At 35.7% G+C, this 72089-nt stretch overlaps 2 protein-coding genes across 2 annotated transcripts; one reads left to right on the top strand and one right to left on the bottom strand.

Annotated features, from left to right (window-relative positions):
• Nucleotides 1-43725: 43725 nt before the first annotated feature.
• LOC123558129 (uncharacterized) lies at nt 43726-46581 on the bottom strand. Its single transcript, XM_045350006.2, has one exon. The coding sequence runs from the start codon at nt 46579-46581 to the stop codon at nt 43726-43728; it is 2856 nt and encodes a 951-aa protein (XP_045205941.2).
• Nucleotides 46582-63606: 17025 nt separating this feature from the next.
• LOC123543859 (uncharacterized) lies at nt 63607-71038 on the top strand. The gene is made up of 6 exons (XM_053544471.1): nt 63607-63802; nt 64728-64891; nt 65667-65832; nt 67556-67630; nt 68313-68393; nt 70015-71038. The coding sequence occupies exons 1-6, from the start codon at nt 63607-63609 to the stop codon at nt 70401-70403; spliced, it is 1071 nt and encodes a 356-aa protein (XP_053400446.1). The 3' UTR covers nt 70404-71038.
• Nucleotides 71039-72089: the final 1051 nt, after the last annotated feature.

Here is a 72089-nt window from a genome sequence, read left to right as displayed (position 1 = left end):
CAATCAGTAAGGGGAAAAAAGGGGTTAATACAGCCCATAATTTTAAATAAAAATAAAAACTAAAAATGCCATCAAATGATTTTTATATATAAAAACTGTCAAAAAAAGATGTTTAAAATGTTTTTTAGATTGTTTTCTTTTTTTAAAATTTGATATATTTTTAAAACAAAATTTTTTTCCCCAGGCTAGTGTAAAATTTTTGGTTCATTTATCTCTCACAAAATATTTTTAAAAATTTCCGATATTTGCCCAAAAAAATTTTTTCCCCCAATCTTTTTTTCATTTTCCCAAACCAAAACTTTTAGAAAATTTTAAATGTAAAAACCCAAAACCTTTTAAAACACAAAGCAATATGTTTAAAAAAAAGTCCCTTTCTTCTGAAATGGAATTTTTTCAAAAATTTTTTTTGATACAAAAATAAGGGGTCCCTTAGTTTCAAAAGATTTCCCTTATTTTTTCTTTACTACAAATTTTTTTCAGCTAAACCAAATTAAATTTTTTGGGGGGGGGGGGGGGGAAAAGGAAGTGACTTTTCAAATAAATTTTAATATAAGTTTTTGATCTTGCTCTTTTTTAAAAATGGGCCAAGTTTTGTATTGCCCATTTTACCTGCAGTTTTAAAAAAATGGGACATGTTGTTTTCAGTTAAAAAAAAAAACTAAAAGTTACAATTTTTTAAAATATTTTACCTCTGTTTCAGTACTTAAACCCGTAAATTTATCAAAAATTTTTCCGAAAATTGTGCTCCAAAAAAATTTAAAAACAATAAATAAAAATTTTTAAAGGGTTTTTCCCTGGCAAAAAGCTCGAAACACTTTTTTTTTGTACTGTGTTTTTAAAAATATTCCCAAAATCAAAAATTTAGAACTGGAGTTTTTGTGTTTAAAAATTTTAAAGTGTAAAATTGGGCCCTTTTTGGGGGGTTTTTAAAGGGGGAAAAGTGCCAGGTCAGGTTTTGAACCCGAGGGCCCCCCCTTTATATTGTACTTCTTTTTCTGGGGTTTCTCTAAAAAACTGAGCTTTCCCGTCACCGGGCTGTCCTCGGGGCCCAGAAATCTTTTTTTTAATAATTTTTTGTTTTGATTTTTTCTATTCCAAAATCTTTTAAAACAACCCAATTTTCAATTTTTTATTCAAATTTTTTTGAAAAAAGAGGCATGAAGGCCCTGTATCGCTCACCTGCCTTTTGACCTAAAGATCAAAAATTCGAAAAAATTTTCATTAAGATTTGGGCATTAAAGGGGGCCCTCAAGAGTGTTAAAAAGCTTTTTTCCCTTTTATTTGACCCGGTGGGCCTGTTTTTAAAACCCCCACATTACCCAGGGTTTAAAACTTTTCCTAAAGATCATCAAGATTTTAAAATTCTGACTAAGTTTCAAGAAGATACAGTCTTAAATTTTGGCCTTTTATGTTAAAAAACTTTTCCCTTTTATTTGACCTAGTGAACCCAGTTTTTTCCCTCCCCCCTTACCCCCGATTTAAATTTTATTTAAAACCATTTAAATTAACATTCTGACCAAGTTTCTTTTTTGATATTTTCATAAAAGTTTGGCCCCCCAGGAGGGTTTTAATAGTTTTCCTTTGATTTGACCTGGGTGACCCAGTTTTTGACCCCACATGACCCGCTTTAACTTGAAAACCCAAAAAATCATCAAGATTAACAAAATGATTTTTAAAATTTTAAAATATAGATCTTTAAGATTAACATTCTGACCAATTTCATTAAATATAATATAAAATTTAACCCCTTGGGGGGTTAACTAGCTTTTTTTCCCTTTTAATTGCGATGGGGACCCAGTTTTTTACCCTACAAAGACCCAGATTCAAAAAAGGACCTGAAGTTTTCAAGATTTTTAATTTTTTTGACGAAGTTTCTGAAGATACAGTCATAAATGTGGCTTTTTAAAGGTTAAGCTTTTTTCCCTTTTATTTGACCTTTTGACCTATCCTTGACCCCAATGACCAAAAAACAAAATCGTTCAAGTTTTCATTAAAGGAAACATTTTGACCAATTTTCAGGAAGTTTTGGGGCCAAAAATTTTGACCCTTAAAATTTTACAAGCTTTTTACTTGGTGTTTGACCTGGGGCCCCGTTTTTTTTTAAACCCCAAAAACCCAATTTTAAATCCCCAGGATTTTATTAAGGGTTTAAAATTCGGGGCCAAGTTTTATTAAAGATTGGGCCAAAATTGTGACCTCTAGAGTGTTAACAAACTTTTTCCCTTTTATTTGACCGGTGACCTAGTTTTTGACCCGAGGTGACCCAAATATCAATGCGCCAAGATTTTTATTTTAAAAGTAACATTTGACCAATTTTTATTAAGACTGGGCCAAAATTGTGAAATCCCTTTAGTTTAACAGGCAATTGTTACGACGGAGGGGGCGATGACGGACACAGAGCGATCACCCCAAAAGGGTCACCTTTAGACTTTGTGCTCAGGTTTAAACTAAAAAAAATCATTTGGGAAATCCCGGAAAATTTTCTCTTTCATTTTTTGTGGGTAAAGGTTTTTAGAGAAGTTTGGGCCTGCAAGGTTCCCATGTCCCCTTTCAAAGGAAAAAAATGAAAAAAGGGGGTTTTTTTCCCTTTAATTTCTTTCTGACCCAAATTTTTACTGGGTGGGTTTCCCCCAAAAATAAAATCCAAAAAATTAAAAAAACCCATATAAAGCAAACAGAAACAGCCCAAGTTTAGACTATCCGAAATCATGGGAACAGTTACTCCTGTCATCTTTTAGCCCAGGTGGTTTAAATTTTTAAACATAAACATAGTTCTTTTCATTTCCATGACACTGCAATTTCGCATTTAATTCTATCAAGTACATCCACCTAGCTGCAGGAAAGTCACACAACTCTCCCCAAAATTTTTTTGATTTTCCCTTTTTCTAAACCCGATTTGGAATAGGCCTTCAAAAACAATTTTTTTCAACCCTGAAAAAATTGGGTTTTGGTTTCCTCGTCTTTTATTTTGAAAAGTAATCCTGGAAAAAACAAAAATTAAAAAGTTTGGAAAAGTAAATAGTAAACCCAAAAAGTTTTTTAAAATCAAAATTTCCTAAAATTCCCATCCGAAATATGTGCACAAATTCAACCTATATATAAAAACAAGGGATATTTTAGCTCCCTACAATCCTGTTTTTCCTGTGAAGAAAACCAAACAAAAATTGAAATATTTTTTTTAAGTACTTATTTTAAATTTTCAAAGACTACTTTTTTTTTTAAAAAACCTTTTCTTTTAATCCCCCTTCCCCAAAAAAATTTTTAAACATTTTTTTCAAGGGTTTCAAACAAATTTTAAATTTATCAACCCATGGCCTAAACCTTTGTTCTGCACTCTGCACATCTTTTTATCAAACCAAATTACCCACTTTCCTTTAAATTAAAAAGGGCAATTTTCCCTTTAAAATTATCAATTTTGCTTCCCCAAGTAAGACAGATTTTTGGGATTTGGCTCAATTTTTTGACCTTGACCTTAAACCTACAGGCCAAAGGCCCCTGTTCCCATACACATCATTTCATCACTACCTTTCCTACATTTTAAAATTTGGAAACCCGTAAAATTGAATGGTTTTAAAAAGTTTTGCCCCTGGGAAGGGAAAAAAGACAGATTTAATGAAATGTGTCCTTGGGGGCACAATGCCCCCATTTCATGACAAAGGACAGAAATTTTTTTTAGGTCAAGGGCCCGTTTTAAAACCCCAATAAATGAATTTAAACCAAACCCCGAAACCCCTTTGGGTTCCCAAATGCACATGTGGGCCAAAAAAATTTTTAAACAAAAATTTGGGGATCTTTGGGGGACACAACATCAAAAAGACAAATTTTTAAATAAGTAAAGGGGGCCCTAAAATCCTTCAAGATGGGAAAGAAAACTGGACGCGAAACCCCCGGTTTCAAATTTTCACATTTCTGACCAACGTTCCTGTAAACTTTTTGGGACTCTAGGTCAAATTTTTTGTAGCTACCCCGGGCACTTTAAAAAAAAACCAAAATTTTTTACTAAGTCAGGGGCCAAACTCCTTTCAATATTTAATTTAAACCAAAGCGAAACCCCAGGGGCCAAATTCACAAAGCTTAAACCCAAAATTCCGGGAAAGTTTTGTGAAATTACGCAAAAACTTTTTGGGCTTGGGGTGAAACAAAACTTTAAAATGGACCCTTTTTTTCAAAGTCAAAGGGGGCCCTACCCCCTAAAATGGGCTGAATGAATCTGGACGCGAAACCCCCGGTGCACAATTTCACATGCTTTACCCAAAATTCCCCGTAAATTTGGTGACCTAGGTTTTAAATTCCCTTTTTTTAGTACTCGCGACCCATTAAAAGTCCATTTTTTATAAGTCAAGGGGGCCCTAAATCCTACAATTTTTGAATTAATCCAGCGCGAAACCCCAGTGCACAATACACATGCTGACCAACAAATTTCCCGTAAAGTTTTTTTGACTCTACAACAAATTCTTTTTGGGGCCTTGGGACGAAAAACAACCTAAATGACCAATTTTTTCAAAGTCAAAGGGGCCCTACTCCCACTGACTGAATAATCCCCAAGCGGGAAAACCCCAAATTCACAACTAAACATGCGGGCCATCAAATTCCCTTAAAATGTTGTGACTTATGTCAAAAACTTTTGGAGCTTTGGCGCGACAAAAACAAATTTTCGGAAGGAGGGTAGGGGCAAATCTTTTATGGCCCCCTAAAAAATTTTAAATGATTGAGTGACATTATAAATTTTTCTATTTTTTGGAATTTTTGATCCTCGCTGCACGCAACTTTTTCTTAAAAAAAAATTTTTTTAGGGGAATTTAAAAAAAGTGCCCAATGACAAAATTTTTTTGTGACAGCATTACTGTGCCACTGACCGAGGAATAAATTTGAATATAAAAACCCTCATAAAGGGAGGGCATGTTAAATTGCATTACTGGGCCAATGACTTGAGGGGGAAAATATTTGGGAAAAATTTAAAACCCTCATAAGCGGGACGCGTTTGGCCATTTTTTTGGGGCCCAAAATTTAAAAGGGGACCTTTTTCCCCCCCTTAAAAAAAATATGTTTTTTTCCCCCCGTTTTCCCAAAAAAAATTCCCCTGATAAGGTTGGTTTTAAAAAATTTGATTTAATCCCCTTTTTTTAAATTTTTTTTGTCCTTAAAGGGGAAAATTACTGTTGCAATATTGCACTCAGTTTTGGGAAAGATGAAAAAAGATTAAAAAAGTGTGAAAAAAAGTTTTAAAATAAATGGCTTTAAAAATTTCCCCCTTTTTGTCTTAAAATGTCGAAAAATTCCCCCCCCCCTCCCGGTATGGGTATCTGTTTCCCCCAAAAGGTTTTTTCTATTGCCCTGATAAAGGGAGACAAAAAAAAAACTTTGCTTTTCTGGGCCCTGCAGGGGAATATTTTGAAATATAGGGAAACCCTCATAAGGCAGACATGTAATTTTAAAACATTACTGGGCCATGGGCCCCAGAGGGAATATATTTGAAATTTTAAACCCTCAAAAGGCAGACAGGGAACTTACATTTTCTGGGCCAAAAGACACAAAGGGAATTTATTTGGGAAAAATTTTAAAAACCCTTTATAAGGCAGACATGTAACTTTAACATTACTGGGGGACGACCGAGGGAATATTTTGAAAAAAAAAAACCCTCATAAGGCCCGCATGGAACTTTCATTTTGGGCCCCTGACCCGGGGGGGAAAATATTTGAAATTCAGAAACCCAAAAGGCAGACATTTTAATTAGGGATTTCTGGGGGGACACGAGGGAATATATTTTGAAATATAAAACCCTCATAAAAGGGAGACATGAACTTACATTAAATGGGCACTGACGGGGAAAAATAAAATTTTAAATATAAAAAACCCTCATAAGGCCCAAAATACATAACTTTGCATTATGGGTCACTGACAAAAGAGGGAATATATTTTAAAAATTAAAAACCCTTTATAAGGCAGCAAAAACTTAACTTAGTAGGTCAATGAAAGATTAAATATTTTTGAAATTAATAAAACCATAAAAGGCAGACATGAAACTTGCATACGGGGCCATGACGAGGGAATATATTGAAATATAAAACCCTTTAAAAAGGCAACAGTAACTTTAAGCTTTACGGGGGCCATGACACAGGGGGAATATATTTAAAATTTTAGAACCATCAAAAAGGCGACAGTAACTTAGCATTATTGGCCACTGACAGAGGGAATATTTTGAAATATAGAACCATCAAAGGCAGAATGTAACTTAGCTTTACTGGGTCAGAAAAGAGGGAATAATTTAAAATATAAAACCATCATAAGGCAACATACAAACTTAGCTTTTTCTGGGCACTGACAAGGGGAAAAAAATTTTTGAAATAAACCATCAAAAGGCGACATGTAATTTAAAGCATTACGGGGCCATGACACAGGGGGAAATATTTAAAATTAGAACCACAAAGGAAGCATGTAATTTTTAAGCATTCGTGCCACTGCAGAGGGAAATATTTGAAATAAAAAACCCCATCTAAGGAGACTGTAACTTAGCTTTACGGGCCATGACAGAGGGAATATTTTTGAATATAGAACCATCTAAGGAAACAGTAATTAGCATTACGGGTCACTGACACGGGGAGGGAATATATTTGAAAATTAAAAAACCATCAAAAGGCAGACATGAAACTTAAGCATTATGGGTCAATGACACAGAGGAATATTTTTAAAAATATTATAACCCTCAAAAGGCCACATGAAACAAGCATTGGGCCCGACAGAGGGAATTTTTTTTAAAAATTAGAACCTCATAAGGCAAATGTAATTGCATTCGGGGGCCACTGCACAGAGGGAATATATTTGAAAATAGAACCATCAAAAGGCGACACGAAACTAAGCTTTACGGGGCACTGACAAGGGGGAAATATATATAAAAATAAAAACCCATCTCAGGCAGACATAAAAATTAGCATTAGGGGCCCACTGCACAGGGGAATAATTTGATATATAAAACCATCAAAGGGACATAAATTTAGCTTATTTGGCCACGGGACAGAGGGAAATATTTGAATAAAAAACCCCATCAAAAGGGGAACTTTAACTTAGCTTTACTGGGACACGAAAAAGGGAAAAATATATATATAAAAACCATATAGGCGTTTTAAACTTAGCATTACGGGCCTTTGCAGGGGAATATATTTGAAATATAAAGCCATCAAAAGACAGACACAAAAATTTAGCTTTTATGGGCCATGCAAAAGGGGAAAATTTATTTAAAAATAAAACATCATAAAAAGGAAACCAGAGCCCCAGATAAGCTGGAATTTGCGTTTTACGAAATTTAAAATTTGCAAAAAAACGAAATTTGAATTTCAGTGTCGTAATGAAACGAAAAGTAAAATTCCTAAACCCAATTCATAAAAAAAACGCTTCGTATCGCATTTTCCCTTTTTACTAGAACGGGTATGAGACTTTTAAAAATAATTTTATGATGGTTTTCGTTACCGTAGACAGGGGGCAAATTTATCGGAAAAATACAGGACCGGCCCCCGTGATTTAATAGTGACCAAAAACAATGGTCTCTATTGCAGTAATCATCCCATGAATTTCAAATTCGGGTCAAGGGTTCTCAGTTTTTGATTTAAAAATTTTTTTCCATGTTGGCCCGGACCTTGATTTAACTGGTGACCCCCAAAAACGATTGGGGGCATCTTAGCATGTTCAATCATTCCTAGAAATTTCAACATTTGGATCAAGGGTTCTCAAAGTTTTTGTTTTTGGAAATGCTTTTCAATTCGGGCCCCCGGTGCCCTTGCCCTTTAACGGAGTGGCCCCAAACCCCCAAAAAGGGGTCTTTTACTCTGATGAAAAAATACCCTTTAGAAGTTTAAAATTCGGGGGCGGTGGGTTCTCAAGTTTTTGATCGGAAAAGGGTTTTTCCCTTTTCGGCCCCCCTTGGGGACCTTGCCTTTTAACCAAAGGGCCCCCAAAAAAATCGTTTTAAGGGTCATCTACTCGTTTTTCCAAATCCCCATTTAAGTTTAACATTCTTTTTTAAAGGGGTTTCTAAAGTTTCTCCCGGGAAAATTGGGTTTCAATTTTTTGGGCCCCCCGTGCCCTTGCCCCTTTTAACAGATTTGCCCAAAAAAATCGATAGGGGTCATCTTTTTTGCATTTTAAATTTCCATCTTAAGTTTCAAAATTTTGGGTAAAGTGGTACTCAAGTTTATTGATGGGAAAAATTGGTTTTTCAATTTTTCAGGCCCCTGGGGACCTTGCCCTTTTGACAAGTGCCCCCAAAAAAAACCCAATAGGGTATCACCTTTAGGAAAAACCAATCATCCTAAAAGTCTAAACTTTTTTGGGTCAAGTGGTTCTCTATTATTGTTCGGAAATGGTTTTTTCAATTTTTCGGGCCCCCTGGACCTTGCCCTTTGGGGGTGACCCAAAAAAAAATTAGGGTATTTACTGTACATGACCAAAACCCTATAAATTTTTTCAACTTTTGGGTAAAGGGGTTTTCCCCTATTTAAATGAATCAAAAAAGGGTTTTTCAATTTTTGGGCCCTTTAAAATTGCCCTTTTGAGGGAAAGTAAAAAACCCCAAAAAAAACAATAGGGCCCTTTAACCCCAGCACCCCTAAAACCCCTATGAAGTTTGAAGGTTCTGATCAAATGGTTTTTCCCAGTTTTTGTTTCGGAAATAAAGTGGGGACGTCCCCTTATATAGAAATATAGAAACAGGGAAAAAAAACGAATGGAGACAAAATTTTTTAATTAAGGAGGAAAGGGTTCCCTTAAATTTGTATGTGCGCTTTCCCCCAAAACCGAAGCTAACGTGACTTTTTTAGAAGACGTTTACGACAAACAAAAATTGGGGTTTGTATATCCATTCTTTGAAAAACAAATCAAGAACGGGCTCGATCTGATGTTTTTAGGGTTTTTAATAATGCAAAAATTAATGTTTAGATTGCCGCAAAAAAAACGTTTCAAAACAATGTTGCTTAAAAGGACGTCTTTGGGTTTTCATGCTTTGGGGTTTTAATTTTACCCCCCAAATTAATGTTTTTTTTAAAAAAGTACGAATTTTGCTTTGTTTTTATTGAAATATTTTAAAAACAGCCTTTTTTTTCTGAATATTTTTAGGGTTTTCTTTTGCTCTGAATAATAATAAATATTTTGCTTCTGTTATTTTATTTAATTGAATTTTTTGGGGGGAATGTAAAAAAAAGGGATGAGGGTTTAAAAAATGTTTTTTTGGGAATATAGTGGGTGTTAAAAAAGGTTTACTTTTTTGGGCCTTTTTCAAATAAAAAAAACGGGCCCGTTTGATTTGTTTTATCTTTTTTTTCATTTTCCTTTTAAAAAATTTTTTATTTTATACTAAAAACTAAGAAAGCTCAAAAAATTGTTTTTTTTTCATTTGAAATTGTGGTTTTTAAACTGATTGATGTTCCCCATGGAAACGAACCCGTTGCCCTTTAATATCAAAATGAAAAAATTCAAAACCCGTTAAATGGTCTTTTTAAAGGAAAACAAATTTCGGTTTTTTATTTTAATTTTCAAAAAATATAAATGAAAATTTAATACCCAGTGCCCGGAACGTTTTTTCCCTGAAAAATCCCCAAAAGAAGGGTACCCCTGAAAGGGTTTTTAAGCTTGTGAATATGTTTGAATAAATGCAAATAACAGGGAAATTTTTAAACTTGCGTTAGAAAAAAATTTTTTTAAATTTTCTTTAACAAAAAAAGATAATTTTTTTTCAATATTTTTTATAAAAAAATTAAAGAAAAAAAAAGCAAGATAAAAAGCTTTTTTAAACAAATCTGTTGCCGGGGTTTTATTTTAAAACTTTAAAAAAAAATTGGGGTTTACCATTTTAAAGTGCTCGGTATTTTGCAAAACATTATTCCCCAAAAATTTTCCCATTTTGGTAAATTAAAACAAAATGGCACGAACCCGTCCGAAAACCCCTTTTTTATACATAGTTGTTTTTTAAAAATGAGAAAAAGGGGGGGGTTCCCTTTAGGAAACACGAGTCCGGACTTTATACTTTTTAAGCTTTTATTAGAAAGTAATGCGTTTCTAAAAAAAATAAAATTTTTGTGAAGACTTTAAAGGATATCAAGGGAAACAAAAATATTTAAAAGGTTTGAAAAAGGGGTTTTTTAAAAAAAATTAAATTCCGTATTTTCCTTCTTCTTTTTTTAAAAAATCCCTTTTGGGGGGGTCATGTTTTTCCCCAAACCTGGATAAAAAATTAACTTGAAGGGAAAGAAAATAACTAAATTTAAAGTTTTTGTAGCATTTTTTAAAACTCTTTATTTACAAAAAATTTAAAAAAAAATTTGCGGGGGGTTCAAAAAAATTTTTGAATTTACCCTGTAAAAAGGTAACCTCCCTTTCTTAAGAAACAGGTATAGAAAAAATTTGCGGTCTGAAAATTGTTTTTTATAGGGGGGTTCAAGACTGAAAAAAATTTAAAGCCCGTTAAAAAAAGGAAAATTGGAGAAAACCCTTTTGAATGTTTGTATCTCTTGTTTTTAAATAAAAATTTTCTTAGACCCAAAGGGTCGTTTTATAGAAGTTTGTGACAAAGGGACATGCAAAAATGGCCCTCCAGACACTTACGTAAAAAAAAGTTTTTTAAAAAAGGTAAAAAACCCATTATACCACAGAACCCGGTTTTTTGCTTTCGATGACTGAAATTGACAAGTAAATATAATTATTTTATAAGTTAAAAAAGAGGGTGTGATGACCCTGGATCGTAACCTGGAAATGAGCCACATTTTTTAAAATGGCAAGTGATGAAAAAATATTAAAAAAAGTAAGCTGTTTGCTAAAATATTAAGAAAGAAAAAGGCATTTAGGCCCACATTCAGGGGAAAACTGAAAGTCATTTTTAAGATTGTGGGGAAAAAACTTTTTACATGTCACCCAAGCCCAAAATTTCAAGGCTGTATTTTAAAAAAAACAAAAAAAGTAGGCAGTGGGTCAAGGCGGGGTTTTCCCCGCGGGCCAATTTTTGTTTAAAATTACCCCAAAGGGAAAAAAAAAAAAAAATGATGAAAAAATTTATGAAAATTCGGGTTAGGTCACATTCAGGGCCCAAGGAAATTCTTTTTCCCGTTTTGGTTTTGAAAAAATGGAGTCATAAAAAATTAAAGGGTATTTTAAAAAAAAAGAAAGTAGGACGGGAAGGTCAAGGCACAGTCAAGTGACACATATTATTTGGGGGTTCATCAGGTAATTATAAGGTGATTTTTTTGGGAAAATTTTTCCCTATAAAATTTTCCAAAAACTAAGTGACCTAGGGGGGGGCCCTTTTTTTAACCCCCGGGGGCCTTTAATTTTTGAAAAGTTTTTTTGGGGATTTACTAGAAAATTTGCATCATACCAAATATCAAAAGCCTAGGTCTTTATTTTTTTTCAGAAAAAAGAAGTTTTTTTTAAAGCTTTTTCCAAATTTTAAATTTATAGAAAATAAAATTTTGGCCCTTTGGACAGGGCCTTTTTCCCCCAAAGGGGGGTAAAATTTTTAAAAAAATTTTGGTTTTTTAGGGCCCAAAAAGAAAATTGCTAAAAAACCAAAAATATCAAAGGTTAAGTGTTCGGGTTTTCCAGAAAAGGGGAAGATTTTTAAACTTTTTCCCTAAAAGCTTTGTAAAATGGGGGCCCCCCGGGGCGGGGAAAATTTTACTCTGGGGGGAAAATTTTGGGAAAAAATTTTGGTTTTAGAGGACCACTAGATGATGCTACAACCAAATATAAAACCCTTGGGGCCATGTTTTTTTTTAAACAAAAAATTTTAAAAAGTTTTCCCTATTTAAGTCTATAAAAAACCAAAAGGGACCCCCGGGGCGGGGCCATTTTGCCCCGGGGGGGGGATAATTTGAAAAATTCTTTTTAGAGGAACCACTAGATTTGCTACATATCAAATATCAGAGCCCGGGGGCCTTTGGGGTTTTTTGTAAAAGGGAAGATTTTAAAAGTTTTCCCTATAAAAGTCTTTTAAAAACCATCATGTGCCCCCGGGGGGCGGGGCCCAAATATTTGCCCCTGGGGGGAAAATTTTAAAAAAATTTTTGGTTTTAGAGGCCCTTACAAAGGCTAAAGGTAAAGCAAAAAAACAATTCCGAAAACCTGCAAATTTTTTTCTGAAAAAACCCAACAAAAACCTTGCACATTAATTTATGCTGTTACAGATCACTTGTATAATTTTTTTTTTTAAAAATTTTTTGTCAGGGCACTCGTTTGGCCTTTTTTGGGAAAATTTGGGGTACCATTCCCCTCCCCTAAAAAAATATGTTTTTTTTTTTTCCCAGAAGAAAATTGGGCCCTGTTGATGGGCTTTTTAACACAAATAGATTTTTAAAAACCTTTTTTTAATATTATTATTTTCCCTTCAAAGGAAAGATTACTGTTGCATCAAATCAGTTAGGAATGACTGAAAACAGTATTAAAAAGTGTGGAAAAGTAGTTAAATACAGGGTTTAAAAAACCTTCCCCTTTCGTTTTAAAATGTAAAAAAAAAAAATTCCCCTTCCAGAGGGTATGGGTATCTGTCCCAAAAAGTTTCTGGGTTTTCCGGGGGTTTTAAAGGGGGTTAAAGAAGAGAGGGGTTGCGCACAAAAATTGTGTCTACGGACAGACGGACAACCTGAAACATTTTTCCCCCAACCCCTTAAAAACTTTTTTGTTTTTCAGGGGTACAAAAAAATTTAAATATTTTTTTTTTATATAGGTAAGCAATACAAATGAGGGTATCAAAACAAAAGGGAAAAAAATTAAAAAGGGTTTTTTGGGAGTTGATTTAGGTAACCACATGTAAAAGCACACTAAAGTTTTGGGAGAAAACCCCACAGAGATGTGATTCCCCAACTGACCAAAAACGGGAAAGTAAGGGGAAACCCTTTACACTTTTAAAAATAAAAACCCTTTTTTGGAAATTATTTTCCCCAAAAATTTGAAAAACCCTTTTCCCCAATTTTTTCTTTTTAAAAAAAGGGGAAAGTCACATACTGATTTGGACCCGCCCCTTTGGGAATTTTTTTAAGTTTGATGGTACCCCCAAACTTAAAAAAATGGAAGGGGTTTTTTAAACCCCCGGGGGGCCCCCAAGGGGGGTTTTTTTGGGTTTTATTTCAAGAAACCTGGGAACCCCTAAAATTGAAATTAGATGATGTTAAAAAAAAGTTTTGTATATAATACAGGGAAATTTTATTTAATCTTTTTTTTAAAAACCTCCAAAACACAATAATGTTTTAAATTCCCTTTATCTATATGTAAAAGTGCTTTGCTAAAACAGGGGAATTTAAAAACTAAAAATGGGGAAAGGGTTAAATTTTCAGAGGAATATTTTTTAATTTGCGAACCTTTTTTAGGATATTTTTTTACTGAAAAAAACACCAAATACATTTTGGGTTTACAAGGTTTTATTGGGTTTTGATTTTTGAAAGCTTTTTAAAAAAATATTTTCAGATGTTTTACCATCTGGGGGAAATTTTCCTGGAAGATTATTTAACCAGTTATTTAAACTTCTTCTCCGAAAGAGTGGTTTTAAGCACATTTTTTGGGTTTTTTCCTTATTTTTTTTTTTCATCACATTCCCTTTTGGGGGAAAGGAAATTTTAAAACCCCGATGGCCCAAAATGGCCCTTTTGGGGTTCCTCCCCAGGGGTAAAACACCAAACCCTTTAAAAGGTGTTTTAAAAAGTTTGAACCCGTGATTTCTTGGAGACAATTATTCTAAAAAAGGGCAAAATAGCAATTTCTGGCCCTTTTAGGGGAACCCTAAATCAGGAAACCCCCCAAAGGAAAACTGGGGCCCCGTTTGGAAAGGAACCCAAGATCTTTTTTGGGGGACACAAGTGTGCAAGTTTGATTAAATTTAAATCACAAAGGGGAAACCAAACTATTTTGCAGAAAGGTCAAAAATAGCTTTTCAAGGTTTTGTGAAAAAATGGGAAACCCCAATCGTGCAGAACAAGAAAATTTTTGGGTGCAAAGCCCCGGGAAAATTTTGGCCCCTTTTAAGGGAAAAATAACTCTAGAACCAAAAAATGGGGGGGCTGGCCCCAAATTTTCGAAAGGAAACCCGATATAAAGCCTAAAAGTTCTTTTGCAAAAATTTTATCAAAATTTTTGTAAAATGTGGGCTCTTTTCATGTTCAAAAAGAAATTTTTGGAAGGACGATCACAAAAGCTCACCCGTCTTTTTCGTGACGGTTTAGCTAAAAAGAAGGGCAGTTTTACATTTTGGTGATTTTTTTTAATATATTGGGGAAAAACAAAAATTTTTCAACATTTCGGGGGAGTTTGCATATTTTTTTTAAAAAGTTTATTTTTTTTCCCACAGGTTCCTTAATTTTCGTTTTGGAACGTCCCCCAAATTTTAAAATGTGTTCCAAAATACTATTTGGGTTGGGAAAAAGGCCTTTTTAGGCCTCTGGGTTTTATAAGGATGGGAAAAACTTGCATATACAAACTACTACGGTCAAAAAAGTAAACAATGAATTTAACGGGAAATTTTTCAATGACACCCCCCCCAAACAGTCAGTTAAAATCAAAATGGGGCCCTTTTTTTTACTTCTTTTTCCCAAGATATCATCAACCAGGCATAAAAAATTTGGGCAAATGCCATTGGAAAGGGCGGGGTACACAATTATGGAGTCAAAAAAAGCTTTTTAAAATTTTTTCCATTTTTATCCAAACATCTGATACTGTAATGAACCTGACCCAAGTCGTAAGGGCTCTGAGAATAAAAACCCCTTTACTTTTTAGTCATTGTTAAGTTTTACTCTTTTTATGAAAAAATCAACCAACTTAAAGCGGGCCCCCCAAACTAGTATCAACAAGTTTTGAAAATCCAACAAAAGCCTTTTCAAATAAGGGGACCCTTTTATATATAAAAACGCCCCAAAAAACCTGATTCAATGGCGGAAAAACCCTTTTTAAAAATTAGCCGGAACTGGATATTTTTTAGAAAAAAAGGGTCAGGTCTTTAGTGTCCTGTTGTGTACTTTCAGTGTTAAATTTGGTTGGCTGAGAATAACTTTTGGCTTCCCGTCTGGAGTTTTCTTTTCATTTTTGTCCCCTTTTGTAATCGTCACAATTTACTGTATGTAATACAGTTTATTTCCTTTTATTTCAGAAGAAAATTACAGTTTTTTATTTTTTTTCCCTTTTATTCAAAAAAAAAAAGAATTCTTAAAAAACCCCTCTTTTTTTGGATTTCAAGATATGAAAGTAATATCAAGTATTGGATTTATCTTTCTTAAAAAGTTCAAAAACCCCTAAGTTTAAAATGGCCCCAAAGCCAGTCAGAGGGGGCTTTCCTTTTAATTTTAACCCATGTGTTTAAAAAATGTTTTAAAAGGGGGTCTTTAAAATTTTTTTTTGTTTTTTGGAAATTACCAAAAAAAAGGATGTTTTTTTCTTTGAGATGTTTTTTTGAAAGGGATGTTTCAAGTGTTTTCCCCCGTCATATGTCCAGAATGACTTACTTTAGCGGTAGGTAAGGGGAAATTTGTTGAAATTTAAAGGGGGGAAGTTTGATGGGGGCATTTCCAAAAAAGAAAGAGTTTTTCGGGAATTTTTGGGAAAAATTTTTTGAAAAGCATGTCACACTTTTAAAAATTTTTTAATTTTTCTTTTTCATTTATCCCCAATTTCAGCCCCCTTTTTTCATCCCTGTTTTTCGTTTTTTTTTTAAAAAAAAAAATTTGTGGTGCTTTTTTTATTGCATTGTATTGTACGCCCATTGAAATGATAGTGAACGACTTATTTTTATAATTAAAACAAAAAGATTGTACTTCTTTTTGGGAAAAAATTTTGATACGAATTTTTCCTACTGAACGGCAAAATTGTTATTAATTAATTACCCGTTCAGATGTTTTATTTTTGTGCCCTTAAAAAGACCTTTAAATTTTCAAAAAAACTAAAGCATGATGTACCCAATTTTGTTTTTAATACCCCCTTTTATTTAAGGGCTATTACATGAAAAAGGGGGGGGGAGCCAGTGGTTTTCAGGGTGTTTTTTTTCGCCATTGGGTAAAAGATTTTTAAACCCGGGGAAAAGGGAAAGGAAAACCACTAAGCCCTCACGGGCCCAAAAAAAAAAGATGACAAAAAACACCAAAAAAACTGTCTCATAAAAAAAGAAATTTTGCACTTAAAGCACAGGAATTTTTCCGCAGTTTACACATTTCCCAAAATTTAGAAAGGGGTCATTTGCCTGTTGGGTAGAATTTTTTTACGGGTTTGATTTTTAAAGGAAACAACGGAAAGGAAATAGCCGGCCCGGGAACTAATTTGGGGTTTTTTTCTTATATATTTTGGAAACTATAAATATCCCCAAAATATAACCCCAAATGGGGACCAAAAACCCAAAAATTTTTCAAACCCTTTGTTTTGTTTGGGCATTTTGTATTTTGGTAAAACTGCTTTTAAATGTTTTTAAATTTGTTTCAGGTCCCCTTCCCCGGGAATTTTCCAGAAAATTTCTTCAATTTCAACAGTTTTTTAAAAAGAATTTTCTATTATCACTCCAGTTATTTGCCCAAAAACGCAAAAAAATCGTTCACATTTATTAGGGGGAGTTTTTCCCAAAAATTTGTTCAATAGAAAAATGAAATTTAAATAAGATATCGGGTTTTTTTATTTCTACCCCCAATGGAAAAAAATTATTATACCTATAGTAACAAATGGTACAAGAACAATTTTTTACAATGGGGACTTTTTAATATGGGAAACTTGTACACGTCCATTATTTAAAAGGAAAGGGAAAAAATTGTTTTTTCGGTTTTTGACATTTTTGAAAGTTTAAAAAGAAAATTTTGGGGATTGCTTTTTGATTTTTGGTAACATAACGACGGTACTTAACACACTTATGATGAAATCTGAGACCCAAATTATTTTTTTTTTTAAAATAAATAATTTTCCCCCAAATACAGAAATTCCCGGGAAAATCCCTTGAACGGTAAAAAAAAATTTAAAAAAATGCGGATGTAAAACCCAGATATGTGTTTACTGGGGCTTTAAAACCCCAACCCCTATTTTTGTTTTTGGGTTTTTCATGTTTTACCTTTTTGATACTTTTTCAGGATTCAAGGTTTTTTCTAGAAAATTTCAATGAAAAAACCCTTTTAAATTCACGCTTTGAAAAAAAAAAGGAGCTTTAAAAATTTGGGTAAAAATTTTCGACCCCTTTTAAAAAAAAAAGGGGGTTTTATCAGATTTTTGATTAAAAACTGATATTTTGCCTTATTTCATTATTCATTTTGTACTTTTTTTCCCAAAATTTTTTGGGGAAATTTTTACCGATTTTCTTTGATTTGGGTTTTTAAAAAAAATTGCGAAAGGCTACTTTTGGGGCGTAAGAAAAGTGAAGTGATACGGGGTTATTTTCCAAAGAAAATAGAAATTTTTTTACTTTTGAATGAACTGAAACGTGTTTTTTTTAAAGTCTGTAGTCGGATCAAAGAAGTAAAAAAACACGGGAAAGGCAACTGGGCCGTAAACTCACGTGATCTCGTATCAAAAGGGGGAATCGGGGTTATCTTAGTAAAAAAAAAAATCGGGGATATGGAGTTACAATTTGGACCTTTACAATAAAATTTTTAAAAAGAGCTGTCCGAAGACAGGGGCGCCCCGACTTTTTTTCAGTGGGTTGGGCTCCCGAATTAGAGCTTTGCCCGTAAAAAAAAATTCCAAGTTGGGAAAAAGGGGATAATTCTGTTTAAAATTTTAAACAAAAGTTATGAAAATTTTGTCTTGGTTTTAGACTTTGATAGTAAATAACAAATTTTGGTTTCAAATCAAAGTTTAATAGTTAAAAGAGTAAATTTTTCTGTCCGTTTAAAATAGCGCGCTCGAATTTTTTAAATGCTTGCCACTGGCACCAGGACCCGAAAGAAAAAGTCTGTACAGGGTTTTACCCCCCTCCTAGGTATTCTACAAGAACCTGGTCCTGAACGGGGGAAAAAACCAACCCATTTCAATCCCCAAAATTTTCAAATTTTTAAAAGTGCAGGTTTGATAAATTTTTGTACTTTGGAAATTTAAACAAGCGATAATTTATCTTCCATCGTGACCGTCACAATTTTCTCAATAAACCCTAATGCAGAGATTTTTCTCCAAAAATTTTCTTTTGCTTTTAAACAAACGTTATAGAAAAAACTTTCGTGAACTCCCCTAAAGAAATCCCGGGTTTTGAGGGGACGAGGGGTGGGACAGTTAGCGAATGTAAACAAAAAAAAAACAGAAAGCAATATTGATTCACGTTTTTCGATAAGACTCGAAATGAAAGAATGAAAAAATTCCCTCTTGTATATGGGTTTTTTTAATTTGAAAATCATACATTTGGGTTCCCTCATTTTTTATATAAATTTTAAATTTATTTTACCCCCTTTTTGTTGCATATAAAAAATTTTAGCGTCACGTGCAGTTTAAAAAAACGACTGGGCATAAAATTTTTTTTATAAACCAAACAGGGTGTGTCAATCTAGAAACCCGGAAAATTCACCAGGGGAAATTAAAAAGTTTTTTTTGTACCGTTGAAAAAACTATAAAATCACGTTGTTTTTCAAAATAAAAAAATTGAAAAAAATGTGACCGGTAACATTTACTGAATGCGTGTTTTAGGTTTTGAAAAAACGATATTTTAAATGGGGTTTTTGTATATTTTCCCGTTCACGACCATGGTTTTTTTTTATAGAAAACCTAGGGGTAGGGTTTTTTAACAATTTGGGTTTTTCAGAATGGAAATTTTTTTCTGGTCTGGGGCCATTGGGGCTTGACGCTGAATTAGAGCTTTGGGCCCGTATAAAAAAAAATTTTAATTAAAAAGGGGCCCTATTTCGGGCAAAATTCAAAAACAGAGTTATGGGGTTGTTTCCGGTTTTGTTGGGCTTTGATGGATTAATAAGTATTTTTAGTTTTCAAGTCAAAAGTTTTTAGTAACAGGATATAAAAAAATTTTACTTTATCAAAAAATTTTAAAAAAAAAATTTAAATTAAAAAAGGGGGATTAAATTTTGGGCAAAAATTCCCAATTTAGAGTTGTGGGGAAATTTTTTCCCTTTTTTTTTTTTTGGTTTTAGGGTTTTGATTTATAAAAAAAGTATTTTAAGGGTTTTAAGTAAATTTTGCTTTGCCAGTAACAGAGATATTTTTTCAGTAGTATTTGCGTTTTTCTTTAGGGCCCGGAGTACGCAAAGCTCGAGGGGAAGCGGTGGGAATTTTGAAATTCTTGTTTTTTGAATGACATCCCTTTTAGGGTTAAGAATGAAAACCCCACTTGCCTTTTCTATATTTTCCTGAAATAATTTGAGCCCCCATTTAAAATCTACCCCAGGGCGGGGTTTCCCCGACATTGAGGGTCGGCCCTACACGGGGAGATAACACGAAAACAAAAGTATACCCGGGAAAAAAAAAAAATCCTCGTAAAAAAAACCATTCAAAAAAAAATTTTAAAATATGTCTAAAAACTTGCCCAATCTTTAAAATCTATACGAGAATGACTTTTTTATAAAATAAAATTAAAGAAAAAATATTACCTACTCAAGGGATGAAAACTGTCATACCCCCCGCTTAAAATAAACCCAACACTTTTAGAATAAGATTAATCCCGTCGTTTCTAAACATAAAATACCAAATCAAAGGCAGGAAAACGAACCAATGAAAACATCTCCATTAAAGTTTTTTTGCCGATGTATCCGTTTAGTCGATTAATCCGTCGTTTTAACAAAAAAATACCAAACAAAAGGGCGGGAAACGAACCAATTAAACATCCCCAATAAAGTCTTTTGCCCGATAAAAAGGTCGAAATTTTAACCAATCAACGCTCAGTATTATTAACGAATGACATCGCAATTCGAAGCGATCGTATATAAGAGGGGCCCACACCCGTATCCGGGAATTTAGGGGAAGGGAAAAACTTTCCCGTTAACCTTCCCGGGCGGAATTTTGCGGGGATGGGGGTTTCTCTTCTGCAAATGACAACGGTAAGTCTGAATACTGACAGAAAAATAAACTATTTTGACAGGTAAACCCCGTTCTAAAAGTAAAAATACGATGATTTTACATAGCGCGATTTATGAGCGCATTAATTAAAATGATTACAATTTCTTTAATAAACCCGTACAAAATGAAATAGAAATAATTAACTAAATTTTTATAAAACCCACCAGCCCGGGATAAATTCGCCTAATGAAAAAAGGGGTTGAATGAAATATCGTTTCACTACCAACAGCAATCGGAATGCATTATTTTGACAAGGGGTAACGTTTTCCAAATACAGGTTGAGAACGTATCGTTTTACGTCTACTCCACGTATTTTACAAAAATTTTGTTTTTAAAAACAGCCCCGTTAACCTTCATAAAAAGTATAGAAAGATTAAAGAAAAATGTCTTTAATCCCCCCCGTACGAAAGTGAAATAAAGCCCAAATTTTAAATCGTTCATACAGCATAAACCGTGATGTGCGCTTTACCTGAGCCCTTTTAACCGAATGATATTTCCCTGAGAACTGGGATACTGAATTTACCCATACGAAAATAAAACAGAAATCCCTAATTTATGTTCATACAATTACCTGCCCGGATAAATTCGCCTAATGAATCAATTTTTAGTGGTAAATAGAAATACGTTTCACTCCAACAGCCAAGGGAATGCGTATTTTGACAAGCGGTAACTTTTTTCAATACACCTAAAGGTTAAGACCCGACGTTTTACGTCTACTCCACGCTATAGTGTACATATATATTGTTTTTAAAGAGCCCCTTTTAACGCTCATACAAAGTATAAAATGATTAAAAGCAAAATGTTTTAAAAACCCCGATACAAATGAAATACAAACCTAATTTAATCGTTCAACAGCTAAACCGTGATGTGGCTTTACCTGAGATCCTTTAACCGAATGATATTACCTGTAGAACGGGGTAATAACACTTCGCTACCTACAACCAAATCGGAAGCAAAATTTTAAAAAGCGATAGGCGTAGTTTAACTTTGGCGCTTATTGAGCGCTTTTAAAAATTTCAGTGTATAGCTTTAAAAATACAACGGAAAAAAAAGCTGGGTTATTGAGTTTTTTTTTCCTAAGGGTTTTTAATTGAAATAAAAAGGAATGTTTACTTTCTTTAATACATAGTGAATAAAAATTGACACGGCAGCAATTAAGCACAGGCTGTTTTTCCCTTTACCTATCTGTTAAAAAACGTAAAAGTACACATTTTCTATTTGCTTGGAACGGCTGTAGCATTTTTTTGGTACAAATAAAAGGGTTTTTTGACGAGTACTATTGACAAAACGTTTGTTTTATCACATACCCAAAATGGCAGCAAATAAATTTTAAAAGGGGCAAAGTATAATAAATAGAGCCAAAGAAACGTTTGATTTGTTAAATAATTTGCATTGTTTTGTTTTGCTAGCGATAGGGCGCATTTTGTTGGGTCGCACAGGGATCACAGCTAAAGTAAAGTAAATTTAACCGACTAAAGGGGGTTACGAGTTAGTATATACCCACACCACCCCTCTCCCCCTCCCCTCCACCCTCCTCTCCCCCTCCTCCTCCACTCCTCCCCCCTTCTCCCCCCATTCCTCCTTTTCCACCCTCCCCTCCCACTCTCCCCCTCTTAATCCTCCCCTCCCCCCCCTCCATCCTCCCCCCACCCCTCCTCCCCCTCCTCCCCCACTCCCCTTCACCCCTCATATTCTCCCCTCCCCCTCCCCCTCCATCCCCCTCTGTTTCCTCCCCCACCCTCCCCCCTCCCCTTCCTCCCCCTCCCCTCCTCTCCCCCTCCTCCCCTTTTTTCTCCTTGCCCCCCAAAAAAGCGTAAAAGGCAAACGAATTTTTTATAAAAGTACTTTCACGATTTCACAAATGCATCAGTGTCCTGTTTTCCATCATCTTTCTGGATCGACAAATGCGGAGACATCAAAGTTTTCCACGGAATGACGAAGCCCTGACGTTTTCACCCCCATTACAAACATGGGGGCATCTCAAGAGAGTTTACGTTTCAAATCATTTTCTTGGGGTTTTTAGGGCCAAGGGTGTAAAAAAATGAAAGGACAAGAAAACTGTTTTTCATCAAATCTTGTAAAACCTCAGCCTAGCGATCAATGTGTTTTGGACAATGGCAACCCTTGTATGATGAACTTTGGGGTGAAATTCCCCCGGGGGGTCGAATTTTTTTCACGGGATTTCAGACTAAAATAAACGATTCCCAATATATAAAAGTTAAACGAAGGAATGTGGTCTTTGCGACTGAGACTAAGTAAATGCGACAAAGAATTGTGTCTTTTACCCGGGCAGTACCACAGGAACATTGTGATATCTCACCCAAAATTTGTTCCCCAAGGTAAAGCTTTTTGGGGATATCGCTTTTTGGGTACGCAGTATCTGTGCATTTTAAAAATCCTATTGACAGACAAAAGGGTTGCTACTTTTGGCAAAGAATTTACCCTTCGTTTAATACTTTATGAAACGGTTTGAACGAGGACATCAATACCGCCGGTTTTTTGGTAATGACTTAAAAATCGGACCCCAGAAAAACACCGTTTACGCGAAAATTTTTTAGGCGATCTCAAGAAAAAGGGAAAAAAAACGAAGTGATATAAACAAGAAGTATTTTAAAAGGGGAAGGTATTATCTGACAAAATGATGACAAGGAAAAAATGAGGGGAGGATTATGATGACCCGAGAGATGATGTGATTAGTGGTGTGAAACAAAAATAAAATAATGTCACAAGCTTTTTAAAAAAACGATCTTTTTCAAGGACCTCCCGGTAAACGTAGAAAAGTTGAGATTTTAAAAAGAGCATCACGCCGGAGATTGGGATAAGCGTTTCAGTACCCCTCAGACAATCTATTAAAGAACAATTCAGCGCTAAAGTTAACAACTAACGGAACAAGGGCTCCTTTTTAAGACCGTACCGTCCCCACCCCTAAAGGTGCTGCCTGAACTAAGAAAAAAGACTGAGCAAAATAATGCCCCATTTCTAATCGCTTTTTGAGTCAAAACGCCCTATCAGCAGCAGATTTTTAGGAAAATGGCTAAGAAACTTAAAATCACACGGGATGACGTCAAAGAATTATTTGGAAAACCATTGCCCCTTGAAAAGATCTTTTTTGGTTGGGGGCCGATATTAAACAAAAGAGACTATTCAAGGGGATAAAATAAAGAAAGTGATGACGATCAGAATCGGATGATAGAAGAACCCCCCCCCGAAGAAGGATTGGGTCTTTAACTTTCACCGGGCAAAAAAGGGTTCCCTAAAGTGAATTATAAAAAAAGAAACAAGGGTCCCCGGGTAAACTGGACCCAAGAATGGGTAAACATTTCAAAGACCTGGGGACGGATACACGGTGATCTATGGGCCCTTACTTTTTAGGGAAACGGTGCAATCGAAAAAAAAGGCCGAATTTTTTTAAAAGAGGAACGGAAAAGGGGAAAAATGAAACAAGAACAAAAAGGGGAAAATCTGTAGTTAAACTGTGACCCCGAGCCCAACGGGTTGATATTGCTAGGTCAGAAATAAGACAGTCACGAAAGATAGTGATTGAACGACATAGGGATAAAATGGACACACCTTTGAGTCGTGATTTAGACAGCCAAAAGTAAGAATATCGCGAAACATGACCCCAAAATACTTAGATTGGAAAACCTATCGTTTTTTAAAAAGAAACTACGAATCGAGGAAAAGTTTTAAAAGCATTGTCCCAAACCCCCTATGATACGCTAGGCTGAGGTTTACAAGATTTATGATAACAGTTTTCTTTTCCATTTAGTTTTTCCCCTACCATTGGGCCCGAAAAGACATGAAAGGTGTTGAAATGGGCTCTCGAGATGTCCCATGCTTGTTATGGCGGTGAAAAAATGTAGTGGCTTTGTCATTTCCGTGGACATAACGTTGATGTCTCCGCATGTTGTCGATCCTAGAGAAAGACTGATGGCAAACAGGACACTGATGCATTTGTGAAATCGATGTAGTATCTTTTATAAAAAAGACACTGCTTTATTCTGTTTGCCATTCTTACGCTTTTTGGGGCAGAGGAGAAAGAAGAGGAGGAGAGGGAGTGGAGGAGGAGGAAGTGGAGGAGGACGACGAGAGGAGGAGGAGTGGAGAATGATGAGGAGGAGTGAAGGAGGAGGAGTGGAGGAGAGGAGTGGAGGAGGAGGAGGAGTGGAGGAGGAGGAGGAGTGAAGGAGGAGGAGGAGTGGAGGAGGAGGAGGAGTGGAAAAGGAGGAGGAGGAGTGGAGGAGGAGGAGGAGGAGAGAAGGAGGTGTGGAGGAGGAGGAGGAGGAGAGAAGGAGGTGTGGAGGAGGAGGAGGAGGGAGAGGAGGTGGTGTAGGTATATACAGTAACTCGTAACCCCTTCAGTCATGGTTAAATTTACTTTTGACTTATATGCGTGTGATCCCTGTGTGACCAATCAAAATGCGCCGTATCGCTAGCAAATCAAAGCAATGCTATAAGTTATATTAACAAATCAGAACGTTGCTTTGGCTCTATTCATTATACTTCGCCCGTAAATTCATTCGCTGCATTTTGGATTGTGATAAAACAATCATTTTGTCAATAGTACTCGTCAAAACCTTTCATTTGTTTACCAAACATGCTAAAGCCGTTCCAGCATAATAGAGAAATGTTGTACTTTACGTTTTTTAACAGATAGGTAAGGTAAGACAGCCATCGTGCTTAATTGACTGCCGTGTCAATAGTTATTCATCTATGTATTAAAGAACAGTAAACATTCCTTTCTATTATCACATTAAAAACCGTTAGAGGAAATAATAAACTCAATAACCTAGCTTTTTAATTCCGTTAGTATTTATAAAGCTTTACACTGAAATTATAAAACGCGCTCAATAATGCGGCCAAATGTTAAACTACGCGCTATCGCTTTTCAAATTCTGCTTCCTGATTGGTTGTAGGTAGCGAAGTGTTATATACTCCAGTTCTACAGGTAAAAATCATTCGGTTAAAGGATCTCAGGTAAAGCGCACATCACGGTTGATGCTGTATGAACGATTAAATTAGGTGCTTGTATTTCATTTTCGTATCGGGTTTATTAAAGACATTTTGCTTTAATCATTTCTATACTTATGTATGAAGCGTTAACGGCGCTCTTTAAAATCAATATATATGTACACTATAGCGTGGAGTAGACGTAAAGCGATACGGGTCTTAACCTGTCAGGTGTATTGGAAAAACGTTACCGCTTGTCAAAATACTGCATTCCGATTGGCTGTTAGTAGTGAAACGATATTTCTATTCAACCATCTAAAGATTTGATTCATTAGGCGAATTTATCCGGACAGGTAAGTTGTATGAACGATTAAATTAGGTATTTCTGTTTCATTTTCGTATCGGGTAAATTCATGACATTTTGCTATAATCATTTCTATAATTATGTATAAAGCGTTAACGGCGCGCCCCTTGCCGGCGGGGGGATAGAAAATGCTGGCTGCATCTCCATGCAGAGGGGTACGACTCCCCCGAAAATGGAGCCACCTGTTTGCCGTGGGTGGCGGCCCGTAAGCCGGAGAGGAGGGTCCTGGATGTTGAGGTTCCCCATGGCATCCCGGGGAGATGATGCGTACTTGTTTGCATGTGCGCATCTTCTTCCCGGGATGTGGGTGCCAATACACATCTTTGGCCTCTAATTCGGTGTAGACGTTCTGGCGGTCGTATTGGCCCGATACGATCAATCGGCTAGTCATGCCAAGCCCTAGGAAATTTCACCTTTACGTTTACATTTTCTATTGCTTATTTCAAACTGCATCTTTATGTGATAATTTTTATATTTTCACAAACACAACTTTGGAACAAAATACGTTACACAAAACCTGTCTTTACTCTGCTGTATTGTCACATTTTACTGCGCTCAATAAACTTCATATTACGTTCACAAAATGTATTTAACAATATATTTTCATATGTACTTCAATCTATGTTTCCTAAAAGGGCGGTGGCTTGGGGCCCAAATCGGTTGGGTAGAGTAACAATCCTTGAATCCCATGTTGCTTTTGTGCATTACAACTGGTGATATGAACAAGATTGAAAAATACCTGGCCGAGTATATCACTACAATATCCCTAACATGTATGAGCTGGATATCCGCTCTGTTTTCATGTTCCCTTTTTGGGATCCGCGGCGGGTGGGGGCTGCGAGTGACGAATTATAAACATTTAATAGGAAAACCAAAATAAAAAACGACCGCACACCGAAACGATTCTGACGGCACGGAAGGGAGAATCCTCACCGACCGATACACTTCCAACATGGCATTTCCAAGATTTCTTTTAATCCAGTCAACAGACGAAACATTCAAAATGTCAAGCCTCTCGCCATTTATAATTGAAAAAACCATCGAAGGTATTGCTGGTGTACCGAAATCAGTCAAAAAACTGCGAACTGGTGATCTGCTTGTTGAAGTTGAGAAAGCCTCACATTCACGAAATTTACTTTCCTTAACTTCATTTTGCAACCGGCCATGTAAGTGCATTGCACACCGTACTTTGAACACCTCAAGGGGGATCATTCGTTGTCCTGACCTTGCAGGGGTTTCAGAGACGGAGATTGTGCAAGGCCTTTCAGATCAACATGTCACTGCTGCTAGACGTATAAAAATCAAGCGATTAGGAAAAGAAATTCACACAAATACTATTATTCTTACATTTGGCACTCCGTTTCTTCTTCAGTCGTAAAAGTTGGATACCTCATCACAAAAGTTACAACATATATTCCTAATCCTCTTCAATGCTATTATTGCTTTAAGTTTGGGCACAATGAGAAAAACTGCAAAGGCGATTACACTTGCCCAAAATGCGGACAGGATGGACATTCTCATGACCACGACACTTGTAGTCGTCCATTGCGTTGTGTGAACTGCAGCGAGCCACATTCAGCCAAGTCTCGTGATTGCAAGACATGGAAAATCGAAAAGGAGGTTCTTCATGTCAAATTCACACAGGGCATTGGATTTCCAGAAGCAAGACAAATTGCCAATGCCAAATTTACATCTCCAACACTCGCACAAACTTATTCATCAATAACTAAATCTGTCTCTAGCAAATCAACACAGTGCATTGATGCCTGTACTCAAACAGATTCAGTGACTGCTCAACAAAATCCAACTCAAACTTCTGTACCAAATGAAAAGCCTAAAGTACTAGCAAAACCTTCAGAGGCATCTCAACTTCAAAGGGCAGCTGCTAAACCCAACACTGCCACCAGCTATACAAAATGTTCCTAAGTATTCAGGTACCCCGTCGTCACGACAAAACGTTTCATCAAACACTAATCAACGTGGGGTGAGTCAAACACCAAACAAAAAATTGACTTGAGAATGATGGGTTTGGAAAGGGATCAAATGATCCCATACAAATCCATAACCGGTTCCCTCATGATATGAACCGGTTAACAGGGGAAGATGATGACGATCCGCCATTATCTGCTCCGCCCAGTTTAACCAGCACAAAGGAGGGGAAAATCAAAAGGTTCCCTCCTGAGTCAATGCAACACTAATAATTTAATTTTCCAGTCGTTTAATTTTTATTTGCCATTGTAAATGGAAAGTAAAATTATCCAGTGGAATTGCCGTGGACTTAAAGCAAATTATAATGAAATTCTCCTTCTCTTATCAAAATATAATTCTTCACTTATGTGCCTTAGTGAAACATTTTTAAAGGAAACGGACAAAATAGCTTTCAAAAATTATTCAGTGTATAACTTCATAAACACTAACACTGATAGAGCGTCTGGTGGTACATCTATTATTATTAATAATGCATGTCCGCACAGACAAATTGTTCTAAATACAAGTATCCAATCAGTTGCAATAAACGTAACATTACATCGACCGATTACTGTCTGTTCGATTTACATACCTCCCAAATATAAACTAAATCTTGAAGAACTTGATGATCTTATAAAACAATTACCACAACCATTTTGCTTATGGGAGATTTAATGGTCATCATGAATTCTGGGGGCTGTTCTGACAGCAACACTAGGGGTCAAATTATTGAAACTTTTATTGAAAGAAATGCCTTCTGTTATTAAATGATAAATCCAAAACTTATCTTCATCCTGCAACAGGTAACTTTTCTTCGTTGATTTGACAATTTGTCAACCGAACATCTTTCTTGATTTTGAATGGAAAGTACTGGATGATTTGCATGGTAGTGACCATTTTCCAATTATTATTTCAAATACTTCTAATCTGCCATCAGACCATCCCCTTTATATTTCAAATTTAATAAAGCTGATTGGAAGCAATTTGAAACGCTATGTAAAAAATGATTTGACTTGGAGAATTTTACTAATTTTTATGATCCTATTGATCGGTTTTCAGTTCTTCTGTCCGATATTGTGACAAGTCCATTACTAAAACTTCAAGAAATGGTAAACATAAAAATAAGCCTTGGTATAATGGTGATTGTAAGACTGCTGTTCGAAAACGTAGAGCGGCCATTAAAAAGTTCAATATACGGCCGACGAAAGAAAACTTACAATCAGTTAGGATTCTGAGAGCAAAAGCTCGCAGAACTATAAAACAAGCAAAGAAAAAATCATGGCATTCATACGTTTCAAAACTTAATTCTAGGTCATCGGTTAAAAAAGTCTGGGAAATGATTCGCAAATAAGTGGAAAAGGAAAATCTTCAAATGTTTCCATCTTACAAAGTCAGACCAGTCTATTGCATCTAGCAAGGAGGACATTGCCAAATACACTTGGTAAAACTTTTTCAAAAACTCTTCATCAAACAATTATGATAAAAGGTTTCAAAACATAAAATCGACTAAAGAAAGCAAACCTTTAAATTTTGATTCAAATAATGATGAAGATTATAATAAATCTTTTTCACTCACAGAATTGCTTGACGCTTTAGATAAATGTCACGATACCGCAGCTGGTCCGGACCAAATTCATTATCAACTTTTAAAACATTACCACAAGAATCATTAGACCTCCCCACTTGAAATTTATAATATTACATGGAAAACTGGCATTTTTCCAGATTCCTGGAGAGAAGCTATAGTTATTCCAGTACCAAAACCGGGAAAGATAGCACTAACCCCAGTAATTATAGACCGATTGCACTTACCAGTTGTTTATGTAAAACGCTAGAACGTATGATCAATTCTAGACTAGTTTGGTATCTTGAATCTCAAGGCCTAATTACAAACTTTCAAAGCGGTTTTCGCAAGCAGCGCAGCACAACTGATCATCTGTTCGACTGGAAAATTTATTCGTGATGCATTTGTTAAAAAAGAGCATTTAGTGTCTGTCTTTTTCGATTTAGAAAAAGCCTATGACACTACATGGAAATATGGTATTATGAATGATCTTAACGACTTAGGTTTAAAAGGTCGTCTTCCAACATTTATATCGCAATTTTTATCAGATCGCAATTTTAAAGTACGTGTTGGTTCTACCCTTTCTGACTCTTTTGAGCAAGAACAGGGAGTTCCACAAGGTTCTATTTTATCTGTCACACTTTTTAGCATCAAAATTATAATATTGTGAAATGTTTGTCACCAGGGATAGATTGTTCATTATATGTTGATGACTTTCTAAATGTTATCGTTCAAAAAATATGCGTACGATTGAACGCCAATTACAGCAGTTTTTGAACAAAGTTCAAACTTGGCCATAAAATGGTTTTAAATTTTCCCAATCAAAAACTCAGTGTGTCCACTTTTGTCAATTACGGAACAACATTGTGACCCTGAGCTGTTTCTAAATGGTGCAAAAATACCGTTGTTGACGAAGCAAAATTTCTTGGTGATATTTTTGATAAAAAGCTTTCTTTTATACACACATAAAATACCCGAAAGCCAATGTTTGAAATCGTTGAATCTTTTAAAGGTAATTTCAAATACTGATTGGGGAGCAGATCGCAAGGTTTTGTTAAGACTGTATAGAGCTTTGATTCGATCCAAGCTAGATTACGGTTGTGTTGTTTATGGTTCAGCCAGAAAATCGTATTTACAGATGCTGGATACTATTCATAATCAAGGTCTTCGTATTGCTCTTTTAGAACATCGCCTGTTGAAAGCTTGTATGTTGAAGCAAACGAACCCTCTCTTTATACGAGACGTGAAAAACTGTCATTGCAATATGCTCTGAGGGTAGCTGCCAACAATCCAACCCTGCTCATAAAATCATATTTAAACCCAAATACCACGATTCGTATAACAGAAAACCAAAACAAATTAAACCTTTTGGATTTCGCATTGATAATTCTATGAAGGAAACAGATTTTGAATTTGATGATGTAAGAGATAATTTAGTTCTGAATACACCACCATGGATTCTTAATTCTCCAACAGTTCTTTTTGATATGAAAACCGCATTGAAAAAGGCTGAAACAAACCCTGAAATATTCAAGTCCAAATATAACGAAATCAAGTCGGCTTACAAAGATCATTTTCCTATTTATACAGATGGTTCAAAAGATGATTCAAAGGTTGGATGTGCCGCCGTTAGCCATCTGCATCAATCAAAATTACGTTTACTAAATAACGCTACAATTTTTTCAGCAGAAGCAAAAGCTATTGATTTGGCCCTTAATTTTATTTCAGAATATAATGAAGAAAAGTTTATCATCTTTTCCGACTCACTTTCTGTATTACAATCAATACACAACCGTCATACAGAAAATCCTCTCATTCAAAACATTCTTCTCAGGGTTCAGGAACTATCTTTTAAAAAGTCCATCATATTCTGTTGGATTCCTAGTCATGTTGGTATTTATGGAAATGAAGTTGCTGATACTGCAGCAAAGAAATCACTTTCATTAAATCAATCTAAATTGAAATTACCATATACTGATTTTAGGTCAAATATCAACAAATACATTTTAACTAAATGGCAGTCCTCATGGAACAATGCTTCGTTCAATAAACTTCGTGAAATTAAACCTACTTTAGGTGAATGGCACCAAGGAAATAGATCTGTTCGCAGGGAGGAAGTTGTTCTTTCTCGTTGTCGAATAGGTCATACTCGGTTGACTCATTCGTATTTGCTGAACAATGAAGATCAACTTGAATGTATACCATGTCAAACACCACTTACTATTAAACATATTTTAATCGACTGTATAGACTTCGATCCACAGCGCAACTCATACTATACTGTTGAATCTCTAAAAGAGCTGTACGAGCAAATTTCAGCTGACAAAATTTTGCAGTTTTTGAAAGAAATAGGTATATATCATAAAATCTGAACCTTACTTGATTTTTATTCACCGCTTTTATACTTTATAATGTTTGCATTTGATTTTTTACACTATTTATGTATTTACGCTTTTACTTCAATGGTTTTATTTATGCTTTGCAATTAACGTAATCCATTTAACATTTTCTCGGCGATATATGACCTTTTTGTGTCGATTCGCCGTAAAACCGAACTCAATCATTCATTCGTTAACGGCGCTGTTTAAAATCAATATATATGTACACTATAGCGTGGAGTAGACGTAAAGCGATACGTGTCTCAACCTGTATTGGAAAAACGTTACCGCTTGTCAAAATAATGCATTCCGATCGGCTGTTGGTAGTGAAACGATATTTCTTTTCAACCATTGATTCATTAGGCGAATTTATCCGGACTGGTAGGTTGTATGAATAATTTAGTTAATTATTTCTATTGTATTTCGTATCGGGTTTATTAAAGAAATTGTAATCATTATATTAATGCGCTCATAAATCGCGCTATGTAAAATCATCGTATTTGTACGTTATAGAACGGGTTTCAGCCTGTCAAAATAGTTTATTCTCTGATCAGTATTCAGACTTACCGTTGTCATTTGCAGAAGAGAACGCCTGATCCCCGCAAAATTCGTCTGCGCCGGTGAAAGTGTTAACGGTAAAGTTTTCCATGTCACCCGTATGAATTCCAATGGATGACGGCTGTGCACTCTCTTATATACGATTCGCTTTCTGAATTCGCGATGTCATTCGTTAATAATACTGAGCGTCGATTGGTTAAAATTTCGACGTTTTCATCGGTCAAAACGACTTTATTGGAGATGTTTTATTGGTTCGTTTCCCTGCCTTCTGTTTGGCTATTTTATGTTTAGAAACGACGGTATTAATCTGTATTCTAAACGGATACATCGGTCAAAACGACTTTATTGGAGATGTTACATTGGTTCGTTTTCCTGCCTTCTGATTGGCTATTTTATGTTTAGAAACGACGGTATTAATCTGTATTCTAAAAGTGTTGGTTCATTTTAGCGTGGGATATCGACGAGTTTACATCCGTTGAGTAGGTAATATTTTGTCTTATAATTTCATTTTATAAATAGTTATTCTCGTATAGATTTTAATGATTGGTCAAGTTGTAGACATTATTATAAATTTTCTTTCGAATGGTTTTTTATACGAGGATTCTTTTTTTTTTACGCACGGGTATAGCTTTTGTTTTCGTGTTATCTCCCCGTGTAGGGCCGACCCTCAATGTTCGCGAACACGCCCTAGGTAGATATATAAGGCGGCTCTATATACTTCAGGGATAAATAGATAGCAGAGTGAGGTCATTCTTAACATAGAAAGGTGATGTCATTCTAAAACTAGAATTCAAAATTCCCGCCGCATTCTCGAGCATGCGTACTCCTGGCCCTAAAGAGATGCTAATACTACTTTTGACTTTATCAAAAACTTTAACCAAAAATTCTAAGTTAAAAAGGGGCATAATTCTGTCAAAATTCAAACAGAGTTATGGGGATTGTTTCTCCTGGTGTAGACTTTGATAGTAAATACCTATTTTAAGTTTCAAGTCAATAGCTTTGATAGTAACAGAGACATTTGACTTTATCAAAAACTTTAACCAACGGCGACGGCGACGCCGGGGCGAGTGCAATAGCTCTACATTTTCTTCGAAAAGTTGAGCTAAAAACCATGTTAGCTTCTAAAACAACATTAGTTTAATGTTAAATAGTCTTAAGACACAAAGTACACGTTTCTTACCATCAAAAGAAGCGTAGTCAAACGGTGATAATTAATTTACCGATGAATAATTGCTTTCGCATACAAAATGGCACGTGGAGAACACGTCACTACCGGTAAACAAGATCTCATTCAGTTGTCAACTTTTTTTGGCGAGATTTGCTCTATATGCCTTTCAAGTTGCCGTTCTATTTATTTTTATAGCTCTTTGGTCGGATTTATGTTGATCTTTGTTTGATTTTTTCTAGTGCGACGTAACCACTGTATCAGGGCTCCGGAAATTTTGGAAACTCAATCGGTCCGAAACGAAAATCCTGACATCGGCGCTACCCCACCCACCGCATTCCCAATATTACATATTTTGTAAAACGTGATAGGGTAAAGAAATAAGTATGTCATGCATTAAAACTGAGTTACCAGTCACCGCGCGTTACCATACAATGAAGACAGTTATTCAGTGTTATGTGTGATCGTTACTTTGTTTAAATTTCGATGTTTTTCCGAGATAATACGAGGCATTGACACCGTGTGCGTAACTAGTCTAAAAGCCAACGCACGTGACTTCGATACCGTATACACGGCAGATACTTTGTGATGTTTTCTCATTTTTTGACGAAATTCTATAAAATACAATGCGTCAAAGTGAGTTACACGACACATGTTCTCTGCTAAACAGCCTCAGTATTTAAAGAATACTCTGCCGCGGACCGAATGTGTACGTTATTTGAACGCTGAGATCGAATTCCCGGATGTATAGTACCAAAACGTCACGCGGGTTGGCCACGGATATTTCATTTCACTTACGTTGTACTTCAATAAGCAACTACATTTTATAAAGTTATATGTTCTCTTCTGATGTAAACAAAATTTCATTTTGAAACGTTTTTTAAAAGACCGATTTGATAAACAGTGCCACTCCGGTTTTCTTTATCATTCGTGGTTGCCCGTCCATTTTTTTCTTTTTTGTACAGTCGGGTTGCAAAGACGATTTTCTGCATTTGTTTCAGCTGGAGCCCCAACAAATGAATCATGTAATTTTTTCAAATCAAGTAATTATAAAAATTATTTTTATCGGTTTTCCGTGTGATGTCTCATTAATAAAAGACCTATAATGTACAATTATAGCTCTTTGATTAAATGCAGAGACCATTTGTTTGTTACCGTGATCAAACATAGCCTTTTGAAATAAACCATCCGTCGGATTCTAAATAAAAGAAGTGGATCCCCGTCGACTGTATTATACATCCATCAATTTGATTTTCTACCGTCAGAACAATATGCAAATAATATTATTGCCCAAAATAAAGTTATACTACTAAATTTAAGTTAACATTATTTACCGGGCCGAAATGTCATTTTTTTGTGAAATTAATTTATTTTTTAAAATTCATTATTGTTGGAGAAATAATTAATATAACAGTAATGTCATTGAAAAGACATCGCGGAAATGAGCATTTACATGTTTTCTCTACATTTTAAGAAACGAAAAAGATTTAAAGGACAACATCCTTTCCAAGAACAATGCAAAAAGCCAGACTAATCATGCTCTACAAGGTCATAAACAACAAAGTTGCTCCAGACAACTTACAACTGATTTCACACAACTCCTCCACTACCAGAAACATACACATCCACTCCTACAAGATTCCATACTGCCGTACACAGTATCGTCAACAGTCCTTCTTCCCACTTACGATCAAGGAATAGAACAGTCTTCCACCAGACGTCATGTCAGCCGGTTCAGTTGAGTCATTCTGTGCTCAACTGTCCCAACTCTTTATCTAATTGTGTTTGTTTGTTTTTAATTGCACTATACATACTTTCACACTTTTTACTAGATTTCCTATTCTCTTAGCGCATTTAACCTGGCAATTAACTTCAGTCAGTTGGAGATGTCCAGTAATCAAGAAGAAGATCGCTTGTAATGTTAAAAGTCCACTTTGAAAAAAAAATGTTATAACATCAATCGAGAATTAGCTCAGTAGGTAGAGCGTCGGTCTACGGATCGCGGGGTCGCGAGTTCGATCCTCGGGCGGGGCTATGTTCTCCGTGACTATTTGATAAACGACATTGTGTCTGAAATCACTAGTCCTCCACCTCTGATTCATGTGGGGAAGTTGGCAGTTACTTGCGGAGAACAGGTACTGGTACAGAATCCAGGAACACTGGTGAGGTTAACTGCCCGCCGTTATATGACTGAACCCAAAACAAACAAACTCACCAGGTGGGTTACCCGACCTTGACCAAAGAAGTATAAAATACATAGATATATTTATTTTTATAGCTCTTATATCTTTGCCTTGACAGAGGGTTTTGATTTTTCAGAGCCCGAAGGTTTAACACTTTTTTTAACAGCAGCGTTTCCCTTTACAGAAGCCTTACCTTTTTTCTTTGGATCAATCACTACTGTACCGACTTCAATTTTGTAGAAGTTTTTCTTAGTCTCGTTGTTTAGTCAGTGGGTGGGGGAGGTCATCGGCTGAAAACCCCTCAAATTCGTCTTCCGAGGGGTGTAGACTCGTACGGTCATCATCAGCCGTACTTACATATACGTAAGATTACCAGACCGAAAGATACGGTCATAACAATAGAGTTTTTTGAAACTCTTTTAACACGTCTATAAATTTTAAACACGCCGCAAAATGGAAGTTGTGGGTGATGTGCGGCGCATGCGCAGTTTACGACGTCATCAGGCGGTAAATTTGAAATCTTTAAATTTGCGATCCAGAATGGAATGCTATATAAACTCAGGCGCGTAGGAAGGCCTAAATAAAGTGGATTCACCAAATAGGCGAGGGGTATAGGCATCGGGTCCAGGGCAGAGCCCTGGTAGCCCTGGGGGGCCAGGGGCGAAGCTCCCCGGCGAAAACATGGTTCGCAGAAAATTATATAATATTTCAAGCTCTTATTGTTGACATTACTGATTGAAATTTATAAGTTATGGTAATTGAAGAAACCTTACATACACAAACTTTAAGTCATATATAGGTCATTTTAGAGCATAATATGAAACATTTGGAGACAAATTTTTGCACCCATGATGGTCACCGGTTTTAACTAAACCATTTTTATCTATAACTGCAGCACAGAACTTTAAAGATATTTTGGCATAAATAAAAATCAGAAATCCGAGTGTTTTCGTTTTTCGGCAAAGGCTGACTCTGAATATATCAAATATTAGGCCTAAAAAAAAATCTTTGTTTCCGGTAACATGCTCAAAAAAATTAGGGTAGGTAGGTCGGAAAATTTATTTTTTTTGGAGTTTTTTTTTTTATTAAAGGGAATTCCTATAGTTTTTTATGCGCATCTTTCTGCGCAACCGACACTTTCTATGGAAAACTGAAATGAAGTCAACATTTGTTGAAACATGTGACAGACAACCTTAAATATGAGGAATCTTCAATGAAATAACATTTTTGATAAGTTTTATCAGTAATCAAATGTTGATACTGATTTATGTTGTATTGACAAATATCATGCCTGCCAGGTATCTTGCCATTTTTGTGGTTGTGTTTTCACATCGCATTTTAGTACAAAGACAGTGTTGTTTATATAATGTAAGACAATTTACCTAGTATTTATAAGACAATATTACCTTTCAGATTATTTAGTATTCAATTATAGAAAGAATGAAGATTTTTTAAAACTTTTTTTTAACTTCTAGCAGATATACATGGTCAATTTGGTCAGGTTCGCGCCTTTAGAGCATCACTAAGTTGATTTCTAACATCACTGGCCATGTTTAAAGCATAAAAAGTGAAGTTTTGCAATTTTTTGTTAAAAAGTTGAAAAAAATATTCTCCAAGGCCATAAAAACATTTAGGATCGGGCCAAAAATTTAGGGTAGGTCGGGATACCGGAAACAAACAATTTTTTTTACGCCTTACCAATTTTGTAAAATTTTACTTAGTTTTAACAAATTTTAAACAGTATAAACTTTAATCTAAATAAAACTAGCTTCTAATAGAAATTGCCTCAAAAATAACCTTTTTAAAAGACAAAATTAAGAGCATTGCAAAATAAACATTAAAAGTTGGTTCAGCATTCTTTTTTGTAAGTGTTAGGGACCTATGGTAGCATATGAAAGATGCCATCATAGGAAAGTCTAGTAGTGATGATGTACAGTACAAAACCAGACGACGTAAAAAAGACGCTAAATAAAGTAGAACGAAATAGGTATTTTTTAGTTCAACAAAGCACCACGAAATTTAGGCGTTACGTACACAAAAAAACGCGCGTACTTGTGCATTCATTATTTGATATTATCACCTGAAACTTTCAGCACCGTCGAAAATAAAAATAGCTCTAACTGAATTCTATAGCAATTTTGATAAGATAATGGCAGAATGTTAAGCAAAAATATATAGAAACAACCGATTATTATAAAATATACCCGTAATATTTCATACAGTGTGGTCGTTTCTACTTTCTTGTCCTTTATATTTCGTTTTTATCATAAATAAATGAGCCGTGCCATGGGAAAACCAACATAGTGGGTTTGCGACCAGCATGGATCCAGACCAGCCTGCGCATCCACGCAGTCTTGTCAGGATCCATGCTATTTGCTTTTAAAGCCTACGGGAATTGGAGAAACTGTTAGCGAACAGCATGGATCCTGACCAGCCTGCGCGGATGCGCACTATGTTGGTTTCTCATGGCACGGCTCAAATGCAAAATACTACGGGCATAAAATTCAGACTTTCGGCCAGAAGATGTCAAAAAACAGAATGCCAAAAGCTTTAATAGCTAAAAAAAAAACGGCAGCATTTTAAACACGTGTTGTCAAACAAAATTCTGTTAAATTACATAAAGTTGCAGTGCAGTTGCACTTATCGAACGGAGCGTGTTAAATTTATAAATTTTAAATAAATCTTTGTTCTTAATTTTATCTTGTTGCTTTTTAGTTACTGTAATAAAAAGAACAGTACAGACAGTCCATGGTCATGGCAGTTGTCCCCTTGGATGTTTTGTGGGAAACCGCGGGTATCCCTGTGGATGCATTCTCAAATTAATAACTTGCAGTAAACTGTATTAAAACATTTTTGTAACATCTATTTAAAATTTGGAACTTACAAAAACAAAACAATCATACCACCACCATTACTCAGGCATATTCTAAGACTTACACCCGGGCTTTGAATCAAGGCCTTTTATCATATATAGTACACTAATTACGATTTGGAATACATCAAGTCTAGATAGGATAAAGATGTAAAAAAAAATTGCAAATTTATGTGGATTCACGGGCGTACAGGCGTATAAGTAGCTACGCGCCTGAAACTGTATGCTCAGCCTCCGGCTTTACTCAAATAATGCCCTCCATCCTGCACTAAAGCTGGGATGGGGGCACATTTTCTATCAAACACCTGATTAGCAAATTTAAGATATATCATAGTCAATTTTATCTTTGTAGGCATAGTTTAAACTCTAAACAAAACAAGAGCTGTCAGTGGACAGCGCGGTCGACTATTCTCAGTGCTTGATAGTATAATATAAGCTATGAGTAAAACTATAACATTACAATAAGCATATTCTAAGTCGAAAAGGGGCCATAATTCAGTCAAAATGCTTGATAGAGTTGCCTTCTCCTTTTTACAGACTGGGGTCATGATGGTTAACAAGTATGAAAAATATGAAAGCAATATCTCAATGGACTTTGAAAATATTTGGGGTGGTACGCAAACTTTAACATTTGTGTGACGCTCACGCTAACGCCGACGTCGGGGCGAGTAGGATAGCTCCCCTATTCTTCGAAAAGTCGAGCTAAAAACATAATCGCTAGTTTTTCTCCTGTGCAAACAATGTCCAATTTACCATATATCATTCATCAAAGCCAAGTCAGACATATGTTCAGTTGTCATTGTGGCTCTTAGATATGCCTTGATTTGACGCCTTGTTAGAATTTTACCGCTATGTTTACTTTTTGCTCAATATTGAAATATGTCACACAAAGCAGTACATGATAAAATACGTTACACACACATGTATACACTACAGTAAAGTAACATTTGAAGGCAGACGACTATTATTGGCCGAGGGTATCCGCACGACAGTCATGCTGATAAGTAATAGTTATTGTTCGAGGAATAGGTCTGCATTGTGTTTATAGACCTGTGAGGGAATTGTGAACCGAGCGAGCGTAGCGAGCGAGTTTTTCAAATCACCTCACTGGTCTATAAACACTATGCAGACCTATTCCGAGAATGATAACTGACTTACCTACATGCTTCTTTGTTTACATAGTCTAGATTGGTTTCGGATTTGAAGAACGTTTGTAACATGTATGTATGATTAAAAACAAATACTTAGAAGAAGGAACAAGACAATATTTGCTACAATTTATCGGATACTATTAATACAAAAACTTGCTATGCACCTGTAAATACATTTGTCAGTAACTAGGGCATGACATTTTGTTTTGCATGAAAAATCCGTGCACATTTGGGAAATATTCGGACGATTATAGTCTCTTTCTGAGATCATCAATGTGGGTCTACTCAATTAGTCAGAATTTGACGCGAATGGTATTTTATAAGATTTTATGCCCCCAAGATGGACATAAAAATCGTACTGTCCGTCCGTGCGTGTGTGCGTCTGGTAAATTTTTGTCCGGGATGTAAGTCTTCAACTCATAAAGGGATTTTGAAATAACCTGGTATAAATGTTTACCATAATGAGACGACATGCCATGCACAAAACCCAGACCCCTAGCTCCAAGGTCAAGGTCACACTTAGAGGTAAAAGCTTAACATAATCATTAAACATATGGTCAGTTTCGTGTCCAGTCCATTACTCTGCCATCCATGAAGGGATTTTGAACAAACTGGCAAAAATGTTTATCATAATGAGACGATTTGTCATGCTCAAGATACAGATTCCTATCTCCCAAGGTCAAGGTCACACTTATAAGTCAAAGGTAAACGGTATGTTTCGTGTCCGGAGACGACGTGTCATGAGCAAGACCCAGAACCCTAGCCCCAAGGTCCAAGTCACAATTATAGGTCAAAGGTTAACATGGTTTGTTTCTTGTCCGGTTCATAACTCTGCCATTGATGAAGGGTTTTGAAATTACATGGCATAAATGTTTTATATAATGAGATGAGGTGTCATGCGCGGGAACCAGACCCCTAACTCCAAGGTCAAGGTCACACTTAGAAGTCAAAGGTGTTTATTGTCTGGTCCATAACTCTGCCATTTATTAAGGGATTTAAAATTAAATTGACACAAATTTTAACCATATTGAGGAGATATGTCACGTTTATGACTGAGACCCCTTAGGGCAAGGTCAAGGTCACAAAATGAAATGTAATTTTTTTGCGCATACAACTATGGCATTCTTGGGCCTACTTCGGGAGCATTTGTCATCAATAGTGACAGCTTTTGTTTTTCATAATTATTATAAGAAACTTTAAGTTTATTTAGTTCTTTAATTTGCTACCTAAATAAACATTGCCGTATAAAAAGGTATGGATATAGATTTATCATAACATTATCACAAGAAATGCTATCATAATATACCGTGATCAGGCACACGCCAAGAAGACACAACGAAATGCGCTAAAAAACTGCGTGCACACCACGCGAAGATATTAAAACCTTCTGTCTTCTTGACAATGAAAGTAATGGTTATAACTAATTTATAATTAATAGGCTTGTTGCCTCTGTTTTAATTTACATGGCAACAATTTGAATAAATATTATATAGTTTAAAGTCGTTCTGGTCCTCCACATCTGATTCACGTGAAGAAGTTGTCAGATACTTGTGGATGTAAATACAAGTATAGAATCCAGGCAACTGACAGTTTTACACGAATGAAGACTGCCAGGTCGACAAAACTTTGTACAGTGCAAAATATCATATGATATTTAAAGGCATAAAGTGTCAACTGTTGATATAAATTAACGACATTCAGCAAAAACCAGAACATTTTCAGAAAACAAGAAATGTACTTTGACCAGTTTCCCACCAATTACCACTACCTAAAACAGCCTTTAAATATGTTTAAACTGTCAATCTTATTTCAGACACGTTTGGAATGTATCACGATCATTTAACTAGGCTATTTTCTAAACTTATGTTCCATGTAAATTGTACAGAAAATCGTCACAATTTAAAACAGCAGATTAATGATTAACCTGTATCTTTTTTTGCAATTATATAATTGTCATTATGTTTCTTTGTAAAATAAAATGTCTTGTTTCATGAAGCATTCTCCTCCGAGACGGACGAGTTTGCCCGTATTAACTTTCAGACAAATATCAAGACCTATTTAGAATTTAATGTTACAACTTTACAGTAAAGTCATGTTTAGATAAATTTTCAAGATATGTAACACTGGTTGGAAATTTCTCACTTAAAACGTACTTATTTTGAAACAAGTGATACTGTATTTACGGAGTAGGTCACGCGTTCAGCTTAAGTGACAGACACGGAATTCTCATGATTCTACTGCGTTGTTTCGGTTGCTTACGCATAACTTTAAATTTAATCTCTGAAAACTGCGTAAGCGTGTCGACAATTTGGCTTATTGGCCAGTTTTTCAACTATTAAGTAATGACTTAAGCTCTGACTTAAGCCGTGTCGGATATATTTACAACGATTAAGTCAGCACGTGAATAACGGGACTCGACAAAAGTTAAACCTTCGATTGGATTTTTCTACTTTGAGCGGTGTCAGCAATGGCTTATCTTTCTATTGTTATTTTAAACCTGGGGCATAGGTGGTTTAAGAAAAGATGGAGGCGGAATATTTAGACATGGATTTAAATTTCCAGTAAGTTAAAGCAGAAATGTTTAGGAGGGAGGGAATGATACGGGACTGAGCAAACCCTTTCGTTATGTACGACGATTTGGACTTTTGGAAAAGTTCGTCTCAGTAAAGCTAGTATTACAGATGTTTTGCTTTATAAAAAAAAGACTTAAACCAACAGCGACTCCGACGCTGGGGCGAGTGCAAAAGCTCATTTTTTATTCGAAAAGTCGAGCTAAAATGTAAAAGATTCAACTCTTCAGTTTTAACTTTACTAAATTCGCTACGTTTGTACACTTTTCAAAATATACGTGCAAGCATAAATATATAAGTGCATGTATTTAATAATAAGTACATGTAACGTACAAATATGTAGTTGTACATATATATATATATATGGATACGCACGTCTGTGTATATACGTCTCCTTTCAATGACGTGTGGAGTTTGAAATTCATGCGTTTGCAAGTGCAATTTGGGTACCTATACTATAGATTCAAATTTACAAATGCATTCCTAATTACAAATGCATATTGCACGTGTTATGTACATGAAAGGTGGAACATTTAGGAATAATGAAAACAATATGGCAATGAGCAAACATAGGAATGCTTGTAGTCTTACCTTGAAATAAATTCACCTTTTTTCCCAGCATTTTTTTTTTTCATTCATTATACGGGCGCTAGTGCTTCTGTGTTTTAATGTGTCTTTGTATTTTTCTATGACTTCTACGAGAATTTCTTTTTCGAAAGTAGTAAATCACCAAAGTAAAACGTTTTATATATGAAAAAATAAGCGAAACGGTCCGATGACTGTACCTACATGTTCATAGTGTGTGAACAAGGCTTAACTAATACATCGCAAATATACCCGACGAATATTAGTAAAAATCCGTTAGAAAACAAGGTTGAGCGATGGCTTAACTAATACTGGTTTGAGCCTTTCTTGGTGCTAGAGTTGAAAAACCGGCCATTAGTGCTTAGAGCATTGGACTGTCATCCGAGCAACTCGGGTTCTATTCCCGCTACAGGCACTCCGAGATTTTTCGTGTAAACAGTAGAGGTAGGACAGGTCTGGAAATTGTTATAGACCTCTTAAGTGGTCTGTAAGGTGTTTATAGACCTCATCGGAGCAAAGAAGCCGGTATGTAATTTTCTTTATCAGCACGACCAATTTCGTTCTTCGCACGACGGTCGTGCCGATTATATTCCTTATTCGCATGATGATTGTTCTGGGACTTGGATCAACTCAGTGACTAAACGAGAGATGCGCCTTTACTCTTTTATTTCTCTAGATATAGCGATTCTCTGCAAATACAAACATACAAACAATATTCATACAACGCTCACCAATTATACATATACTCATATAAACAACTGATGTACTTTTGAACATACTTCACATCAACAAAGCTTGCACTATCCAATCATTCAGAAAATTAAATTTAACGTCTATATATTCATTTTATGCTATTTAACAAATTCGATATCATAACTTCGAGTTCAATAATTACGCTTTGAATAAATAATTGACTAAACAGTATTTAGTTACCGAATTTGGTCTCTTTCTCATCAAGTCTCATCAGAATAATTTATGTCCACAGTTAACGTTCAGTTCAGTTAACGTTTCAAAGTCTGGGCGGAAGTATAAACAACTATGACGTTGACGTCAATGAACGCCGCAAATTATCACGTGGCTGAAGACGCCAAACAGACGTCAAATAAATAGCGTCAGATACAACAAATATTAGAAACTACATTTATGTTTCTAACAGTCCCCACTATGAAATTACATACATTTCATAACAAATAAACTTTTCAAAACATTACACTTCCATGCTTTATCAATAACCAATAATTCTTAAGTTGATGACATATTTCACGTAATTAATTAATCTATGCAAGGTGCACGAAATCTAACCAAAAAACAATTATCTACGCTTCATAAAGACAATTCCTAAGTAGCGCATTTATAACAATTTGTACAACAAAACTTGTCTCTTACTTGTTTGTTATAATTATTATTTAGCTTCGAAAAAAGTTAGGATCAAATTTACATTGAAGCCTCAAGAAGACACAGTTTAGTAACTGGCCTGATTAATTGACCTGATTTAGTTCTGATCACACAGCTTCTAACTAGGCCATCTCTACCAAGATTCACGTCAACCACTCGGGCTAGTGGCCACTGTCCTCTGGGAACGTTGTCAACGGCAACAAGAACTACATCATCTTTCTTCAGGTTTACAGTTTTACGTTGCCATTTCTGACGTTTCTGAAGTAGTGGTAAGTATTCTCTCAACCATCGTTTCCAAAATACATCTGCGAGATACTGCACTTGTCTCCACCACCGTTTTGCGTATATATCTTGCTTCTTAAATATACCAACAGGTAAGCACTGGTTTGATTTCAATAGCAGTAGCATACTCGGCGTTAATGCTGGTGGGTCTCTGGGATCACTGCTAACGGGTGTCAAAGGTCTGTCATTTAGTATTTTCTCTGTTTCAGCCATTAATGTAAGCAGCTGCTCGTCGTTTAGTAGTTGTTCTCGGACGAGAGATTTCAATATAACTCTAGCAGAACGAATTAAACGTTCCCATGCTCCTCCCATATGGCTTGCGTTCGGAGGGTTGAAATGCCATTCAATGTCGTTCTGAGCAAAAAATCCACTGAGTTTGGACTGGTTCCATAGCTGCAATGATTTTCGTAGTTCAGTTTCACCTCCAACAAGATTGGTTCCATTATCACTGAAGACTTTCCGTGGGCGTCCACGTCGACTTTGAAAGCGTTGAAAGGCAGATATGAAGGAATCAGTAGATAGACTGTGAGCAATTTCAAAATGTACCGCACGCGACGTTAGGCACGTGAAAATACAACCATAACGCTTTTCTCGTGCACGAGCTGTCTTCACAATAAATGGTCCGAAATAATCGATTCCAATATGGGAAAATGGTGGCATATCCGGTGTTGTCTGCTCGTCAAGCAAGGGCGCCATCTGTTGGGTCATTAACGGTGTATGTTGTCGTCTGCATGGGATGCAACATCTCAAAATACTCTTCACTGCGCTAGGTCCGTGTAGAATCCAATATTTCTCACGTGACATAGAAAGTACATGCTCTTTTCCAACATGACCATTATGTTCGTGGATATGTTTTATTATTAGTTTTGTTACATGGTGTTTGCTAGGTAGTACGACTGGATATTTGCTTGGATAGTCGCATTGTAAGCGTCCTTGTACTCTGATCAGGTCATGGTGTATAATCGGGTTCAAAGATGCTAAACAACTGTCTTTTCTTACAGAATTCCCATTTTGTAGATATATTCTCTCATCGGTAAACGACGTACGTTGAACCAACGCTAATATGGTATGTTCCGCCATGTTGAGTTCATTGGTGCTCAAGTCACCTTCACTCAGTCCCAAGGTGTGGTTTAAGTGTTTACGTCTGCAGTATACCTTATATCTTAGTAACCAAGCAACGGCCCTTCTCAGCTTCGTCCAACTGGAGTATCTATCTATTATACTTTGAATGGATTCAACTGCACTAGTTGTGTTGACGACAACCTCTTTTTTCAGCTCAGTGTCGTCGTCTAATTCAGGTTTAGTTAGGTGGCTTGGCCAATGGCTTTCATCTTTTTGAAGGAATTCAGGTCCATGCATCCAAAATTTCATTGTCTTAAAATCACTGGCGTGCATTCCTCTAGAAGCGACGTCTGCTGGATTGGAAGCCGTATCTACGTGTCTCCATTGGTCTCGTGACGTCACATCATGAATTTCACTTACCCTATTTCCAACAAAGGTTTTGAATCTCCGGGTTTCGTTTTTAATATATCCAAGGACAATCATAGAATCTGTCCAGAATGTCACACTGTCAATGTTTATTTCTAATTTGTCTGCTACTAGCGTATAAAGCCGGGAAGCGACAACTGCTCCTGAAAGTTCAAGTCTTGGAATATATGTCTGTTTTATTGGCGCTAGTCGTGATTTTCCAGCAACCAGAGAGCATGAAATCAGGTTCTTTTCATCTTTTAATCTCAAGTACACGCATGCGCCGTAACCAAGTTGAGAACCGTCGCAGAATACATGTAGCTGGGCATTCTTTAAGGTTCCAAAGTCCTGTGGTTTAAAACATCTTCTCACAAAGACAGATTCTAAATATGGAAGAGTATCTAACCATTGTTTCCACTCGTACGTATCTTTTTCAGGGATAGGATCGTCCCATGAAAGCTTCTGTCTACATAGGTTTTGTACTATAGCCTTTGCACGTAGAGTTACTGGTGCTACCAGTCCAAGGGGATCAAATATGGAACTGACGATGGAAAAGATGCCGCGTCTTGTTATTGGTTTTTCACTTAATTGCACTTTAAATTTGAGTTCATCTTTTTCTACATTCCACTGAACACCGAGGGCACGATCTACTGGCAAACTGTCACTCTTGCTAAGATTCATTATAGATCGCGCTCGTTCTGACTCTGGGATAGATTCAACGACATCTCTCTTATTGCTAAGCCATTTCGTCAGACGAAATCCTCCTCTCCTTAACAATGACTGTAAGTCTGCGGCTAACTCGACTGCTTTCTCATCAGAAAAAACTGATTTTAAGCAGTCGTCAACGTAAAAGTTCCTTTTAACGGTGTTGACTACCTCTGGTTTATACATATGCGCGTTATCCGACGCTGTTCGTATTAATGCATATGCTGTGCAACTTGGGGATGAGGTCGCGCCAAATAGGTGTACCAGCATCTTATAGCATCTAGGTTGTTGAGTCATGTCCCCTTCAGGCCACCATAGAAACCGTAGGGCATCACAATCTAAATCTTCGACACGGACCTGATGAAACATAGCCTCGATGTCGGCTGCTATAGCAACGGGCTCTTGACGAAATCTGATTAAAACGCCAACCAAGCTGTTCATAAAGTCGGGTCCTTGTAGAAGTTGACTATTTAGGGAAATTCCTTTGTATTTGGCGGCACAGTCAAATACAACTCTCACTTTTCCGGGCTTATTAGGATTCGTCACAGGATGATGGGATAAGTACCACACGCGGTTACTATCAGATTCAATGTGTGTTACTTCCTGTGCATGTCCTTTCTGGATATAGTCAGTTACTGATGCTGTGATACATTTTATGCAGCTCTTGATCTCGTGCTAACTTCCTCTTCAAATGTTCGAGTCGCGCATGCGCAAGAGTCAAGTTGTTAGGCATTACTGCTTTCTCGTCACGCCATGGTAATTTCAGTTTGTAATGTCCATTTTCATATCTCAACGAAGAGTTCATAGTGTTTAAAGCTTTCTTGTCTTCTAGAGACATTGAATTTCTTTCTACTTTCACTTTGTCATCAAAGTCCGTAGTCCACATTTTCTCAAGTTGTTGTTGTAACAATACATCAGCTGACTGCTGAAAATTTACATTAGCTGATTTCTGTGTTGTAGTGTCTGTAACAGGTCCACGCACTGCCCAGCCTAGTTGAGTTTTAATGGCGTAGGGTTGATCATGGCGGCCTGAACGCACTTCTAAGGGTATATGTGCCTGTGGTGCATCTGTTCCAATAAGAAGCATCACAGAGCTAGAGTCGATTTCAGGGGTTTCTATCTTAGATAAATATGGTAGATCTCGGATGTCAGCGTTTTTCGCAGCAGACCTAGTTGATACTGGAAGAGATTTCACTGACCAAACTTTTCTCAACGTAACGTCGTTACCACCTGACGCCGGTTGCACGTGCAGCTCAACTTCCTGTCCTTCGACGATAATACCGGAAGAGCTTGCTGTAGACATCTTGAACGTCACAGGTTTAGAGGGTAGGTTCAGCGTTTTCAACAAGCGTTCATCACATAATGTTTGGTCAGCTCCCTCGTCAAGCAGAGCATAAGTCTTGCAGTACGTCCCACTTTTACCTCTAACAAGTACAGGTATTATACCTAAACAGTTCTTCACATAAGATCCGCTTTTAGTTGCGCAATTTACGACGGATTGTTGATCTGTGTGATCAGATTTACTATCTACCCAACTATGTAAAGAAAGTGGTGTCTAGATTTACATTCTGTTACATTGCACCCAGTAGGTTTTCTACAAACGTTAGAAAAATGTTTGCCCTTTAAACAATTGAAACAAAGTCTGTTCTTTTTTACAAACTGTTCCCTGTCATTTAAATTCATGGCTGTAAATTTCGTACATGAAGCTAAATCTTTACAACTACCTGAACAACAATAGCACTTACGTGACGGCTTATACATAGGATTGTTTACTGCACTATTCGTAGCAAAACTGACAGCATTATTTCTACGAGGTGCAGGACTTGGCTTTGACTTAAAGGTTCGATCTTCACAATCTTACCATGACTCTTCTCATTTGCAAGGTCAAGGCCATATAGGGAAGTGGCGATTCGAGCCTTTTCTTCTACAAATTTCACTAGATCTGAAAAGCCCGGTTCCCTACCAGACTCAGTAATTGAGTGTGCAATATCTACCCATTTACCGCGGACAAGCATAGGCAAACGTCTAACAATGCGACGTAAGTTGTCTGTGTTATCTATGTCTGACTTAAATCCTAACTGAGACAAAGTAATTTCACATTTTCTCATCTCAAGTGCTAAATCTGAAAGACCATTAGTGTCAGACGCCTTTAAGGAATGACCATTAACAATTTTATCTACATAAGTTCTAGCAATGTTATGTGGCCTACCGTACCGTGAGTACAAAATGTCTCTTGCTCGTTTATAACCTTCACTTGGACTCAGTAATACACAGTCTTCTATTGCACTCTTTGCCTCTCCGTCGCAGTATTGTATCAAGTAACTAAGTCGTAACCTGTCGTCACGAACTTTACAGTCAATGTTTGTTTCAAAGTTACTCACAAATTTGCAGTATTCCAATGTTGAACCGCTGAATCTCAGGAGCTCCGGCTTTGGTAAGTTGAATCCTTCTTGTAACGTATTTGCCAGCAACTGAAAAGCTGATTCTATGCTAGTGTCTGTATTTCTCAAAACGTTAGTGTCTGTATTTCTCAAAACGCTCGTGACTACATTCTCAGATGGATGCGCGTTCTGATTCATTGATCCATTCTTACGTTGCTCCGTTACCAAATGAGTGTTGTTAGGTGTATTTATAATTACACAGTCGTCGTGTGCACTTCTTATGTTCTTATCCGACTGTTCATGACCGGAAGTGAAATCATTTACTGTCGTCTGCTTCACATATGACGAATCTTGCACGTGCTCACCAGTTTCTTCCTCCAATGCCTCGTGCCAGACCGATTCTTCAATACGCGCTTGCTCTAATTCACACCGATATTCAAGTTCTTGCTGTTTAATTTCTATTTCTCTGCGCGCCAGTTCAAGCTCGTGTTTTTTTTCTAAGAGAATTTAACTTTTGCTCAGCAATCAAACGTTTAGCTTTGGAACTCGCAAGTTTCGTTTTACACGTTGATGACGCATTGCTACAAATTTCGTCATTTTCATTATACTGGTTCGATGACTTCCATTGTTCATATCTTTCCTGAAACTCTGTGAAATTATTATGATAACACTCATAGGATTGTTCTAGATTTTCACAATCGGCGGGTTCGTCACATAAGTCTAGGCACTCTAAATGTATGTTCTTGAAAGCGTTGAATTTGTCGCACAGTTTCACATACAAGTTTTCAACAAGATCATCATTATCATGAGAAATCATGTATTGCTCCAACTCCTTATACAGTTTCGTCAGTTGTGCACATTGTGCTGACCTTGACCGCTTAAGTCCTTGAAAGGTTTTGTTTTCAGAGTCTGTCATCTTGTATCCAATGGTATCGTCACTGTTTCTTCAGTGGATCTACATCAACCGCTGGATTCGAGCATTCGATTATTCGACGATTCGAGAATTGTTCTGGGACTTGGATCAACTCAGTGACTAAACGAGATGCGCCTTTACTCTTTTATTTCTCTAGATATAGCGATTCTCTGCAAATACAAACATACAAACAATATTCATACAACGCTCACCAATTATACATATACTCATATAAACAACTGATGTACTTTTGAACATACTTCACATCAACAAAGCTTGCACTATCCAATCATTCAGAAAATTAAATTTAACGTCTATATATTCATTTTATGCTATTTAACAAATTCGATATCATAACTTCGAGTTCAATAATTACGCTTTGAATAAATAATTGACTAAACAGTATTTAGTTACCGAATTTGGTCTCTTTCTCATCAAGTCTTATCAGAATAATTTATGTCCACAGTTAACGTTCAGTTCAGTTAACGTTTCAAAGTCTGGGCGGAAGTATAAACAACTATGACGTTGACGTCAATGAACGCCGCAAATTATCACGTGGCTGAAGACGCCAAACAGACGTCAAATAAATAGCGTCAGATACAACAAATATTAGAAACTACATTTATGTTTCTAACAATGATCATGCCTGGAAAGTCATGCCAATTATTTTTGTTGTCCATACGACTAAACATGCTGTATACATATATGTAAAATTTAGTTAAGCTTCTCTAAAGTTTTTCCCTGCTTAACAAATCCCCATAGTGCAATAGTATCATTTTTTTTGACAATTTCTAGCATGCACCTTTTGGTTAGTTAACAACCCTTGACAACGCGCGATTATGATGCCTACAATTATTATGTTGAATAACCTATATCTGATTTCTTGAAATAAAACATATTGTAACAGAAGGTTTTATAATGAGCTAATTAAGGTATGCAGATATTAGATTTTTCGAATTCTGTGCATTCATTTGATTTACTTCTTCTGCAGTTGTTGAATTTATAATTAATCAGTTTAACTAATAAAATATGGTGTTGTTTTAATATCTAATTAAAGTATATTGATTTAATATCTTAAACAATGAACATGATTTTTTATGCTAATATTCTTTTAACTAGGATAATACTTCACGCCAAAAACAGAAACGCTATCAAAACACCCGTCGTGGGCATAAGGATATAGTACTATTTTATTGACCTGTCAAAACATATTTCTAGCTTTCATGTTAATCTTACTAAGGCGTGAACAGAATATAATGAAAGCCTAAAACATATTTTGACAGGTCAATAAAATAGCACAATACTAATACTAATTAGTAATACTAATACTAATGTAAATACTAATACTTTAATACTAATCGGCACGATTGTCGTGTGAATAAGAAAAATAATCGGCACGACTGTCCTGCCGATAGACACTTCCGCTATCATGCCGATATACACTTCCGCTATGATCTTTGGACAGTAAATCGGACAACAAAGTCTGCGTTTGTGCTACTGTAATTTTATTCGGTCCATTTGCGAACAGCTGATTTACCATTTCATCCCTTACCCCTTCTGTTTTTTATTTCAAATTAGGGTGATTTGGGAAGAACAAAGAATTAAAACGACAAAATTCCATTACGCAAGTAGTAGAGACAGACAGGTAGTCAAAATAATTCGACGTTCAGATTGTTTTTTTTTCTCGCATTAGTCGGAATGTCAATCACAATCAAAACCTGTGAAAACAACTTTAATTGAACTCAATCTTTCCCATAGTAATGTTGTCAACAATTTCTATGGACTCGGGTGGTCAAAATAATTCAACGTTAGATTGTGGGGATATTGCCCATATGAAAAAAAAGTATCTCAATATTTCCTAGGATCGCGTCAAGTTAGTTGGATTATGGACTTGAGCTGATTAAGTCAAATGCTGTTTTCACAGGTAATTATCACTTATTCACTGTGCTACACCATGAGATACGGTTACTATATAATATATAGGTGGTACTTTAGGTGTCAAAGTGGTACATAAAAGACCTGGTACATAAAGTGACTGGTACATAAAGGGTCATACTGGATTGGTCGAGACGGCTAAGACACTTTCCTACACATTCAGATGAAGGCCCCGGCCTGGCTACTCCCACTGCGGTGTATCCTTGATCGATAATTTAGGGATGTTGCTTTTTCCAACTGTTAGTAAAATGGAATAAATAAATAGAGGAAAGACAGACCTTTAAGGTGAAACAAAAAAATTGCGAAAATCGATATGATTTGAAATGTTGTGTCCATTACAAAATTAGGCAGTCAGACTTTTGTCTGCATAAATTTCGAGTCTGCCCTATGATGGTTTTGGTGGGTCTCGCAGTCTGCCTGTTGCTTACTATATATATATATATATATATATATATATATATATATATATATATAATAACAATTTGATTTTTTACATATTCCAACCAAAACTCTTCCTAGATCTACCAGTGCATTTAAATTCAATTTTAAAACACAAGAAAATATGTTTTAAGATAAAAAAAAATCCGTTAGGGTCAGGTTCAATATTAGAGGTTGTCCGACATGTATTTTCTGTGTTTGGCCTTAGTAGACTTTAGTATGAGTTAATACTTAGTTACTTATTAATTTAAGCATGTATTTACCTAAATTTCAATTACCTGTTTAAATACGATTATAAATCTGAATCTGCCTGGTCTGACATGCTTGCATCTAGTACTTTACATGTACACTGATTTAAATCACTACAAGTCAAAACTATTCTGACAAAAAGCGCATGTCTTCTGCTTCCTGAAATACAACAGGATGTCCTAGGAAAATGACGCAGAGTTGCGTTTCCTCGAGTACATATATTCAAGTAAAAGGTCTAAGTACCACTTAAGGTATTAAGCCCCTAATAATAATGTTTAAAAAATGGCATTTGCTTGGTATATTCCTACAGTTGACCGTGCTTCGCACTTATATGCAAATTTTTAAAAACTTTTACCATGCCGTTTTTTTATAAATTTTGTTTAATTTATGGTATTTCCTACAGCTCAAGTAGAGACAAATTTCAAAGCGGTGGCCTTTATCAAAAACGTTTTCAGAGAATTTTTTATTCCATTATTTTTTATGAAAGAAACCTCAAACTATTGGTAAACAATCATAAAACTTAAAATAAAAACTGTTAATATCATTTTTTCTAGGGTGCCTAGAGTAAATGGATTTAATCAGACAGAATTCCAACTCCAAAATTGAAAAATTATGGTCGAATCCTGCGGGTCTGTTTTGAATTTTGCTCACTTCATTCAAAAATAACCTTGGGACAGAAGTAAAACCTACCTACATTTCTTTCACAATATGTAATGTAAAGAATAAAGGCAAAATAGAGAAATTTTACCGCATGTAACTCAGTATTTTTAAAGATGTCTAACTCTACCTCTTCTGTTTTAGAGGTAAATTCACTTTTAACGGCAAGAAATCGCATATCAAATGATTTTTTTTTCCATTTTTGTACAATAAATCAATAACAAGTCTTGAAAGAAGTAAAAACTTACTAGAAAAAAAGGAAAACAAGGGGAAAAAATTTGGTCCCAGTAGGGCTTGAACCTACGCTCCCCTGAAAATTGCTGTCAAAGTAGGTTTATGGTAGGAATTGAATACTCTTCAAAAAGGAGGTACTCTATTATGGACCTAATACCTTAAGCCAGAAAATCTTGATGACAAAATGGGTGTCCCGACAATATATATTTGATCTAAAAGCAGTATCTTTACCCTGAAAAAAGTCGTGTTATAGTTTCTACATGTTGCATTATTCTGTCAAATATTTGTACCGTGTTGAAAATCATTCAAAGGGATAGAGTGACAAAGCATTTATGATTGACAGACGGAAGAATGCATGGACAGAGATGGATGATATTCAACCATTTCTAAATCAAATAGGAGCCATACGGTAATTTGGTAAGTTTTATGAAATTAAGTTATATAACAAAAAATATATAATTATTATTTAGTGATTTGTCGCTGAATAAATCATTGTTTGGAGTTCAGATGCGAAGGAATTATATCACGAGGGCGCAGCCCGAGTGATATAATAATACGCAACTGAACGACAAACAATGATTTTATTCAAGAGCAAATCACTAAATGAGATATATTATTTTGATTCTAACACGTTACCAAGGACTTTAAAGTACATCCTTGACGGCATTCATTAAATATTTGCCAGTTTTCAATCGGTTTCTTTTCCAGCACGCCGCTATGCCGTTTGACGCTATGACGTAATAATTTGTGACGTCAGAACAGTGAATTGTTGAATAATAGTTCACTGTTTTCAGCCTTCTTTGTTTAATAGGAAAATGAATCGGATCGTGTTAGAATTTATTACAATTCATTACAAAATAAAATTTTATTATTGCGATGGTAACATCTTGCATGTAAAATTTCAACAAAAAGTTATAAATGAAATTGGAGTCGTGATTTAAAGTAATTTCAACCAACAGTTATATAACTTTGTTATAAATGGATATATGATGAGAAGGACGCTTTGTGTGAAGTTTTAGTCCAATACCTGTTACCGAGATATAGCTTTATATAGCAAGTTGCTCGCAAAACATTCATGACCAGATTTTTTAAGCTGAAAAGGACCGTTACTATAAAAGTCAAACTAAATTTATCTTATTTGGTTATTGAACATATAGCAGGTTTCATTATAAAAAAAACCTTGTGAGAAGTTTCAGTTAATATGATACATGCTGGGCAAAATTACAAATTCAACACGAGTAATTGCAAAGCAATGTAGTCTTCATTGTTCATATCATTGTTACCTGTATATCTACTTCTGGTTCGCTAATTTTGATAAAATTATGACTTCCGGTATTTTAAAATCAGCTTTTTACTTTAAATTCACAATTTTTACCTTAGTAACCTGACCTCGATCGTTGGAGAACTGTTTAGTTTATATGATGAAATTAGGAATTATACCGTTATAACCCTAGAATTCCTAGTAATCAATCGGATTCTTTCATGTTTACAATCAAGGTAAAGCTGGCCTGAACATTAATATGGTCTCATCGAAACCAAATGTTCGCCAATTTTCTTGATGTTTTCAACGTTCTAAATTGCCGTCTTTATTTTTTTAGGAAGTGGTTAGTGCGCATGTGTGATCAAAGTAAAACGGTGATAACGTGTGATATTTGATGTTAAAAGGGGTGCGCAACCGAGATGTTCCGTTTTGACAAAATCGCGCTTTGAAACGGAGTTCGCAAGTGTTTATGCGCAACAGTATTCTGTAACCGAATTAATGAGGATAGGGCAGACTTTCTATGGTAATCTTTCAATAAAATGTTCGATTTGATATTTTACCAGTAGGTCATGACAAAAGGTGAATATACACCGACGTAAATATTACGCACTGTTATCTCCTAATGTTCTCAAAAAGTATAACAGGCTGTTTGGTTGTTGTTTATCATATCGCGAATTAACAACACAAACAGCCCGCCAGCTTAGCTCATGACAAAAGGAAAAGCATAGTGGATCCTCGGGCATGGCGTATGTTCTACTTGACTATTTGTTGAAAGGCATTGTGGTTGAAATCATTCGTCCTTTACCGCAAATTTAAATGTGGCTGTTACTTGCGGGGAACAGGTTTGCACTGGTACAGAATCCATGGACATTTGTTAGGTTAACTTCCCGCCGTTACATAACTGAAATACTGTTAAAAAAACTGTTAAATCTACATAGATTATCATCGCGTTTAGAGAAAGATTTTGTACGTTGTTGTGTCCTTTGGAAATATAATGACCGCCTTGAACGGCATTCTGATACCGCATCATTTACGCTGCAGTGAAACAGCATTCATTATATCGTACCATTTTTAATTAAGTACAAAGAACCTTTCATGATTTAATTAACAACTACGGCCTGCGGAAACCTCCAAAGTACGAAGACGGTAAGTTGATTTACATGAAAACAGTATTTGATTTTTCAATGCAAAATAGGGTTACAAATATCAAACGTGCGAAGATCATTGTCAACTTTTCATATTTTAAAGGGGGCATCTTTGCAAGAAGATAAAGGTCGCTTACTTCGAATCATTTACCCTTTCCAACATTTGTGTTCAACTTCTTCAAGAGCCTTTTTTGTTATATGTTGTAATACAAGACAAGACAGCTCGATTACCTGGTGCTAATCGCATTTTAATATCTGTGAAATGATCGTGGGTCATAGTTTGATTTACATTAATAATTTTGCCTACTGTGAGCGTCTAGGAAATTTAAGGCTACGTAAGTTATAAATAAGTGTAAATTATCGACAGAGAGAGTTACATTGTGTACACGCCTTCTAATCTATATTCCCCGTCCTCGAGACCATATGAATAAGACTCGGCGATATATGACCATTTTGTGTCGATTCGCCGTAAAACCCAACTCACTCACTTATGAATAAGAATCCTTGCTGAAAGTTTCTCATTCCGTGCTGCCCCTTGGTGCCGGAAGGCCCTTCGAAATATTCTTTACACGGGCTTATTACTATATGCTAAAACATAAAAATAAAAGAATTTTACAAGATGAATACATATTACGAAAGGAATATCAACTGATTCATCAAAAGACAAATAATTGCTTCTTGTTTATATCTTATTCGGATACCTAATAGCTAACTGACAAAACATATTAATAGTAATGAAAATAACACACACACAATGCAATGTTTTGCGTACGAAAATAAAGAATAGCAAGAAATAAAGGTAAAGTTTTGCCAATTTGTCAGTTGGTTATCTATTTGATTAGAGTTAAATCATGGTGAAAATAATTACGTAGAAATACAAAGGTAGTATAAAACGAGCTTTAGTTGAGTTAATTAATATCTGTTGATTGAAATTCTGACTGAGTGATGTACTTATGTAAAAACACATAGTTACAAAGGCACTGTCAATGGCCAAGCTTAAATGCTTTCAAATATACAATTTGCATTATGTTTACGTTCTTCATTCTTCAAGGTAGGAAGTAAATCGTAAGTCAGTCAAACTAATTATAATGTCAGATTTAGAATAATGTTGAGATATTTGTGATTTCGGAAGATATAATGCCATGTATGTGGCATCATAAAGTGCAATAATATCTCAATTTGCAACTTGAGATTTGAGATTTTAGATTAGTGTAAGACTGTGTACCCGTGACTGACATTTTGACTAAAAACAATTTTTAAAATTAAAGCAATTCCTTCTGAACTGTCAGTACTAAATGACACGAAAATTTGAAAGTTATCTTACTATTCTTTACGAATGCTTTACATTTATAATTGAGTTATCATCACAGCTGAATAAAAATACTATCCTGGTTATTATTCCCCGCCGAAGGCAGAAGGATAATGCTTTGGCATTGTCTGTTCGGCTGTGCGTCCGAAATTGAAAATGCGTATAAATCAAAAAGTATTTACGGTAAAATCAATAAGCCTGACATGATAAATTAGCACATGGTCTTTGATCACTCATAGTATTGTCCCACTTGACCTTGTAAAACAGGGTTTCCCCTTGATTTGTTTGGGGAAAAAATGAAAATGCTTATAATTCAAAAAGTATTTTAGATAGAATTACAAATTTTCACATAGTTGTGTATTGTATATTAAAATAAAGATCTTTTGACATGTCGTGTTGCCGTGTTGGCGAAGTGAAAACACGAAAATTCGACACTTTATTTGTCGAGTTTTCATGTCTTCGCGTTTTCGTGTTAGTGGTGCAAAAACACGAAAACACGAAACATTTTACGAGAAAACTCGACGTTTCGAGTGCGCCGCCACCACATATTTATCTGTTGAGTTTGCGCCCTTCATTTGTCGTGCTGCCTTGTTTTCGTGTTTTCGACCTGCTGACACGAAAACACGACAAATACCTAACATGGTTGCAGATATATAGACTTTATCATCAAGAATTGTTTCAGATTTTGTGACAGAGTATCCTTTTTAGTGCTAGCATAATTTAATAGCGAATTCCAAAATTTAATCACTGCCTAACACATTAGTATACCATTAGGCCATTTTCCTACTCTGTGCTATATTCACTTTGCACGTCTTGCACGTGTGTAAATGTTGTGCGCATGTTTTACCCCAGAATCGCCAAAACAAAAACTTGACAAATAAGACGATATGAAACTTCACATTACTATAATAGCACATTAATTCTTTCACACATTTTCAATAATCAATACGTATTTATAATTGCTTTCGTACATACCTGTATCCTGTATCACATGAAAGCAATAACGTTAATTTTCTCTTCTATAAACAATTTCAAACAAATTACAGAAACATATGTTTTAATAACCAAACGAAATAGAACCGCGTGGATAATACTACGAAAGATGTTGGAGAATAAATTTAGCGAGTATTTGCATTTGTTGATCGTTAGATACAAGAGTTAGAACACAGGAACTGTTGTAAAAATTTGCGTTTTCGTAAATAATAATGTTCATGCATAAGTTTGATCTAGGTAACTTCTTTTAATAAAACGTTTTATAATTTTACCAAATACAGTTGGACAATTACCAAGATCTTACGAAGTTTGTAAACCACATCCCCATAAAAACGGGTTTCGAAATACCTTCTCGTGCGAGGCGGCAATTTTGAATTCTTTTGGGTTTTTTTTCACCTAGAAATACGATAATGTTTGGATAATGTTGGATAATACTGTGATAACGAATCCTTTTTTAGTGTTATGTGTAGAAGGCTGGCTGCTATTGAGTCCGTTAGTACAAGGGCACCAACATACCCGGAGTGATTCTGCAAACAGGAAGCAAACATTACTGAATTTTAAAACCAAATCAGAATTATGATAGTAAAATTAAGCAAAATATTTACGCAATTTGTTATAACAAGGCGATACAAAATATTTTATAGGACATCAGTCTGGCCGTTTTGTTGACATGACATTAGCAACACTAGAGGCAGATTCGCGGGAACTTGGTTGTAAGGGTACAAACTGGGGTCCATAAACTGATTATTTAGACTGGGGTTGTTCACCACTGGCTGTGATCCGCTATTTTGCGGGTCGAGGGCTGACTGGACGCCATCTTTGTTGATTTTTGTCATCTGAGTGTTTTCAGTAGATGGTGAGATTACCTCTTTTTTTCTCTTTTTACCCATTATTTACTCACAAATTATCGATCAATCTGAATCACAGATATTTAAAATCCGTTATCTATTTTCTCTTCAATTTATTTCGACCGCTATATTACACGTAAATGCGTAATGGAAAATAATAAGTAAGTAATACAATTACAAATTTCTCGCTAAATATTAGATATCGCGTGTCAGGTATTAAACTATGCCTGTCTTGGAAAGCCTTTCAGATTAAAACCAATACCAGAAGCAACATGTTGTTCTAGATAAATAAACTCTATTTGTCAAGGTAACTCATAATTCACACCCGATAAACGACTGTACTCCCCATCTTCCTGTTGCGACCGATCAAAACTATAATCTGACCGCTAAACGATGGAAAAATCTTTTTTAAAGTGATTAATATGCTTTGCTGGGGTGTATATTTATATTTCATTGGAAGCTGAACAAGATTTGTTTCTTTATATAATGTGTTAGTCGGGTCACAGGTAAAATTATAGCAAAAAACTCGATTGATCACTGATTTTGTCTAGAAATTGCATTGTTGGCGTCAACACTACATATTTTCTTCCGTAAAGAATGATCTACATATAAATTCCACTGTTTCGTGGATAAAGAAACAACGCTAGTTTGGTAAAATTAAGTAAAATCATTGCTAAAACCTTCAATTTCTTTATAACCGTCAATGAAAGTAAATTCGGTGTGATGTCCTGACTGTATGTATGTTTGCTTGCAGTCCTGTAAAATGTTTGCAACTTTCATAATTAAGAGGGCCATGATGGCCCTATATCGCTCAACTGTTATCATTGCACTTGAGGACAAGAAGGTCCTCAGAAAAAATATCTAAGTCCAAAGGACCGTAACAACAAAGGGATGAAATTTAACCAAAAAGAAAAAAAAATCTTACAAGGTACAGATATGTCAAAATACACCTAAAAATTGGAGGTACCATCCATGTTGTACCACAGAAAAGTGGTCTCGGTTTTTCCCTACGGCCAATAAAAAAAAGTTACTAAATATAAGCTATTTAAAGTAACGTAAAAGGAAAGTAATTAAAAAAAATTATTGTAAGTGAACAAAAGAAGGATCTGCCAAATAAATCTGTTGACATAAATGAAATTTCAGATCAGTATCTTCATTAGTTACGGAGATATACCCATTTTAATTTGAAATAAAGGGAGGTAATTTGACATAAAATCAGTCCATAGTTATCTACCCTGATTGGCTCAGTCCAACTAATGACAATAATGAAATTTCAAATAAGTCCTATAAGAACTTACTGAAATAAATCCATTTTGATTACAATCAGGGGAGGTAATCAGATACAAAATAACTCTGAACCTACGCTTGGATCTGATTTGTCATAGAATCCAAGAATTATTGTTGTTGAAGTTATTTTGGAAGTTTGTATCAAATAAAACCATAAATGAAGTCTCTATATGGTTGTGTTGTGTGCAAGTTTGGTTAAAATAAAATCATAAATGAAACCACTATCTGCAGACAAGAAATTGTTGACGGACGAAAGGACGCACGGACAGACTGACGATGGACGAAGGGTGATCACAAAAGCTCACCTTGTCACTATGTGACAGGTGAGCTAAAAAGACTGTATGACTGTTAGCAACTTATTTTTTAAATATCGGCGTTTCCCTTGCTTCTGTAATATTTCTTCATAATTATAACCCACAAACGAAGTTAGAAGGAGGAGGAGTCACCATGCAGTCTGTTTGTCTGGTCAGTTTGTATATGTGTCCTCATACATTTGGTCCTGCAATTACTTGAATACTATTACACCTACCTCTCTCAAACTTCACACACACACACGCACGCACACACACACACATACACACACACGCAATATGTAGTTTAAGCCCGTCCTCTTCTTTTTCTTTTCTCTTTAAAGTCAATGCCACACTTAAGAGCTCAAAGGTAAAACATGGGTCCAATTTTCGTGTCCGTGCCATAATTTCTTTATGCATTAAGGGATTCTAAAATAAATGTTCATCATCATAAGACAATTTGTCGCGCACAAGACACAGTTCCCAAGCTCCAAGGTTAATGTCACATATAAGAGGACAAATTTCAAAATAGAATCGGTTCATTGTTTGTGTCCAGGCCATGTAACGTCTTTATGCACAAAGGGATTCTAAAATAACTTGTTACAAATATTCACCATCATGAGTCGATGTTTAGCGCATATATCATAGGTCTTATCTAACATAGTAAGACTAAAATCGATCGTAGGTCTGTGATATCTGTTTTCTTCGAATATGGATACATTATATAGAAAACATGCTACCTGCGCCCGTAGGCCTACAAATAAAATCTTTAACACATGAAATAGGTGACGTGTTTCGTTACTGGTATCAACATTACTGTTCAGACAAAATTTTGGCCGTACGGTACGATAAGATGTTTGATAAGACTGGCCTCACCTGGTCTCTTGCTCCAAGGTCAAGACCACAGTTACTTGCGGAGAACAGGTTTGTACTGGTACAGAATCCAGGAATACTGGTTAGGTTAACTGCCCGCCGTTACATGACTGAAATACTGTTGAAAAACGGCGTTAAACCCAAAAACAAACAAGACCACAAAATAAAAATAAAGGGTTGATTTTTCGTGTCCGTACCGTAACTTATGTTGCTTGGTCACGCATTCTTATATACAATTGTATATAGCAATCACCGTCTCCACTGGTACTTTTTATTTTTAAAAAATGGTTGCCATTTTGAATTAGTCCAGGACGGCGGAAGCGGGGTATAATTTAGCGGCCCTAGCTGTAGTAAGATAGAAATAGGGTTTATAGGTATGCTTTTTTACGTTTTTTACACATAAAATGGAGAATGCGCATTATTGTAGAGGTTATATACCAGTACAACATTTCCCATACGGTTCTAGTGTAAATTCGCCACAGTTAAGATCCATTTACTATATTTTCTAAAATTGTAACCCATTGAAACTCATATGTCATCGCAAACTACAATTAATAAGCTGTCAAAATATGAAAAGAAAAGGGGTTGTTAGAAGATTTGGCGGACGGACAGACACACAGACAGACGAACGGTGGTAAACCTATAGCCCCCCTCCTGTTACACCTCATCGACTTTTTAAGTCGTCTGCGTGACTTTCATAGGTAACCGACAAGGTAATTTCTTGCGTGACATACTAGGGTATATTTTCGGTTTCTGATTATGTATTTTATGAGAGTATAATTATGTCTGTAAATCAACATGGAATACTTACATGTAAACGATTCTGAAGCATTCAATTACATTATATAATTAGGTAGTCACAGACCCCCCACCCCCACCCAATTGGATTTGTACATGCATATAGCACTAGGGATTCGACATTAAATGACATAATATACATGAAGACTAATCGATAGAGACACTTCGGTACGTATTTTTATTTCATTTACGCCCTTTAAGGACATAAATCGCATACTTAAGTCGCAAAATGGAATATGGACAGTTTCAGTCGCAAAAGAGTTCAGATCAAATATCAAAATTGCCAAGTCGCCATACAGTGAATGTTTTTACCGTCTAGGTAAAAAGTAATTTCTTTCAAAAACTATGCAACGTGATATTTACATTTATCGAGTATGCATGCTTATTTCAGAAAACAACATGGATTATTGGATTGCAAATTAATTTGACATGTTATTTACCAGTTTCGTCGAGTGAATTTCCATGCAATGAGTGTGATCAGTCAGCATTTTGTAAACATTACTGTTATATCACCACATGTACATAATATTTATGTTGAACTTATCGTAAAACTTAAATACACACACCGTGTAATGCAAAATGATTAATTTGAAGACGATTTCTTACATTCGGCCTGCCAGTTGTTTGTTTTGATCGGTCGCAACAGGAAGAGGGGGGAGTACAGTCATCGACAGACATAGGGGCAGTATTCATGACATTTTATTTTAGTACGTTTGGAAACATGATGGGTGCGAGGGCGGCCACGGCTTCGTCTATCTCCCTTTTAGCGTTCATGGGTGTGAGACGAATATGTTATTTTCACTCATAGCTTTATCATGCAACGATATTTCATTCTCCTCTTGTATATGCACAGCTTGTATATTGTTTCTTTATGACATGTCTATACAATAGAATAATTGAAGCGGATTCAGTTAAGACTTTTTGTGTTAAAGCCATTGCCAAGTGCCTCGGTAGCGCTCAACATCACCGATCAATCGTGGTTTCAGTGTCCAATGAAAACCACAGAACCACAAATTGAATATCCAATGAAAACCACAGAACCACAAATTGAATATCCAATAGAAACCAAAGAATTTGAAAAATCTACTTCACTAATGGCGGCGCCCATAGACGGTCGTAGCTGAAGAAAGTAAAAAGTGATTTATTCTTTCATTTTATATATGAGGTAAATATACAATACCTGTAAACACTTTTCTATATGTTTCCGTGTGATAAAGTGTTCGATGTATCTGTTTTTGTTGATAATATCGCTAGAATGGGGGAGTTCGAAGCCGGAGGAAAAAAATTTGGGTAGTTTCCATTTTAGCGGTCCCACTGACTTTGACTATTTATTTTACTCAATTTTTAGGAGGGTTGTGTTTAAATGCTTGTTAAAATAACATAGCTTTGGTATGGGGCCAGTGACGCTAATGGAAAAAGCAAGGGTGTGGGGGCGGCAGCCACCAAAATAACGTAACGTCATGACGTACTTCCGACCAGGGACCGCGTAACTGGAAGTGTCCCTAGACTCGATGCCAGGTCAGGTCACTGTGGTATGTGGGGTGTGTTTTAAAAGGGGTACAACACCTTATGTACCAGTCACTTTATGTACCAGACACTTTATGTACCACCTATATATTATATATATTTTAACATGTTTAGAGAAAACTTATTCTTGGATGTATTTTTATACGGTGTAGAATAATTTTGTATAAATGTACACACCTCGAACATGTACTGTTTTTTAAATATTAAAATTGATACAGGATAAAGTTTGCAGTAAACAAGTTGTCACTCAACAATGGGCACAAGTCGATATTTTAGTAAGTTAATAACCTTTCAGATTTCTCTGATTTATATAATTATTTCAGGAACCATGCCTGGCCCTATTCACCCGAAGTTTCGGCGAGAAGGTGGAGCACTAGCTTTGACAGACACTGAGGAGGGACGTAGGATTGGTAGGCAGCGAGAGCAATGGTGTCCACCAAGTATGACACAGCAGATAGAGAAGGATGCACGTGAGAGAGTGATTGCTAGACAGGGGGATGTGACTGACCAGAAGGATGTTCTTGGTATGTTAGTTGATAACTATGTTCTCATTCAGTTTTCCTGAGAATTTGGTTTAATCTGTGATGGATACCTACCCAGTGTAAAATAGATTATCTCCCTTAAGTTCTGTTGGTCAGATACTAAGAAAGAGTATAAACAGAATAATCTCCCCTATTTTTTACCACCATTTACAGCCAGACTGGAAAACATTAAAGAAGTTAATTCATATTTAATATATATTACTTGTATATATACATATAGTTCGAGATTAAATGCCTTAAGCTGAAAACTGGTCTAACAGCAGGTGTTTATTCTTTATTTGTTTATTCTTTGAAAATTATAATTTGTATCTCAAGTTACCTGAACTTGAAATCAAGTCTTTGATATTCTGTTGAGATTCAGGTTTTAGGTTAAAGTTTATTTAAGAAATAATTTATAGCAAAACAGTGCTTTATCACTCTTTATACACGATGGGCGGTTATACGTCGGGCGTAATAATTTCATGAGGGCGCAGCCCAAGTGAAATGATTTAGGACGACTTATAACCGCTCGAGTGTATAAATAGAGAATATTAGGTTACTGTCTTTCTTCTAACTTAAGTTTATCCACTGAGTTGGAGAAAGGTTTATCCACCCGAGGCTTGCCAAGGGGAATGAAAATTTTGGAGACGAGTACAGAGTAATGAAAGCAATGACAGAGTATATGAAAGCTGTCTGGCCGCCTGACATGTCTGGTAAAAATTCAAGGCGGTCTGTCTTGTAAAGATGTTTGAAATTTTACATCGAATAAAGAAGGGAATATTTATTCGGTCTCCTAAAGCGTGAAATTCTTTTAAAATGACTATGACCTATAATTGTGTCGGTGCGACGCTAAACACAACAGAATAAATAAAGTCAAAATGACTACAATAACCATATTACATGTACATTAAAACCAACATTATTCCAGGAGAGTATGTTATGCAGTTCGGGAAGTACCGAGGACAGAATTTTAGATGGGCTTTGGAGAATGTTCCAGGATATGTTGGCTGGATTGTGAATCAGATAATCAAGGACGAAGGGAAAGAAGACACATCCAGCCAACACCAGAAAAACAACAAAGCGGCTTTGAAGGTAATTTTAGTCCTGAAAGTAAGGCATTAAGTTTGTCTCGGTTAATGATCTGGATCACATGTGGTGCCAAACTGACCTAGAAAACCCCTTGACAAAGATATGGATTCCATACATATCTAGAGCAAGCCATCTTGAAATATATCATTTGTCATAGAATAAGGTATGGTTGTTTTTCTTTCCTTTGACAGATTTACACACATTTATATATTTAATGGAAAATGTTGCCATTTTGTCGTCAGTATAATGTAACTTTAGCACGGCTATTAGGGAATAAGAAAAGCTATCCCTGTCACCTGGCCTGGTTTAAGATCTTGGTTACTTATTAAAAACATTTAACCTGGCAAATATCTCTAACACAATAAAAGCTTTTCACTTGAAACCTTGCATATGTCTTTGGTGGTCATTACTAGAGGTCAGTAACCAAGATCTGTAACTTTTGCATGGATAATCTCCCCCTTATGTACTTAGAATTTTTTGGTTTAACTTTTTGAAAACTTAAACCTGGCAAATATCTTAAAAACTATCAAAGTTTTTCACTTGAAACCTTGCATATGTATTATGTGTCATCACTGGAGGTCAGTGACCAAGAACTGTAACTCTTGCTTGGATTATCCCTTTTGTACATCGAAAATTTGGGTTAAAGTTTTTGAAAGATAAATTTAACCTGGCAAAAATCTCAAACACTAACCTTCGAACACGAATGTAATGTAAACTGTTTTCAGAAAGTTAATTGAAAAGGAAAAAAGTAATTTAACATTTTCTGATATGCTTCCAGAATTACGTCCTGATGTTTGAAGAGGGGAAGCGAATTGTTGAAGCGAAAGCCAGTGAACCACGGAAACGTATAGCTTGGAAGTCACTTCTTGTTGGTCAGCCACTATCCCCAGAACCAATACGGAAGAAATACAAAATGCTGACTTCTCCACCAAAGTTTACACCAAGTAAGTACTATTTGTAACATGTTAACCTTATATGTATAGTATGACTCGCTTAATGGCAGAGTAAGAGGTTGTTAAGAGGTATTGTAAGCGTTTGTCCATATGTATGGTATGGTGTCTAATACATTGTTTGTCATACATGTATATCATTCAGATTGCCCCATGAACACTAGAGTTAGCACAGTGCTATGTGGTAGTCATGATTTAGAGTCCTGTGAATTGTTATACGTTTTGGACTCCTAGTGCTTAAAACACAATTTCTATTGTAAGTCTGAATCCCTGATGGCATTACTTGACCATTATAAAACAATTCCTATCATTATCATGAACGAGTATTATTAGAGATGTAAATTTTAAGGCAATAGAAATTCCTGATAAAGCCAATTATTATCCCCCCGCCAAAGGCGAAGGGGATATTAGAAATGCTCTCCGTCCGCAACGACCTTTGTCCGGAGCATAACTCCAAAAGTACTGGAGGGATTTTCTTCAAACTTCATACACTGATAGAACACACTGGGAGGAAGTGCAGTGTGCAAGAACAATAACTCTTCCTTGCCTATTTTTTAAGTTATTCCCCTTTATCATATTTTCTTAAAAAAATTTTGTCCGGAGCATATCTTCTTCATGCATGGAGGGATTTTGATATATCTTGGCACAAATGTTCACCACCACAAGGCGGAGTGTCATGCGCAAGAACCAGGTCCCTAGGTCTAAGGTCAAGGTCACACTTAGACGTCAAAGGATACAAGAATGAAAACCTTGTCCGGAGCATTTCTTCTTCATGCATAGAGGGATTTTGATATAACTTGGCACAAATGTTCACCACCACGAGACGGAGTGTCATGCGCAAGATCCAGGTCCCTAGGTCTAAGGTCAAGGTCACACTTGGAGGCCAAAGGTCAGGTACAAGAATGACTTTGTCCGAAGCATTTTTTCTTCATGCATGGAGGGATTTTGATGTAACTTGGCACAATTATACACCATCATGAGACGAAGTGTCATGCGCAGTTCCCTTCTTTAGAATTACTTCCCTTTGTTGTTACTTTAAATAGCTTTTACTTATTAAATAAACTTATAATGAAGTGCATACACAAAGTCCTGCAAGAATGAAACTGCAAGAGAGTTTTTAAAAGCCACGGCAGTGTACTTAAAGCCCCAGTTCCACATGCAATTGTAGATTGTGACCATAGTACGCAGTTCTGACTTCCATACAGTGCAGTTTGAATAATAAAATCTGAACTTTTACAGACATAACTTACATTAATGTATATAAAATCATTGTGTTCCTTGAGTAATTGCTTAATATGTGTCCACTACATGTAAAAGGTAACTTTTGAAAGGCTCAGTGACGACACTTGCCCCTGCACCCAGTCAGACCACACATGCGCAGTTCCCTTCTTTAGAATTACTTCCCTTTGTTGTTACTTTAAATAGCTTTTACTTATTAAATAAACTTATAATGAAGTGCATACACAAAGTCCTGCAAGAATGAAACTGCAAGAGAGTTTTTAAAAGCCACGGCAGCCAGTGTACTTAAAGCCCCAGTACCACATGCAATTGTAGATTGTGACCATAGTACGCAGTTCTGACTTCCATACAGTGCAGTTTGAATAATAAAATCTGAACTTTTACAGACATAACTTACCTTAATGTATATAAAATCATTGTGTTCCTTGAGTAATTGCTTAATATGTGTCCACTACATGTAAAAGGTAACTTTTGAAAGGCTCAGTGACGACACTTGCCCCTGCACCCAGTCAGACCACACATGCCTCTGCCACTTTACCTCTAGAACAAACAGGTAAACATCTTGAAGCATGATATTTAGCTTCAGTTATTTCTGTTTTTCATCCTAAAAAAATATTATATTTCCTCCACCTGGACAGCATAAACTGAGATAAATGTTGAATCCTTGAAGGAAGAAAGAACTTTTCCAGGCAGTTATTCTTCCCCCCCCCCCCCCATCAGTGCTTGAATATTGAAGGAAGTTACCAGTAAGTTATGTCCCAACTAATCAGTACTGACTTAATGAAGGAAGTTATCGGTCAGTTTTCACCTGTCTGATCAGTACTATACTATGAAAGGAAGTTATCACTCAGTACTTTTCCCGTCTGATCAGTACTTGACTGTTAAAGGAAGTTATCACTCAGTACTTTTCCTGTATGATGAGTATTTGCCTGTTGAAGTAGGTTATCAGTCAGTTTTTGCCTGTCTGACCAGTACTTGACTAATAAAAGGAAGTAATCAGTCAGTTTTCACCCGTCTGACCAGTACTTGACTAATAAAAGGAAGTAATCAGTCAGTTTTCTCATGTCTGATCAGTACTTGACTGTTGAAGGAAGTTATCTTTCAGTATTTTTCCTGTCTGAGCAGTACTTGACTGATAAAAGGAAGTTTTCAGTAAGTTTTTACCTGTTTTCATTCATTTTTTTACTGCAGATTTTAATTCTTTTCATTATTAAGAAGTACCTCATTTTTTCCAGGAAATGAATCGATTGAGCCATTGCCTGAGTTGTTACCTGTCACTTCATCAGAACTTGCAGCATCATCTTCAGGAGACTCAGGTATTTTAATATACATGTATATGAACAAATCTAACACTTGTTTTATTACAGAATTACTGATGATAGCGACAACATTGAATAGTTGATGTATCCGGGAACAGACTCACAAATTCAATGTTTCAAACTGTTCTGTGAAACCAAAGAATAGTAATGACCGTCTCAAACTTGGGTTGAGAGGTGTTTTGTAATCACTTTGTCTGTCTATCCTTTTATTCATCTGTTCTTTTGTCCATCTCACCTTTTTTTGTAACCCCAACTCCTCATTCATTTTTTGACGGATTTGATTCAAATTTTCAGCAATGACTGCCACTTATGCCTAGTTGTGCATGAACAAAAATAGATTTTCTTTGAACAGCTGTTCCAGAGTTATGGGTCTTTTTTTCTTTTTGCGATATTCACATAGTGCAAAATATTGTGACCTCCTTATTAATTATTTAATGGAATTAAATCAGATGTTCAGCAATGACTACAATTGATCCCTAGATGTGCAGCAACCAAAAAAATATGGAATTGCTTCAGCTGTTCAAGAGTTTTATCTTTTATTACCTCCTCATTAATTATTTGACTGAATTAATTGAAAATTTCAACAATGACTACTACTGATGCCTAGTTTTGCAGGAGCAAAAAAAATTGATGTGTTAAACCTGGCATTCAGAGTTGTTCATGAATTTCAGATAAAAGGTTTATCATCTGCAAGATTCATTTAGGTTGGCATTAATCACTATTGTGATATTTCTAGTTTTCTGTTTGACTGTTAGCTCTACTTTCGATGAAAGTCGTACTATTATTGATCCGCTTTAAAATCACTATAAAAGTGTACAGCAGGCGAAACAATCCCCAATACCCATTAATTGCATTTTGACAGAATTATGCCCCTTTTTGACTAAGTCAAATGTCTTAGAAAGTATTTTAAAATCTTGGTAAATACTAGGTTATACTATCAAGCACATAGAATAGTCGGGCACGCTGTCCTATTGACAGCTCATGTAGGTCTGTGTGAGAGTTTGTCTGTCTGTCACTTAACTTTAAAATTCAGAATGCTTTCAATTTGCAATCGTCAAACTTATATGCAGGTTCCGCATGAAGCCCTTTAAAATCAGTTCATTTTCAGGTCAAAGGTCAATGACATTCTAAGATGGCAACATCAGTTTTAACTATTCCTTCAGTATTTAAACACTTTCAACCACTGTCATCAAGAGGGGGTATCATGTTCTGTTGAATACATCTTGTTATTATCAACATCTACTTGAGTGGAAAACTCATTAATTTTGTTACTTCTTTTTTTAGACAGAGATTATGTGCATTTTATACATGGTTTAAAAATAAAGTATTTGTGTTTCTGACATCTCAGTGGTTTTCATCCTATCATTGAGCCAAACATCCTTACGGCATCAAATCACTGAACAGTAGGATTTGTGACCTTACAAATAGCTACTGAATTTTTATTGGAAGTGTGTGAAAAGTTTAGGAAATCAAATAAAATCATAGTCTGTGCATGAACATAGAATTATCACACTCATTGTTACATATATTAAAGATTCTTAAAATTAATTACACTTATTGTCTTATTTATTTTGTTAATTTTGACCTTTTAAGGATATATTCTTTTAAATTATTTCAGAGCCATTACTGTATGAAGGGTGGAAGACAACTTTGCCATCCGTCGATCAAGACTGGATTTCCAAGGCTTTCTTCAGCCGCAATGCCAGGAATAAGGTAGAATTCAGGATGGAGAAAGTCACCCAGCTTTGGTTTGAACCACCACAACCAAGTTTACACACCACTGCCAGGACCCGCATCCAGAGATACTTCGCACATCGTCTCTTCCTCTGGATGCCAGTGAACATCTGGGGTGTAATACTTCATTGCCCCCACAAGGATTCAGAGACAAACTTTTTGTGTAATGGGGTTCTGACCAGATCTGGGATGCACCAGAAGACGCTAACATGTGATAAAAAGAATATTACATTTGTGACTTTCCACATTGAATTTATTAAACGAGTTCAATAAAATTGATAAAATGCTCGGCAGAGCCTCGCATTTTATTATTTTATTCAACTCGTTTAATAAATTCAATATGAAAAGACACTCATGTAAATATCCTCTATATATATAAGAAAATGTTTCATGGTGAAAATGAAAATACGATATCTGTTTTGTAGGCATAATGGAAAAATCTCTTCGATTAGTGATGAAACTTAATACTTTAACGAGTGTGCAGCATGAATGAAAATATTAAATTTTACCACTATGAGATGAGATATATATCCACTGAAAATCTGTTAAATGCACTTTTTGGCATTGGTTTATATAAGATTTAAAAATTGTGGGAAACATCGCTTGAAAGCATTACAGAAATGATGTCATTTTAACGACATAATTATGCGCTAGACACTATATGTGCTTTTAAATACGACTGAGTAAATAGGAAAAGCGTGTACTAAAAGTGTTAGAATGTCATGTAATGCAACACTGATTGTGTTTGCTGTTTGTACATATTTATGTTGTTCAACTTGTTGCCTATTGGAACTTTGTCCATTCCTTCCAGGTGTCAGGGGCAGTTGGGAAGCTGGACAATGTTAATTGTTCCTGTTGCTGGGACAATATATTGATTTATTTTCTTTTATTTGAATGTTCATTGTGGGCTCTCCTTTGGTTAATCATACCCTCATACATTTTAGTCACTGTCAAAATATAATTTTTGCAGGAAATTTTGAAATTACGTATTTTCCATTGGCATCGTTACCATTGTAAATTCAGATTTGAAAGGTTAGGACTTTGAAAATCATGGGTTAAACCATGCGTTTTAGCCAGAAACAAGAAAGGTAATGCTACTGTACTTTCCACTTTTTCAGCTCTCAGCAATTTAAAAACAACCTTTTCTGGGACTTTTTCATTGAAACCTGTATCATTATTTTGGAAATTATAAGAAAGTCAGTTGTGATGTCAAAACTTTTTACCATAAACCAAAACGGTAATTGCACACTTTCGATTTTGTCCGCAAGTTTTTTTTAAAAATCTTTAACATCTTCTCTATTAAAGTGAGTTGGATTATTAGAATATTAGTTAACTGTATGAAAAATGTAAATTCTTTAGGCTACTCTATGAAATATATATTTTCTTAAACTCGCTTAATATTTTCAATTTTATCAGACAGTAACTTGATATGGGTTGAAATGTAATTGTATTTATTTGATCTACAGAGTTATATTTAGTTCTGGTTAATGTACAGCTATTTTTGTTATATAGGGTTAACACTCATGTTTTTGTTATAATGTCTGCAGAGTCCAGAGTGCTGGTTGGTGTCCAAGCCTGCAGAGCAAAGTTTCCAACTTGACCTGAGGGAATTTTCAGGTGTTATGAAAACCAATGTAAATTGTTGTGTTTTGGAATATCGTCCTTTCTTTCCTGGTATCGGGAAATATATTGATTCCTTTTCTTTCATACATATGTGTACATAAGATATGTGTTTTGACATGTAATTGTAACCGTACTGTTTTTTAATGTTGAAATGTACAGCGATTTTTCTTATGTAGGGTTAACACTCATTTTTTTTCTTATAATGTCTGCCAAATCCAGAGGGCTGGTTGGTGCAAGAACACACACAGCAAAGTTTCAAACATAACCTTAGGGCTTTTGCGGATGCAACATACTTTATTGCTTTTTGCTTTGTTTCAACATGTCTATTTTTCTGTA

This window comes from Mercenaria mercenaria, chromosome 5, assembly GCF_021730395.1.
Source record: "Mercenaria mercenaria strain notata chromosome 5, MADL_Memer_1, whole genome shotgun sequence".
NCBI classification, from domain to species: domain Eukaryota; kingdom Metazoa; phylum Mollusca; class Bivalvia; order Venerida; family Veneridae; genus Mercenaria; species Mercenaria mercenaria.
Note: the sequence above shows the minus strand (reverse complement) of the source record. Positions and strands in the feature narration are given on the sequence as shown.

Excerpts from the sequence above, each read along its gene's own strand:
- LOC123558129 (XM_045350006.2), bottom strand. The coding sequence starts at position 46,581 with ATGAACAGCTTGGTTGGCGTTTTAATCAGATTTCGTCAAGAGCCCGTT.
- LOC123543859 (XM_053544471.1), top strand. The coding sequence starts at position 63,607 with ATGCCTGGCCCTATTCACCCGAAGTTTCGGCGAGAAGGTGGAGCACTA. Across the intron at positions 63,803-64,727 it reads TGACCAGAAGGATGTTCTTG|GAGAGTATGTTATGCAGTTC; the intron begins GTATGTTAGTTG and ends ACATTATTCCAG. Across the intron at positions 67,631-68,312 it reads TTTACCTCTAGAACAAACAG|GAAATGAATCGATTGAGCCA; the intron begins GTAAACATCTTG and ends CATTTTTTCCAG.